At 41.3% G+C, this 72089-nt stretch overlaps 1 protein-coding gene across 3 annotated transcripts; it reads left to right on the top strand.

The window, feature by feature from the left end:
- Positions 1-21187: 21187 nt before the first annotated feature.
- FEM1C (fem-1 homolog C) lies at positions 21188-46478 on the top strand. Of its 3 annotated transcripts, none has more exons than XM_083883521.1 (3): positions 21188-21259; positions 21820-22547; positions 36024-46478. In XM_083883521.1, the coding sequence occupies exons 2-3, from the start codon at positions 22004-22006 to the stop codon at positions 37331-37333; spliced, it is 1854 nt and encodes a 617-aa protein (XP_083739647.1). In that variant the 5' UTR covers positions 21188-21259; positions 21820-22003; the 3' UTR covers positions 37334-46478. The 3 variants fall into 3 exon arrangements, with proteins under 3 accessions (XP_083739647.1, XP_083739649.1, XP_083739648.1); XM_083883523.1 differs by having other exon boundaries at positions 21192-21249; XM_083883522.1 differs by having other exon boundaries at positions 21255-21269.
- Positions 46479-72089: the final 25611 nt, after the last annotated feature.

The raw sequence follows: 72089 nt of genomic DNA, 5'->3' as shown, positions 1-72089 counted from the left end.
TTCATTCTAAATTCCAATCTAGAAAAAACCCTGCTTGTCTTGTTAGAGAGAGGAGGAGTTGTATTTGATCCAGTCAGTATCTTAGACCAAATCATCCTGGAAAGCCAAGTCCTAAGTATAAGTACAATGGTTACTGATTTTTCTAGGCTGAGAAAAGTATTGCCAGGAATCAACTCTTTTTCCAAAACGGAAGCAAATTATTCAACCCCCATTTATGGAGCTGTTCAGTTGTGCAGTACTTTTTTCTTCTAATATACATACCCTCAAAAAGAAAATATCCACTTCTGTACAGATATATCAGTCAAAGTCATTTCTCATTCTGATGCTCAGCAAGACATCCACGATTAACTAACATTTCATTGCAACTCCGAAATCCCTTAAGATTGCTGCCAACATAGAACTGAAAACACCCAGGGACCACTCAAACACACTGTAAATATAACATTACCTTGATCAATATATTCTACGTTATTGGTTACTCTATAAAGAAGTCAACTTGGTGGGAACTGTCTGCAACTCAGTTTTATACACAGTGTCAGTTTGTTCAATTCAAACTACTACAGCTGTAATGCATCCCCTGTTTGGAATTTTAAGGAAGTCAGGAGGCAGTCTTAATGGATCAGTGCTTAAATTATATGAAAGTTGAGAAACCTGAACTTCATAGGGAGACCTGTGAAGCAGACTGCCAAAATCAATCAGATCTGTGAGAAGTGAGGCTTGAAGGCAAGGCCCAGTGTGTGACAGTGATATTTTGGAGTGTTTCATACCTGATGGGAGCAGCTGCATGCTCTGTCTTGGACTGCCACTTTCTCCTCTTGATGTCTATATAACTTAGGTCAAAGTTACAAGGTATTTATATAGCTTGAGTTACAAGATATCAATAACCTGATATACTTACATAACCTGATATCAATATAACCTAAATCATAGTCTTTTATACCTATATAACCTGAATCATAACTTTTTATACCTATATAACCTGATATAAATAACTTCCTATACAATGTAATGACTAGTATATGGTCAACTAGCTGCTTAATGCTGAATAGACATAAAAGAAGAAAAAACTCACCAGGTGGATAGCTTCAGAGACAGGTTAGTATAGTATTAATAAGAAACTGACAAATGTAAAGCAAATTAGCCACAAAATAAAGAATTTAGGCTAGTTAGGACCAGACAGACCAAGGAACACCATAACTGCACATGCTCCAAAGACAAAGTTGAAAAGTTCAGATGTGAAGAAGACCTTGGAAGCCTTCAGCAAACACCCCTGGTGACCCCCAAACTGGGGAAGCGCAAGTGCATTGCAAAAGAACTATTGAATGACCATGAGATCTATGTAAATACATGTAAATATATGTGTGTGTGTGTATATATATATATATCTCCTATGTAAATTAGTTTCAGTGTGTACATGATTATGTTATAGTGATGTAACAACATCAAGCAATACTTACTGTAAAAATATACCACAGTACTGAGTGAGTTAGGTGGAGATATTTCAGTCACCACCAGACCTGCAACAAACAAATACCTGACATCAGTCTAGGGGGATTAATTTCCAGCCAAACTTTTGAGCATCACTCTCCTGCAGCCTCATCTCCAGCCTGTGGTGCTGGCAAGCAGGCTGATGGGTATTTTGCCATCTGGTGGCAGCTCACAGGGGAAAGATCTCTGTCACCAACACTTGCTGTCCTGCAGGAACATAACCAGAACAGATGAGTGCAGTTGTAGCAACTGAAAAATGGTTTTCAGAAGGTTCATGGCAGCATAGAACTACTCAACCCCTGCAGAGACCATTATCCCCCCCACCTGCATCTCTTGCATGCTTTCTGGTGGCATCTGAAATAAAAACAAAGAAGCTCACCAGCTGTATTTCTAAAATGCTGTAGTTAGTGTGGAATATATGAAAAAAAAAAATTAAAGAAGAAGGAAGAAGAAGGAAGAAGGGAGGAGAGAGAGGAGCGAGGGAAAGGGAAGACCCCCTCCCCTGTCTCTTTAGAAGGACAGGTAGCCAGAGAAAGCTGGAGCTTCCCTTGGAATGGAGAATGTAAACGCCCTCCCTCTAAAATATTACAATTTTGCAATTAGGGGCTTTCAGGAAAAGATATGGGAATAGAAATAACAGTTCTTTACTAGGAATATTAAAAATACAAATGTAGTAGTAAAAAATAGCAAGCAAAACAAACAAAATCCTAGAAACACTGACAGAGTCAGAATATGACCTGACACCCTGTTGCTCAGAGTGTTGGGAGCAGTCCAAATAAGTCCTCCTGGAGTACCAGATGTGGTTCTGTTGGAGCAGAGATGATCCTGGAGAAAGGGCCTGGTGGTGCCAAGAAGGATCCAGTCTTCCTCTGGGAATCCAGTGAAAAAACAGGCTGCCTTGTTGTTTCTCTCAGTTTTTATCCAGGTAGTAATGCTTGGCTCCTCCCACTGGGTGGAGCATCTCACAATGGAAGGATGTAATTTTATCAGTCATGTGGTGAGCCTTAATGGCCCATTAAACAAAGATATCCCCCTGGAGGGAGGATGGGTCCTGGAAGAAATAGGAACATTACCCCACCTGGTTTTAGCAGCTGGCCCATTCACAGAAGGCACCCACCCCTCCCACCCTAGAGTTATGAAGAATGAGTTATATAGGAGATAAAGAGAACACCTCCCCAACCAGTTTCAAGAGATGAAAAATAGAATACACATTTTTGGTAACCCAAATACCCCCCACATCCCAAACTGGAAGGCTTGACTCTTTTACTGCCTTCCTTCCTCAGAGGGGCTGCCACTGCCATGCCTGAGAGGGCCTTCTTGCAGTCCATGGCCTTCTGCTCCCAGCACGTGCCCAGATTGCCCTGTGCAACACTCTCTGGTGCTGCTGCTGGCCTTGTCATGGGCAGGGATGGGGTAAGACTCAGCACTCACATCTCCACAGGAATCTGAGATTTGCTGTGGTGGGATGCCCCTCTCAGAGAAGGGACATCAGGTACAAGGTCTCACTGGCAATAGCCCTGGTGTCCCCTTCCTCTGTAATACATGTTTGTGTCATGGAGCAGCAGGGAGGAGTGATGTCACATCTGGTGCCAGAGTGAACCAGGGAGGGGGATGGGGTTGCTTCTCCTGCTAGGAACTGCAGGTCCCAGTACCAACATCTTGGGCAGTGCCAGTGCTGTGGCTGCTGCTCAGGAGGGTACAAGAGCAAAGATCCTCTGTACTCTCCCCATAGAAAGTGGTCATTGGGCAAAAACACTTTGTAATGAAGAATTCCAAAGAACATGATGACTCAGGGGAAGCACATACAAGCTTTCAAAGGTGAAGGCTCTTCCCCAAAGGAGGTTTTTGGGTAGGATGAGGTGAAACTGGTCTGTATGGATAATGGGAGAGGAGTCCTAGGGCTTCTTCCTTTCCCAGCTCTGTGGAGAAATGCAAAGATCTCAGAAAGATCTCTTTAGCTTCCAGACTGGCTCTTTTTCAACTCAGAAGTGAAAATCCTCATGTATATGAGCTTTGAAGCCTGTTTTTGATGGCCCAGGTCACTTGTGATGAGCGTTGGTTAGCATACACTTACCAGCTCTAGCACAAATTCAGTTGGTTTGTGTGAAATACTTCTCAGGTGATATCAGCAGGATGATATCACAGATCCAAGTCTGTACTACCAGGAGCCTTTGAAAAGCCCAGGCTCCTTTTTGTTGACCCTTTGGCCTGGGTCTCACCTCCAGGTCTACTTGTGTGCCTTGTAAATATCTGCAATATACCAAAGATTTTCTTTCAGCACTGATGCCTACTTGTGAGAACACATACATAGATGAGTGGAGGTAAAGAGCTCTTTGTACAGTGGTCCCACCCCTGGGACACAACCAGGGATTCTGTGAAGCTCTGGTCCATGGAGTTCTCATAAAGAACTGGCCAGTTTGCTCTTCCCTCTGCTGGAGGCACTAGTTATACATGAGCTTCCTCCTGGCTCATGCTTGAGTGTCCATGCTCTCAACCTGAACCACAAGAACATGGACATGGGGTGTGAGACCCAAAGTATGGAGGCTATAGTGGGTGAAAATCAACAGCAAATTAACATGAAAAGACATCCGTAAATAAACCAGAGGGAACAGAGGCTGGGGGCCACACATGTGCAGCTGAAAGCAGTTGCAAGGAGAGGCAGGGTTACACCCTCCTATGCATCTCACAGAATCACAGAATGGGTCAGGTTGGAAGAGACCACAGTGAGTTATAAGCTCCAACTTCCCTGTTCAAGCAGGATCATCCTTGAGCAGCACACTATAAAGGATGAAGTCCAGATGGATCTTGATTCTGTCTTGAGGAAAGAGTCAGTTTTGGCTTTCTGAGCAATATTATCCCAACTACAAGCTGAAAATAAAAGGAATACATCCTTCAAATATAAAAAATCAGAAACTTCCGCAGGCTTTATTCTTATTTTGACCTTAAACACAGCTTTCAAATATTTTATGGATATATTTCTCATACTATGAGGCTACTGGATAGCTTTCATAATGGGAATTTAAAAACATCCTTCTGAGAAACCTTAAAAGTTATGTACCATTAATTCTCCATATTCTTCATTTTTCAGAAATATTCAGTGTAAAATATTCTACATATTCTTTTCCTGGGGAATCAAACCAACAGGATCTGTTGGCAAGCCTCTTTGGCAGTGTTATTTCAAATGGTGGTCTCTCTGGTTGGTAGAGGAAGGATGACCTGGAGGAAGGCAGCTGACTGGAGGATACTGCTTGTGCTTCTCGATCAAAGATTTATGTCAACATCATCTTGTTGCCAGAAGGATGTTCTTAAGGATGAAACCTCTACTATCCAGAAAGAACATGAGGAATGTTTCCTTATTGAAGAACCTTCATTATCTGAAAAGGAAATGTGAGATACTGAAAATGACAGACATGGAACGTTTGCATGTAAAAAAGCATTTCTCACTGGGTAGTCAGAAAGCTGCTTGTTTATAGCCTTCTAGAGTATGAATGACCTGCATGCAAGGTCTGTGAACATATCAAGTCATAGCAAGAAACATGAGCATACAGAGATTTGATAATTGACTGTTATGTGGCTTGCATTTCTTTATCTGCAAAGAGGATCCTGAATGACATGGACTCCTTTCAACTAGAGCTGGAAGAAGACTTGTAATGAAAAGCACGTTTTATATTTGCTATAAAGGATTACTGCTATTCACAGGATCATTTCTCTTAACCTTTCTGACACTGATAACAAAAGATACATATGTGTACTGCAGATGGAAATCTATATAGAAGCAATTGAGGTCTCTGAGGTCTGCTCAAATATTGTGCTAGGGACTCAATAGGAAAAATCATTCTTCTTTAGAAACTTGCTTTAGTGAAGGAAGAAGGGAAAGGTAGCTGGTAGATGCTCACAAAAATGTATAGGAAAGGATGAAGTTGCTCTGTAACAGGCTTATCACCCAAATCAGTTCTCCCCCACATTGAGTCAATGAACCATAGAGAAGAGAGGAAATCTGACTTGTTAGATGCAATCAATTCTTTCTCCAAAGTGTAAAAGATTGTAAATGTTTTATTTTTCTTTGGCATAAGACTTTAATTTCTCTTAATGAGTTTGCTTTGATACTTTGCTCTCCTTGACAAAAGCTTCAGTTTTCTCTCCCGGAGGCTGGCTATGTTGCCAAGAGAGGGCAGCAGACAAGCACAGAAACAGCATGCCTGGCCCTGCATTAGGTCACATGGGAATATAAGGAATCATTAGGACAAGAGATCTGTGCCTTACTATAATTGCTGCCTGCTGCACTTAACCTGCTGTTAGTTTGTTCTTACTGCAAAAGAAAACCTCTAAATTGCACTTTTTTCTTTCTGTTTTCTTTCAAATAAAATAAATTAGCCCAAACTTCTGTGAAACACTTGAAAATAAATCCTGTGCCATGGGGAGCATGGCTGGACAAACAGTACACATTGCTCTGGGGATGCTGTGTAACAGGCATGAATCCCACACCTGCCTTTTCATGGTTTTGCAGAGGACTAAGTATATGTAACAAAGTGTACAGCTACACTATATCTTTGCTTCCATGTGTAATACATATCATTGTTCCTGCTGTCAGCTTCCTACTGCAGACCTCATTACACCATAACAGAGGCTCTGATCTCCAATGGGCAGCACTTTCTTTCAAATTCATCATTCTTCTAATATCCAGAGCCAACTCCTTCATGTGTATGGCTACACAATCAGGTCATCATATAGCCTTAAGGTCATGCTTATTACAGTATTTATTGAATTGATCTGGGCTGAACCTGCTTTATTAAAAAAACAAAGTAACCTGATTGGTTTCAATACAGGTAAATATTTTTACCCCAAAAGGGCCTGCAGTGTTTTGACTCGTCTCTGGACGCAGTTAGTTCTACTACTCATATTTTTGAGATTACATTAAAACACAACATTTACAGCAATTTAGAAATTAGAAAACTTAATTAACTTAATTAGAAAAATGTCATGGCCTGACACATAAAATGTAGGTAGAAAGGGAAGGTCCGTGTGGGCTTTGGGTTAATGGAGGACAAGCTGCTGTTTCTCTTTGAGGTTCTGCTCTTCTAAGGTCAAACATTATTGCTGGCTCTTTACCCATTGATTGGAAAACACCTGAAGCTCTACTGATAAAATGAAACTAATATTTAAGGACTGGAGCACACTGTTCTAGCACAAGGCTAGAATTGTGGGAAAATAAAAAACCATGGATGAATCCTGCCACCTGTTCTATACTTAGATTTTAACACATTAATGCCAGCTTAACCTTGTGTACAAAGAAAGAAAAGCCTTGGGTCAGACCAAGACCTAGTTTTGGAAGACCTTGGCAGGCTTCTCAGAGCAGGAGGTGCTGCAAGAGCATCAGTCTCACTGGGAGGCATTCAGACAATTCCAAACACAAGAGAGCTTCCTGTCAGAAACTTACCTGGCTGCTGAAGGGGAAAAACAATGATCCCACCAGTGACCCTGCTGATTTCTCCTCAGCCAGGATATTGTGCACAAACCTGCATCTTAAGGGGAAAGACACTGAAAGAGAGGAGGGGAAGGATAGGGAATGGGGGTGGTGGTGTTATGGCAGGCAAACACTCTTGCCTTTGTAGGTACCACCACTCATACATACAAGACCTGTTTCTGCCTTGCTTGTTCTCTGTAACTTGTGCAAGAGCACTGGAGTCCAGATTAATTTGGCCAATTCTTAAATAAGGCAAATTCTGTTGTACAAATTCCCTTGGCTGCACTTTCATGCTACAGCTAAATTGGTTTGGCAGCTGCTGAAAGTGGCAGGACCCCTTCTGCTCCACTCTCCCTGTGGGGTTTGTTCAAGCCTTCGAGCAGCCTTAGCAAAAACAAAAGCTCCAGCTCCTCCAGCATCTTTGCAGAAAGAGAGGAGACTCCTGTAAGTTCAGCTTGAGCTGTGCAAACAATGATTAAAGTAATAAACAGGATTGAGATAGTGAAAGGCTAACCATTTGGTTTCTGCACGTGGTGCTCCTTGCATCAACCCCCTCAGAGCTGAGCATTGGCTTTCTAGTGTTGTCAGCAGTTGAACTGGCCCTCTGTCTGAGTGTCACTGATTTCATTAGAGATAGAGCACAGATCACACAGGATGGATAAGATTACACCCTGCCATTTCTATGCCAACATCTTCAGCACAATACCTCCCTTTGCATCACATGAACTACAAGAAAAGCTCCCCCGGATGGAGTTTCCTACTGGTGATGGCTGATGGATCTTTGTGATAAGTGTTTGTCCCTGTTGCAGACCAGAGTGTACTCAGCATTGAGTTCACCAGCCAAATGGTCTGGGAAACATAAATATCAGGGTTTTTTTTAGCATTTCTGCTTTCATCAGCACAAGTAACAGCTTCATCCAGTCAAACAAGCCATTTGATAAAAAAACCCCAAAATTTTCCTGTTTCCACATTGTCCCAGTAGCAGTTCTCTGACTTTTTTCCTTTGTTAATTTGGTAGTGGGGTTTTTTTGCTTGTTTGGTTTTTTTGATTTGGTTTGGTTTGGTTTGGGTTTTGTTTTTGTTTTGTTTTTGAATGGAGAAAGCAGACATTAGTCACTATGAAAACATTTTTATCACAGAATCAGCTGATTTGGAAGGGACTCACAACAAGGATCATCAAATCCACTCCTGGCCCTCCACAGGACCATCCCAAAAATTACACTATGTGCCTGCAAGCATTGCCCAATGACTCTTGAGCTCTGTCACGCTGGTGCTGCGACCACTTCCCTGGGGAGTCTGTTCCAGTGCCCAAACACCTTCTGGGTGAAGAACTTTTTCCTGATATCCAAACTAAAGCTTCCCTGCTAAAAATTCAGGCCATTCCCCTGGGTCATGTCACTGTCACCACAGAGAGCAGATGTGTACCTACCCCTTCTGTTTCCCTCACAAGAAGTTGTAACTGCAGTGAGGTCTCAGCTCAGTCTCCTCTTCTCCAGGCTGAACAGACCAAGTGACCTCAGCCACTCCTCACACAGCTTCCCCTCAGGGCCCTTCACCATCCTCATGGCCCTCCTTTGGACCCTCTCTAACAGCTCAATGTCTTTTATTGCAGTGACCAAAACTGCACACAATATGCAAGGGGAGGCTGCCCCAGTGCAGAGTAGAGCGGGTGTCCTTTTTTTAATGGGCACTAGTAATTCCAGATATACTACTCTCAGCACAAAGCAGCAAAGGTTAATGACTTGAGTACAGGTCTCAGAGACACCAAGCCAATTAACAAACTATGGGGCTTCTCTGCTGAAATCACAGAGCCTATAAGCAACATTTCAGAAGTTTGCAGCAGTAAATGAGACTATGGCTGTTTACTCCAAGTTCGTGATTCTGCATGCTGATGATGCAGATGGAGCCATCAACATTCAGAACCTGCTGCAGAATAAATTTTGTGCTAAATCTGGAATAATCTTTGCAGTGCCACCTTGTAATGAACCTGTCTTGAAGAACTTAAGTAATATCGTGAGTGGCTCAGCATGGACTATTACGCTATCAGCGAAAAAATCTGAATTAATCCTGTTATGTGTTTCAGTCCTTCACCTCCCCTGTCAATGCTTTTAACTCTATAAATTGCAGCTCTTCTGAGGCCATTAAGCAACCTGCTTACCCAGAGACATTTTTGTTTTGCAAGCTGTTAATGCACTGTAAGAGGATAGCCCTGACCTTGTAAAACAAGGGGACAAAATTTTCCATGACTCTACATACAGACAACAGTGAGAGATACAGAGGGAGGAAAGGATGAAACAGAAACTGTAGCACTTGTCATGGTGGAAAACTGTTTAAGCAGACCATGTTTAGAATAAAGCAGAAGTGATATTCATTGCTATTCTTTAATGAAGGAAGGGAAACTCTTCATTTGACAAAACTAATGGTAAAGTTCTCTCTTAAGGCATGTTAATTAAGTACTGTTGAATGCTTGCCATATACGAAGGCATGCTTGTCACTGTGTCTGCTTAGAGGCACAAGCTGCTGCCAAACTGAAACCTTAGCTATGTTTGGCTTTATCTTGTGAGCTCTGGCAGACATATATTGTTTTCCATTAACAATTGAAATGTGTGCTTTTCACATCTTGTAGCTGATACTGAAAAATATTAATAGAAAAGGAACTCTTGTCATCAAAATGAAATCAACGCATTATAAAAGGCATTCCATGAAATACATTCTGCTTTGAAAAACAGGCCTTTCAAGGCTACTTTGTTTTTGTTACATTTGAAGGTTTTTTTTTTTCTATAAAGAAACATTTGCTGATGTGTTTTGTTATATCAAGAAACATTTTCTGGATAATTCTGACTAAAATTTGTTTGGCACATACTTTACAGAAAAATATTAGACAACAATTATGTTGTAGAGAATAGTGAGAGAGCCTGTGTTTGTCTGCAATGCAAGTATTTTGATCTGAGGCTGGAAAAGGAGAAGAACAGAAACAACATCAGTTTGAAATGCCTTTTTTTAATTTCATGTATTCTAGTTCTCAAGTATGTTTGAACAGATTTAAGACAGTTCTTCAGTGTTCTTTTCTCCTGTATTTGATAGGTTTGCTAGCTGTGAGTCAGTAAGCCAGCTTGCATTAGGTATCATTATGTTTTGTATAGGTGATATGAAATGTAATTACTAAAATAGCACTGGAAACTTTTGCTTTTTCTGATTGCAATGAAATCAAACATGATTATTTATTATTTTCTGAATACTGAATACCATCTGTTCCAAGTTTAAGGACAGTTAGCTCTGAGCAACAGTTAGTTCCTTGCTGAAGAGGCAGTAAAAGGGGCTTTAGTGTCTGGATCAGCATCTATAATGTTGCTCATGTTGTTCAGCACTATGCTTGTAGGAGGTAGATGGTGTGCTAGCTGTGGCAGTGCTTGTACGTGGTGTGATTTTTGATACAATGCTTTGGGCTCTGACTGTTTCTTTTCCTGCAAATGCAGAGAATAACAACTGTGTATCTCTGTCTCAAAAATGTGGGCCAAGGATCATTTATGGACACACCATGTGCTTCAGTGGCATGCAGGCTGTGCCCTTGTGCTACAGGAAAGTAAGCTTGTGGAGTCAAGGAGCTGCTGGGTGTCCACAGCCCTTGCAAAGCACTCTCAGTGCAGCCAGTCTTGGTGCCTGGGATGGCAGAAAGACCTAAGCAGAGTAATAAGATTTCTTAACTAATCACTCCCAGTGTCCCCAGGGCCATAAGTGGTATCTGTCAACAGCAGTGTGGGGTCACCATAAGCAGGGTGGGGCCCCTCCCCTCCCCTCCCCTCCCCTCCCCTCCCCTCCCCTCCCCTCCCCTCCCCTCCCCTCCCCTCCCCTCCCCTCTCCCACAGTGGGGTGGCCAGAGCCACCCAAGCCCCTTGAGGAGAGCCACAAGCACTGTGAGCAAGGGTGGAGAGTTTTAGCTGTGGGAGGCTTTTGGCGTTCCTCTGCCACTGCTGATTCATTGAAATGCTGTCTACAGTATTTATAACCTTTTTATTTTTTCCCCACAGTGTAAATGTACTTTTTTTCTGTGATATTTAAAATGGTAGCGTAAGACAACATGTCTATAGCATACAGTTTATAAATTACACCAATTGGAGGATTATGTGAAGAAAACAGAAGGAAAAGAAAATGGGAAGATATCTAAGAGAAATAGGGGTAGATGTGGCCTGTCCTGAAATCCTATGCAGATGAATGTTTACAAAAGGAAAAACAGGCATGGACCAAACCTCAGCAATCTAGACACTCCTGTTCTTGGGCTCCTGAGGTGCTGCATTGTTGTTGTGAGTTGTTTCTTCCACCACTATAAAATAATTCCTTCTCTGTGATCCCAGAAGGTACCAGTTGCTTTGCTGGTGAGAAGCCCACACTTGCAGGTAGTATCCTACTGTGTAGCTCTCAGCCGGTGTTTGGCAGTTAAAGTCCTCAGGTCATTTACATTTTAATGTTATTGTCTTTCAATAGCTAGTTCAGAAAAAATAGTTCCCACAAGTGTTACTGTCTGCTCATATTGCTGCAGACAGTGACTGCTCAAGGACTACACAGACAACTATCGTGAGCACTAAGAACCTGCAAATAAAAATTACCATCTCATTTCAATGCTGAGATATGTTCCTTGCCACTACTTACCACTGCCCATCTTCCTGCCACACTTACCAGGACGCTTTGTTTGCTGACCTGCTGAGTGACTGGTGCTGCAACTCCTGCCAAACAAAGCTCCTGTCACCTGTCTGAGGCTGTGCTCTCTGCTGGCTGCAGCTCTGCTGTACCTCTCCCAGGCAGCTGCCTTCATGTTACGTGCAGAGTTCCCTGAGCACTGCAGCAAAATGCAGCACTCCAAGGGGTATGCAGGGATACTCTGGCAAAGGGTGGTAATTTGTATCCTTCTATGAGAAAAGCCTAAGAAATGAGCATTTCATCCAGTTTTGACCTGATCCTGCTCTCACAGTCATTGATACTAGTGCTGGAAAAGCAAGCTAAGCAACTCTCCCCTGTGTTTGGAATGGTAAAATAAAAAGAGTTCCAGACTTTTGACTACAAATCAAATATATGGAATTGTGTCTAAAGCTGAATTACTGCTCTGCAGGAAAAGCTGAAGAAAACCGTTGCCATGACTATTGCATTTGCAGAGGAGACTCTTTTCTGCATCTCAGAGTACTCTGCAACCAGCAGCCTCCTGATTGTATCCTCTTTCTGGAGGTTCCAAATGTTACCTTGATAACACCTGTCCCCTTTGTAGCCTAGTGGGTAGGAACAAAGGGTCAGAGATGGGCAGAGATCTTGGGGATGCGGAGCATCATGTGCGCTTGAGTGAAAGGATACTGGCCTGGCAGGCACAGGTGGTCACCTGGTTCAGCAGCAGTGTTTGAAGCAGGTGCTTTATTAATGGTTGGAAATCCAAAGTGCACAAAGAGATGAGGAAAGGTAATGGTCAGGCCAAAAGGGCTGGGCCAGCAAGACAACACACTGGAAAAATGCTCTCTGACATCAGTCTTAGCCTCCTCTCCCCAAAGCAGGTTAGGTGTTCAGAGATGCTTTGCTATGCTCAGCTTTTAAATGAAAACAATGATCTTTATGTCACAGAAGGCTACACGTATTTTATTTAAAAGCCTTGTAGGCACTGTACAAGGGAAAGGAGAGCTAATACACTCTTTATATGTAAGGGTTTATTTGGCTTTCTCTGCAGCTGAATATTTGTGATTTTAATTTTTTCTTTGTTCTGTCTGAAGGCCTATAAGGATTTCTGCAAAAGTGCTGAGACATATTAACTGGAATAAGCCATTTTCTGGGATTTTTTTCTCTTAAAATTACAATCCTATTGCAAAATTTCTGGCATTCATTTTACATGTTTCTCTATCAATTTGACCTGTGGAAAATGTGAAGTCTTGCAGCTGCCACCTAGACCTCCACTGTATTTATCCCTTAGAGAAAGAGCAGAGTAAAAGCAGCAGCTCTTCCATCTCAGAAAACCATCCATTTCATTTGGTGTAACCACTAAACTGGAGGAAAAAAGCCAAACCCAAAGCAGAGATAAGGCAGCTTCTCAGATTTCACTGCTGGCTATGGTCTGCCTGCGCTCCCTGCCTGATAGCCAGAGTTCAGGGCTACCCAAGGTACCAAGGACAGTACCTGGCTACCCAAGGTACTAGTAGCATATATCCCAGATATTCATTATTCTTAAATAAGCTCTGGCAATCTGTGGAGAACAGCTTTAATGAGGTCAGCACAGCTAGCATTAAAAGCTAAGCAAACATCTCCAATCTCCTCTAACTGAATCTTCTGAGGTATGTTTCCAAGAAGCTCCAGTAAAATTCATCCATCTTGCAGAAGGAAATGGAGCAGATGCTTATACCCTGCAGCAGTGGAACTGACAGCCTAGATAAGGAAGAAATTGGTTACATGAGTGTCTCTTGTAGACTAATGCAGAAATGGGAAACCCATTGTAAAAGGCAAGTGCTAAGAGTGCTAAGAGCTTGTGGACTTTCCTCAAGCAGTCTGGTTGTCTAGACAGGAGGATGCCAAGGAGATGGCTGGGATCAACAGCAGCTCCACAAAGAGAAGGACTACTGTCGAAATGAGACCAGTCTTAACAGAAAATCACCAGACAGGCAGAGACACCCCTGCACAAGGGAACTGAGAAACTCAGTAGCTGAACCCTATGTCATTTAAAAATACACCAATTCTCTACCTCCTAACATAGACTTAAGCCAGGTTTGGAAATAGTCCATGCCCCGTCTTTTTTCAGAGTTAAGCTAGAGCCAGCAATCAGAGATAGACTAAAAAAAGAGTCCCTAGTCATGATTTAGTATGAAGCTACCTCCAGAGCACTGTTCACTAAAAGGCCACACACTTGACTCTTACCAGCTGCTTATGGAAATGGTTAGAAGGCAGAAAATGAGAGCAGAACTTTCCAAAGCATGTAAGCATGTGACAACGTGCATGCATACACACACACACCCACGTGGCCAGAAACCACTGGGATTCTTTCTGACAGACAGTATGGTTTCGGGATATATATGGCAGTGTAAAAGGTCATGGCTAGTCTGAACAGCTCGATGCCTCTGCAGACTTCCAGTGACAGTTACAGCTGCAGATGACTAAAATGTAGGGATGCTTACAGCACTCACATCTGAAGCCAAGGACTGAAATACTACCCGCCTGCTCCCAGCCACTCAGCAGCTTCTGGGAGAGCTGCAGCACGTGGCATGCCACAATCCAGACCGTTGCCTAGCACTCACACTCTGTTTTGTTTGCTCTCTCTGATTGTGCTGGCTGGGGCTTAGGACAAATGGAGTATTCATCCAATTACCCCAGGCACCCCGTTCTACTGCCATCAATTTGAGGAAAAGTAGCTTTACCACATGGATGTTTGCTTCCAACTTTTTTTGAACTCTCTGGAGCCTTTAGAACATTCCATTAACCCAGAGTGCTCGCTAGCTAGTTGATCAGGTGCATAGTTTTTCTCCACAATGAACTACTGAAGAGGCCTGTGCAATTACCTGGGAGTTTAGTATGCATTTCCCAAGTATCAAGATTAGCCTAGTAGGTTTCATTGTAGGTGAAACATCTGTTCTATACTTGGATAGCAGAGGATGTTATGTATTTTTTATTCCACCCACTGTGGAAATCTTGCTAATTCAATAGCTAAAATTCTGTTTATCAACACTGTTGGGCCCATCTTTTTCTTGGCTTGGGAGTTAAGAAAGGAAAATAACAGGGGAATAATTTGTGTAGTTTCAAAAAAAGGCTGCGAGAATACTGTGAACAATCTGTTCTGAAAGCTTCACATCTATAATATACCAGAACGGGTACAGACTGAAGGACACCAGAGGCTTCTGCTGTCAGAAGGGCATAATCTGAAGTTTAACAGAGTGTAAGCATTAGTCAAAACAATCAACTGTAAACAAAATCACAGTACATGCCCAACATGTCTCTGGTAGAAGATCACACCATGGCAGAACACTGTTCAATCCCAGTATGAGTAGCAAAATGAATACACCTGGCTTTACCTAATAATGGCACAGTTAAAGTATCATGAGCTAAGCTACCTAATTTATAAAGCTAAGCTATTTTTTTGTGCCTTATTTTTAAATCTCTATCTTAGACAATTGTGAGTTTTAAACCACTGTTCTGGTGAATCTGAGACTTTCTCAATTTTGCAAATGTTGCTTTGGTGATGAATTTTACGCTGGTAGTTGGTTTTGCTATATTTAAATACTATCCTGTAAATTTACAGGTCTTACTGCTCCAGATCTGCTGTGGAGCCTAGGGCAGTTTCTACCAGAATGCCATACTGAAGAGGCAATGTATGGCCATGCACTGACTAGCAGGAATGTCTTGGGGTATTTGAATTCAGTCTTGCAGGTCTTTTATTATGCATGCCAGAGACTGCCAGGAGAGGGGAAAAAAAATGTTTTCTGGGAGAGAAATTCAGCTTTCACAAGCTTGGCAAATACTGCCTTGAAACTAGGTGAACCACTGCCACTGATTTTAAAGATATAAATGTTGAACATCTGAAAATTGCAATCTCTGTCAATGTACTTTCAAACTCTTGAAATAACACCAGGACAATGGAGAGAGGAAAGGAAATTTCGCAGCTTGCACAACAAACACCAAAATAATGTGGAAACCTGTAGGTTAATTAGAACATATAAAACCTCTGAATTCCTTTAAAATTGCCTTATTTATGCCTGTTAGAAATCCTTGCATCATGTGAAATAGCATCTGTGTCCTGTCGTATATTTCCATTACTAAACTACTCCATGTATTTGAGGAAAGTTAATCTATAAATTATTTCTATTATAAGAAAATATATACATACAGGCATACAGCTACACAAATGTATAATTTAATAGCTAATAATACTAATAAATACAAAAAAATCCTAATAAAATCAGTATTATTCATTAAACTTTTTATATATTGTAAACAAACTTAGATCATTACCTTCTCATTTCCCTGTTTTCATAGTACAGAAAAGGTTAGAAAGCCAAATACTCTTATGGATAGTTGGGACAATACCCTGACTTCCCCTGGAAACAAAATGTCACCTTACATGCTGGGGTGAATAGGCAGAGATGCTTATTTCCTCCTAAGAAAAGAGGCAACTCCTAACACCAGACTACTCTGCCTCAGCCTGTGTCCACAGGCAGACTGCAGACAGTTTCTGCTGTCACTACGGGTTAAACGCCAAGGGACAAGGGAAGCTCACAGCTTGCATGGGTTCAGCAAACATGCCAAAACTTTTCAGATCCTGCCGACTCACAGCTCCAGCCATCTCATAATTTCTCACGATTTCAACACCAATCTGCACAAGTCTGTTTGCTGATAAAACAACTAATGATTCAGCTCCCAGAATTTTATTGTCAAGATGATAGAAAGAAGAGTTTCCAGTTAAAGGAAGAAACTTTGTCATCTGGCTTGTCGAGAGCACACTTCCATATGAAGGGCTGGGTTTTAGGACCAGAAGTCGAACATCTAGATCATTGATGTCACCTAATGTGAGCAAACAGAGTTTAGGAGTCTAAGCCTCTAAATGCAATTACCTCATGCAATACAATCTACCCAACCTGAGGGTGTGTCTAAGGCATATGGAGCTTGCTTCCTGAGGAAGAGAGGGCTATTTTGTGATGTAGCACACACAGACATTGCTCTTGAATGAGGTTTAGGCAAAATGAGAAAGTTCCTTGAGCCCTCAACCTTGGCCCTGATCCAGGGGTGCAGGTTTGCATCCCTTGCCAGCCAATGCAGGGCTCTCCCCCACTGTGTCTCAGCCTCTGGCAACAGATAAATCCAGCATAAGTGTCTCTGCCCTCACAAAGCACTTCTGTTTTATATGAAAATACATAAATATTCATGGTTAAGAGCAAGTTTCAGTGATTGTGTGTAGCATCAGTGGTATCTGTGACACCACTGGGGCTGCCAGAGGTGTGGGTAAGTACTGGCAACCAGGAAGGGGCTTTCCTAAGGTAAGTTTGGCAGCAGTTGACAGGAGTTTGCCATCCTTCTGTTGTTGTCCAGCAGTCAGGGTACCTCAGGGAAGACCTAGGATTCAGGCTATGCTTGAACAGGTGTTTCAATTCATTGAATAGTTTAGCCTTAGCTCACATGCAGGCAGTTGCACAAATGCTTTATGCATCTGTCTGCTCAGCTTTGCCATTTGCTCTAGCTCCCCTTTTTGGAGGCCTACTTGATGTAATATCCTGTAGCGCCTTCTTGACCTGACTCTCACCTAGGTCTGTGTAGACAACTGGGTATCAGTTTAGGGAAGACATAGACTCAGACACAGCACAGAACAGCTGGAGTGCTTGTCCACCTTGAAAAACGTAACAGATTTTTCTGAGTTAGCTTGAGGCCTGACAGAAGTATAGTCATGCTGGGGATACCAAATGTTGCATGAACAAAAGTGGGATAAAAACTTTGAAGAAATCACTGTATTAATGCATATATATGCCTTCTAGTGACAAAGCTAACAACTGAGATGTGGATTAAATTAGATTTCTCTTTGCTGTATTGCTGAGCTTAATCTGCCTTGAGGAGGAAGAAACCTCTGCACCTTGTGTCATAGAGATAAGGAGGTGAAGGGTTGAAACTGAATACAGCACTTTCAACCACATCTCTTACTGAATTCAGAATGTGACTTTCAAAATATTATAAATGGCAATCTTGAAAACCCTTCAGCTGGTTCAGACCAAGTACTGTCAAGAACTGACTAGTGACCTGAGACTTTTTCCTTATGGTATTACCATTTGTACACAAAATGAATACCAATTCCTCAATATGGAATGAGGGATGTGAATACAACAGTAAAGCACTGGTGCTACAGAGCTGGGACCCAGATACTAAGGGGATAACTGCTCCACACGAAACCAGAGGTGTCTGCCCCTTGTGTATGTGACAAATTCCTTCTGCCATCTACTGTGAACAACTGTGAGGACAAGAATACCTTGAAGTGAGAACGAAGCAATCTCAACACTATTATTACACTTAACACCATTCTCCATTCACAGCTTTCAAAACCAGAGTATATTGAAGAGAGAAACTGCAAAACTGAACAAGCATCAAGATTGACTTGTTATTTTCAATGGCATGCATTGTTTGTGGCACCACTAAAGATCCCATCAACACCCCTCTTCCCCATGGGCATGGGGCCATTTTTCCTACATCCAGCATGAAGCCAGAGGAGAAGGTGAGACAAATTAAATTGTTGCTGGCACTGTGTGCCCATGACAGATTGACTAGCTATGAATGATTAAAGTTGAAACTTTAAAGCATGAATTGGTATCTCTTAATTTTTCATGGTGCTTCTGGTGAAAATATTTGCTTTTTACCTCTGGGAATTTGGTCTTAGGTTCATTCTGGGAGCCAGACACTAACTGCAGTAGGGAAGTCCAGGCTGGGGGACATACCATGCTGGCTCTCAGTGCCTCCAGATTGGTACTGCCAATCAAGTGCTTCCTCCACAAGGCAGTGTGGAAAGGTGAAACTCATAGAACAGCAGTCAGCCACACTGTCAGACCTCCTTAAGTCCACTTACTTAATGAGAATGGCCTTCTTAAAATACAAATATGATTAAATTCTTGAAGATGCATATATAAGAGATATGAAAGAGGAAAATGACAGCAGGGTATTCAGAGAAGTATAACTCCTGTAAAATTTTCTTTAGTAATTAATTTTTCTGCTTAATTCACAGATGACTATGCCTAGTTATTCTAAGGCAGATTTCAGAACTATTAAGGCAGACTTATTATTTGCCACAGGAGCAAGATATTTTTATGTAAAGAAGAAAGCCAATGGTCTGACAGGCAGCATCTGAACTCCCCATCAGTGTGCCTTGTGGTTGCATGCACAGGTTTATCTTCTGTCATGGTCCAGGCATTATATCTCAGCAGAAGCCATTCCTGTTATCCTCTGGTCTACTTGACCAATATTCCTCCCTGGACCCTGTCCCAGGACCTTGGCCTAATTCAGAGCTAGGAGGGAGTGAAGACAGGCTGTGTTTGACACCCACAGACACATTACTGCACCCACTGCCCTGTAGTCTGCAAGCTCAGTGCTGACTGCACTGTCCATGGCCCATCCTGAAAACTCTGGGGACTAAAGGAGGTCAGTCAGGTTATCCTCTCTGTGCTCCCTCCAGCACAGAACTGTTCCCTACAGTACCTTATTTACACATGCTGTGATTCACACAGCTCACCATGACTATCAATTAGCTTAGCTCCCACAACTTTCAAATTATTTTTCTGGCCTGGCAGAACCTCCCTACCAGCATATTATTTTTAATGCTAAGTATGCCCTTTCATCTGTTCATTTTGTTTCCAGTTGCTGTTGACTACACCCGGCAAATCTCTTCAAATAAATCCTCCATTCCACTGACATTTCTTGAAAATGTTCTCTTTTCTTCTTTCCCTCACTTCCTTTTAATTTAACATTTTCACACAGTTAGGTCTTTAATACCTCTCCATAAATACCACCATTTCCTTAAAAATCTTAATGGCTTTACTCTAAATTCCCATCAGTTTCTTATGATCTTTCTTCTGAGTCTTGCAGACAAAACAACCAGCAGTCTGTGTTCCATCTTGCCAGCACCGGGGACAAAGTGACAAAAGGTCACCCAGCCTCTGATACATTGTTTTTGCAAAAAAATTTACAAACTGAATTTGTTTTCTCATTTTCTCTCTCTCTCCCTTTTTTATTCCGCCCCCCCCCCTCCCCGCGCTTTTTTTTTTAAGTGGGAGAGCTACTAGTGTCATCCCCGGATTTCTTGGTTTCAAGTGTTTGAGTCTTTGCAGCACCTTCTCACGCTGCTTCATGTAAACAATATTGTATTCTTAGAATTTATCAGTATGTTTTGCATTCTTTTTCTCTGAGAGAGAACTTGACTGATGGTCATATTGACCAATGGAGTCACGAGGTTGTAACCTCTTTGGGCCAATCTTGGCCCTCTGTACAAAATGTATATAAGCCTTTGGAGTCAGATAATAAAGAGCTTTCCATGTTTCACCAAGCTGCTGCCTGCTGTCCTCTGTGAAAGTCCACTCCCACGTCACAACGTGTTGCCCCTCTAAAGGTGTGGGGTAACATACTAGATTGCAGTTCAAACGTATATCCAAATTACTGCCCACTAATGCTTATGATCCATCTCAGAGTTTGTTTTTCTATGTGGCTCCTTTCTGAGACTTCCAGGTAACATACTTGGTTGTGACAGAATTTACATTCCCTTGCTCAGGTGCAGCTCTTTTAGGATTTTTCTCCCTTTTTATTATGATAGGAATGCACAGTAAATGCTAGCAAATGCTAGTGAATCCTAGCCTGTAGCAAGCCATATGCAATCTTATGCGAGAAAAGCAAATTTTGCACCAAACAGCAACTTTGTCCAGAGCCAGAGCATCCTCTGTGCTACAAAATTTATTTTTTTAATCCAAATTTTTTTAATTAATGAGGCATATATGTACAGAATCACAGAACCATAAAACAGTTAGGGATAGAAAGGATCTCTGGAGATTATCCAGTCCAGCCCCCCCACAAAGCAGAGTCATCTCCAGTAAGGTTACACGGAGACATATCCAAGGCAGGTTTTGAATGTCTCCGGAGTGGGAGACAACACAGCCTTTCCAGGCAGCCTGCGCCAGTGCTCTGCCACTCCCAGTGGAAAGTTCTCCCTCAGGCTGAGGTGGAACTTCTTGTGTTGTAGTTTATGGCTATTACTCCTCGTACTACCGATGGACACTACTGAAAAGAGTCTGGCACCATCCTCTTGGCACCTGCCTTTAGATATTTATGTTCTTGGATGAGATCCCCTTTCAGTCTCCTCCGAGCTGCAGAAGGCCAGCTCCCGCCGTCTCTGACCCCAAATCATCGCTGTGCTCTCCGCCGGCCCTCCCCGGCAGCTCCCTGTCCCTGCAGAGCGCAGGACGGGCCCCAGCAGTGCCGGTATCCCGCACGGATGTGTCCATGTGGGAAGTGCCTTCCCAAATCCCCTCGGCGGGACCCTGCGGGCCCTTCGCGCCCTCCCCGGCCCGGGCCCCCCGGCGCCCCCTAGCGGCCGGCTGCGACCGCACGGCGCCCTCGAGCGGCGGCGTAGTCCCGCCCCCGGGCGCGCGGGGTGTGGCTCTGATTGGTGGCGGCGGCGCGGCCCCGCCCCCTGCGCAAGGCCGGCCCTGGCGGCGGGGCTGGGCTGTCATGGAAGCGCCGGACGGAGCGCGGGCAGCGGCGGCGGGCGCGTCCCTCTGAGGGCGGCGGCTGCGGCGGCGGGAGACGGTGCGGAGCGCCCCGGGAAGGTAAAGGAAGGTAAAGGAAGGTAAAGCGCGGCCTGGTGGGCCTTTCCGGCCGGCTCCGAGCACGGCGGCCGCGGGGTTGGGCGCCGTGAGGGAAAGGAGGGAGGGGGATGGGTCCGGCGGGCTCCGGGCGCAGCGGGTCCGGCCGTGCGGCGGGCGGGGGGCTCGGGCTCTCCCCGGGCTCTCCCCGGGCTCTCCCCGCCGCCAGCGGCTCGGCCGGAGTGCGGCCGTCGCCTTCCCCGCCCGGCTGCCCCGGAGGTGCGTGTCTGCGGGTGTTGGGCGGGAGCCGGGGGCTCTGCCCCTGGGATTCGCCCCGAAACTGGTCGGGGGTGCCGCTCACGGAGGAATGAGGGGGCCGAGGATCGTTCCGTGCCGGGTATGGATAACGCGCCGATGGGATCGGCCCCCTCTTTCCTCAGGGGCCACCGCTCGGGCCGGGAGAGTCCCGAGGAATGCAGCTGGACACCGGCGCGCCACAACAGCCGCTTGTTTGGGTGTAGCTGTGGGGAAATACAACGCGGTTGCTTGTTTGCGAAGGAGGAGGTGAAAACATCGAGAATTCTCCTTTTGCAGGTTTGTGATAAACACAGCCTGCGCTTCGTCAGGATCCTGTTTGAAGTCTCCATGCTGTCCTATCTGGATGAAACCGATCTGACAAGAAGCTGGGGACGTTCTGTTTGGGCTAAGCAGTTCCAATAAACTCTTGGCGGAAAAAGTTAGGCGTGTATCTGTCGGGAAGCGGAGAGGGACAGACTAAATGGATCTAAAGACAGCGGTCTTCAACGCAGCTCGTGATGGCAAGCTGCGGCTCCTTTCCAAGCTACTGGCCAGCAAAACAAGGGAAGAGGTGGCCCAGCTGATGTCAGAAAAAACCAATGGTGCCACACCGCTCCTGATGGCAGCCCGCTATGGTCACCTCGACATGGTGGAATACTTGTTAGACCATTGCTCTGCCTCGATAGAGGTGGGTGGCTCGGTGAATTTTGATGGTGAGACTATCGAGGGGGCCCCGCCGCTGTGGGCAGCGTCAGCCGCTGGGCACTTGAAGGTTGTTCAGTGTCTGTTGGATCATGGTGCATCTGTCAACAACACAACGCTGACAAATTCAACGCCGCTTAGAGCAGCCTGCTTTGATGGTCACCTGGAAATAGTCAAATACCTTGTGGAGCACAAAGCAGACCTGGAAGTATCAAACCGTCACGGGCATACCTGCTTGATGATCTCATGTTACAAAGGCCACAAAGAAATTGCTCAGTATTTACTTGAAAAAGGAGCTGATGTGAACAGAAAAAGTGTTAAAGGTAAGTTAGTTTTTTCACTTTCATTGTGGTAAATAGAGGTAAAGTTACTCATCTACGTATTTAGGAACCTGACATCCAAAAAAATATTCTTCTGTTCTCATAAAATATAAGATATAAAGTGTTTATAACCATGTTTTTACTTTTTCTTTTTAATTCACTCTTTTTTAACATAGATTATAAAATTTTGTTTTAAATTGTTACATTTTAATCTTAAATACCTAATTCTTAGAAGACTTAGTCATATGAAATGTCACATTTATGCATGTGTTAAAAGCTAATAAAGTTGCTGAGAGCCACTCTGTATAGTAGGTTGGTCTAGCAACGTACTCAAATACATGAGCATGTATTCTTGGTTTTTGTACTATTTCTTAACAAATCAAGTATGGTTTTATGTACAGCAATATGTGCCAGTAAGACTGGTCTAAGGAAATACACAAAAAGGAGAAAAAATACTTTGTGCATTGGAAAATGAACTTTGCTGTTCATCCACTCCCTCCAGGTTACTGAATAATTTTGTACTCTTTCCAATATTAGTAAACAAAATTATATATTAGTATTAAGGAAACGAAGATGCGGGTGACTATGATCTCAACAGAAGGACTTCCAGTGGCTCACAGATCTCAAACCCATTTTACAGTTGCTCTGCGTGTTAGTAAAGTGAAGACCTCTGGCTTTTTTTCCTGTGATCATAATTAGTTGGATATTTAAATTTTTTTTTGCATATCAAACTTGTATTTAGTTGTGATGTTAGCCTGAAAAGCACACCGTTTAATGCAAGTTACAGTTATTTTTTTATCTCACTGAGCCAGATTATGTTTCAGCAGGTTTTGGGTTTTTTTAATATATATCAGTATAAATACAAAAACTCATCCGCTAGCAGTTCTCTTTGTAGCATAATACTTCTACTGCCTTTTCCAGGCTAATTACATTTGTAACTATATACCGTACCTCCCAGTTATTTGTGTTAAAATATCCTTTGTGTCTAGATTATTGTATGATACTGGTAAATACCAAATGTGAGAGTAATCTTTAGAAAAGCTGCTTGGTTAAATATGCCTTTTTTAAGCAAATCATGCAAATATGTGGGTTTAGCGTAAAGAAAGCTAAACTACAGATTTGTCAGGGAGGTGGGCAGAGCAAAATAAATCTTCCTTTGTAAGGGTTTGAGGTTGCTTATGAATCATCATGGACTTGTGGTAGGATAAAAATGTCATTTTTCTAAATAACGTTCTGGGAATAGCAAGCTAAATATAAAGCGTGTAAGCAACTGAAAACTTGGGGTTTAGTTTTAAACCTATCCTTTTACATGATAGGTGTGAACCAAGCAATGCTGTTAAGTATTTGATTTAATAGGGAAAAATATGTAATTCTACAGGTCTTTTTCTCCCTCACTTTGTGTTGGTGGAGTAGGCTTTACCTTACTTGTCCTTTTTACTCACTTTATTAGTGACTTACTATTATTTGTCGTGGTTTAAGTGACTGAGGATTTTCACAGTGCTGTCAGTTATTATCTTAATTCCTTTCTACTTCCTTTAGTTTCTGTGTGACTTGCATCTAGGCCCACGAGCAAAGATTCTTAAGGTAGAAAAATGATCCTCAATTAAAGAAGTTGGATTGGATATGGTTCAGCTCATTAAAATTCATTTTATACTTCAAACTGTCACATGATGTGTGTACGTAATAGCTGTCTGTTGGTAATGTGTGGAAATCCCCTCTGGTAGGACAGGAGCATACTTTTTGGTATCTTAAAGACGTTTGATCTCTGAAGTTACTAAATAAGTAGTGGTGAGGTAAGGCAAGCACTATAAACACTGAAAGCCATCTATGGAAAGGCAGAACAACTGAGAAAAACTGGTAGTTGTGAGTATGGTAGCAGTGCCTGAGATTCAGCAGGTAACCTCCTCCTCAGTTTTGTTGTTGTTGGTTTGTTTTTTTTTGTTTTTTTTTTTTTTTTTTTTTTTAAGTTAATCCAAGAGGATTAATTCCACATTGTCACCCTCCCCCTCAGAGAGTCTAGTGTATTACTTTCAGTTTCTACTCCTCCGTGCACTGTACTAGATAGCTGACAGAGTGTCCTGTGCTTGTAGCAGGAAGATAACAGAGCACCTGAGCGTTCTGCTCCTGAGTAGTAAAGGTTGTTGCTGCCCATGTATGTGAGTTCTTTTTAGACAGGCCTGTTCCTGGGCCATGTATAGAGAAGCCTGTTGTTCCATCAAAGATGTAAAAAACCCATGAAAGATGTAAAATTGCAGTGCTCCTTATGAGAGTAGAACTATGTAACTTCAGTAGAGTTGCTGTTGTGGGAGATTACTATAGTTGTTTTTTTTTAGATATTATTCTTAAAGCTTGCATGAGGGTTGGGGGCAGAATTACTTGAACTATGTCTTGTGTTTTTTCACTGGATTTTCATATTGCAAAATAGGACTTAATACCCAGTTTAAACTTCATGAACAGATAGATATGAAAAAGTTTTCAAGTGTTGACAGTTGCAGGGAAAAATCTGAATACTTTGATAGGAAAAAATAGATACATTCACGTGCATCTAAATGAAAGAGTAGGTGAAAATGTGTGGTAAAATCCTGATTTTAAAATGCAGAATCCCACAGCTGTGTTTTGGACTATGGAAATTCAGAATTCAGAGGTTCTTGAAAAAGTTACAGAAGTACAGCCAGGAACTTAAGATGTTCATAAAGATTTCAGAGTGTGTCAGGTAAGATGTTACACTAAGGTGAATGAGGTGAAGTGTAGGTCTGGCAGCGTGGCATGGTAGATGGTGCTGAAGATGGATGTTTGTGTAGATGAGTCCTCAACTGTGAAAGGTGGTCAATGATTCTGAATTTAAAGTATGAGCCTTTGGTGGTATTTGTTTCTACTGTTTTGCAGATCTGAACTTTCCCACAGGTTCCCTAAACTTCTATGTAGGATTTAGGCTGCAGAACTGTAAGAAAAGGATTTTAAAAAATATTTCAGTTTACATGAACAGTGTGAGCAATGGGGGCAAACTGATAGGTGAGGTAAGAAGGGTGGATGGGTTTTATTATTTTGTAATTGTGGAAAACAGCAGAAGTATCTGTAGACAGGAAGCAGCCTAAGGAATACTTCACAAAGTGCATTAATTTACCACTGTCTCTGATTCGTAGCTTTCTCTGGTGTCCTACTGTCATGGTTTAATGCTAGCCAGCAGCCAAGCCCCAGGCACCTGCTTGCTCACTTCCCCACCAGTGAGACCAGGGAGAGAATACTTGTGGGTTGAGATACTGACAGTTTAACAGGGAAAACAAAAGCAGTGCACACAAACAAAGCGAAACAAGGAATTAATTCCCTGCTTCCCATGGCCAGGCAGGTGTTCAGTCATCTCCAGGAGAGCAGGGTCCCATGACATGTAATGCTTACTTGAGAAGACAAATGCAATCACTCCAACTGTTCTGGCCTTCCTCTTCCCCTCAGCTTAATGTACTGAGCATGATGTCACATGGTCTGGAATATCCCTTTGGTCAGTTGGGGTCACCTGTCCCAGCTGTGTCTCCTCCCAGCCTCTCAGGCACTCCCAACTTCCTCACCAGCATGGAAGTACAAACAGCAGGAAAGGCCTTGGCTCTGTGTAAGCCCAGCTCAGCAATAACAAAACATCTCTGTATTTTCAACCCTGTGTTCAGCACAAATCCAAAGCATAGCCCCATACCAGCCACTGTGAAGAAAATTTACTCTACCCCAGCTGAAACCAGCAGAACAATTCCTCATTTGAGAAGCTGCAAATTAAAAATAAAGTTTAATGAGTTTCACTTGTAGGTAATGATCTCTCAGATGGCAAGTTGTTACGTGGTTCCTAAAAGTAGGAAGAGTGTGGATAATGTTAGAGTAGCAGAGACACAGTTTTTTTCAACAGGTGGAATCCTAGAACTAAAACCGCAAATGAAGCACAGTTTTGTCTCTGTGCCAGATGAGGAGCGTGTTCTGTGTCAGATGCATGCCGCTTTCTGTCCTGCTGCATTATGAAGCCTGCCAGTGATTTGTTATTAGAGGGTGCTACCTTACTATTACCTTCAGAACAGACCATTGCTTTCTCAAATACAGTGTTTTGCTGACGTGTTTCTGTGAACAGCCTTCATTTGGTGATGTGTAGGCAGGGAAATGCTTGCTCCCTTAATACAAGTGTCAGTCATTTTGGGGATTCCAGATTTGGGCTCTTTGAGGCTGTCTTTGATTTTTTTACTTAAGGTACAATAGTACGTGTAAGTTCCCCGATAGAACTGTTTTTTGTTCAGACTGACTGTACATTTCTGCTTCAATTCTAGACAGGACAATTAAGATCTTGAACATTTTGAAAATTTGCAGTGCACATTTCAATGGTTTGTGTTACACTAGTTCTCCTCATCAAATTTGCAGAAAGAAAGGGCAAAAATTCCATTTTTGCAGCAATTAATGAGTTAGGTTATGGTAGCCATGATGGGCTACCAAGGGAATTGTACCGTGGGCTAATGCAAGGGAACTGCAACCTTTTTTCAAAATACATGCTTGAAAGGCAGGTGTTTTACCTGAACATAGCTGGTAAGTCTTTCCTTTGCTCAGTGGCTTGGTATGTGGTCTCTCTCTTTAAAGTATTTTCTGGGGTTTTGTTAGTGGTTTTCATCAACTCTGCCTTCAGTGGTTAACTTCAGAGTTAACAGATTCATCAACCAGCCTAAAGACTGTTTTTTCTCCTCCAGAGTATTAGAAAGTCAAAATTTCTTTCTAAGAAGTGCTGGACTAGGCTTTCTCTTAGTTGTCCCTTGAGATGAGCACAGGAGTGTTTGATTGCATTTAAAGAAAGAATACTGTGGTTCCTAAACTCCACTGGCACAGTATTTGATAGTTTTGTAAAATAATATGGTAAACAAGGTTTGTTGACTTTGTTTCCTCATTTTGGGAAGTATAGAAGCATACAAACCTCTGTGTCTGTGGGTACTGTGTTAAGGGCTGGTGCTATTGCAGTATTGTTGTTTATAGGGATACTGGAAGGTGTAAAGTTCAAACCTGCTGCTAAAGGAAAAAATCTTTTACAGACATGGCAGACCCAGAAGTAGGGGAACTATAGAGTCACGTTCTTTCCTTTATGACAAGTGTGGTATAGTATGTGTTAAAAATAATTAATTTAATTATGCAGTAAACATTAAGGAGTCTTGACAGGTTTGTTTTTTTCTGAGGGTGTTTGTCTTCTCTGGTTGCCAAGGTTCACAGAATCATTGAGGGGGCAGGCAGGGGGAGGGTAAAAAAACCCCAAAACAAAGGTCCTCGGGTTTAACTTCTGCTTATTTGTTTTGCTTGGTGGTGGTGTTGCCTGGTTTTTTTTGGTTTTTTTTTTTTTTTGGAGGGGGGATGTTTACTTTATTTTCCCTTTTTTGGTAGGTATTACATGGTACAGGGCACTGAAACTTGCAGATATTTTGTATGTAACCATGTGTAGAAACTGAACTTCAGGAGGAATATCTGTAAGCTAAATAAGGAAGATAAAGATACAGTTTAAGTTTAATTCTAACTAAAAAGTTTTTGTTGAAATTAAATTATTAACAGCATGCTGTTACTCATTTAATAATTAGTAATCTTGATAATACAAGTTCTCATGAAGTACTTCAGTGAGCAAGACAGCAGTTATTCCCTTACAGCACATGGAAATTAGATTATAATAAATTGTTAAGATTAGCAGTTCTTCGCATTTTTAGTTAGTTTCTTGAAAGAAAGACATTTTGTTTTTATTCGCTATGCATAGTAAGCATTAGGAGGTATAACAGTTTCTTGTGCACTGTCCATGTGTGTACCTATCTGGCAATACTTTTTAATCAGTAAAGACTCTTGGAAGACTGTATTACTTCAAGTGCTGTGATAGAAAAAGAAATGAATGGTACATCAAAAAATTCATTTTATGAAAGTGATCAATTCATTTGTAAGACTACAAAAATAGATACAGGTGGTTAATTTTGCACACTCGTTAGTAATTTAAATGAAATACTTTTTTTTTCTTTTGTTTTTAATGATCTTGGGTAGAAAATCAGATTGGTGTTAAGCTTTAGTGTAAGTTTTACAACATGGGAATTTGATAAAGCACTTTGGAACTATTAGGAAGTGGATGCAAATCCAGTCAAAACTTTCTGTGTCATGGCTTCATTTTTTTTCATTCCCTTGTCACTAGCTATCAGTCTATTTTGGGAATTACTTGCTTCTGACATAGAAAGGCCTGTCCTCCTTATGAATTTGAATACCCATCCCCACTCCAGTAAGCTTTTTGGAAACACTGGGTAGTTAGTTATGTGATACATGAAGTGTTTCTGAAATGTTCATAACTACTTTCAAAGAAGTCCTGTTAACAAAAGAGTAAAATGTGAAGGTACTATGCCAGCTACCCATACCTTTTTCCATATGTCTGCAAGATTTCGAAGGACTGGAGTTGTGGTTATTCTGTTTCTTCTTGCTATTTTTAATAAGAGGAAGATATTAGGTAATGTGAATATTAAAGTTTTATACAGATAGAAGCGGTTTGTAAACAGTATTACCAATACAGTATAATGACTGACACTCAGTATTTAGCAGAGCAGTATCAGGACTACCAGAACCATCTACAGTCCAGTTTTTTGTCTGTGCAAGGAGCCTTTCATGTTGTGGTAACACTAGCTGTCTTTGATATGTGATTAAATTCCTGTGGGCCATTTTACAATTAAAAATTGATTAAAAAAATTAAATGAAGCCTACTTTGAGATAATCATTCCCACCTTTAAAAAATTGCTTTAATTTGACCAACACCATCATATGTGTCTTTTGGAAAATTGCTTATCAAAGAGAATTACTTTCAAATTACTTTTGCTTTTTTTCCCCTTTTTCCTTCTTAGTACAGCAATAGATATAACTTTGTTTTTTAGTTTGTTACTGGATAGCTAATGTTACAAAAATTTAATTAACTGCTGAATTGTGTTCAGCCACTGTTTATCACTGTAGACTATATGATCACTATAGTGACACTATAGTCAATGTAATGTTTTGAAATGGATGAGTTAATTCACAGAATAGTGGTTGAATTGCTGTATTTATTTGAACTGTTCAATTCCTGGGTCAATTTGTGGCCAATGTGTAGCCTTTGATTTACACACTAAGGCAGCTCCCATGTTTTCTTTCAAATTCTTCCTCTGTTTTAACAGTTGATATTTCTTAAGGTTGGAGTTTATGTTTGTTTTGCTTTTTTTTAAAGTTGGCAACTCTCACTATCTGTCTACTCCTAGGCACTTTTCTGTGGAAACTTGTGTTTCTTATGAAGTGTTCTTCCCACTGCAGTATCTGTACAATCCAATCAAACTTCATTGAGGTGCAGCCACTAAAAATTAGTAGTGATAGTCTCGCATTATTAGTTTATACATGGCATAATTTAAGCTGTGGCTATTTTAATTCTAAGGGCTACTGCAGTATAAATAACTGGAAAATTACACTACTGCTGATAGGCTGTTTAAACTGAAATCGGTAATTTTAATATCAATAAAAACCCTAAATTGTTTCAAATTTAGGGCATCCAGTTGGAAAGAGCAGTGAAATTCCTTGGAGTCTTAAGCACATTTCCACATGTTCTACATAGCTGCATTATAAATTAATAGCATACAGACGGCTGGATTGAGATTACTTGGACAATGGCCAAACTTATTTTGTGTGGACTTTTTTCAATCATAGTGTGCATGCCTGGAGATTGATAAAAGAGTATCAAAAGCAGCATTACGTGGAGATGGATCCGCAGTATGTGATATGCGTAACAGGCACTGCTGCGGTTGTCAAAGCTAGCAAAATATATATTAAGAGTTGTGAAACAATAGTAAGAACTTTGATGTTACTGATACCTTTTGACTGATTTGCCTTTAATATGCTTTTATGTTAGTATTCTTTAAATATATTTAAAATATTTACTTGAAGTCAGAAACAGCTGCTAGTTACGTAGCTCTGCTGTGAAGGATCGTGTATGGAGCTGAGTACACTCTGAAAAAGCTGTGTTAACTGCTGGCTCAGCCAACACCCATGTGCATCTGGTTTTGCCTTTATCAATAAATGCAGAACTCAAGCTGTTTTGAGGGACCAGCCATTCTTTAGTTCTGGATTGACTGCTGTAGTCTCATTTCAACTAGGCTTTCAGCAGCATAGCAAGAAGAGTAAAGTGTGTGTGTGTTGGTAAGTTTGTATATAGGTCTGCATTTGATACCTTCCTCTTTTAGGAATGTCAAGATCTTGTTCTTTGTAGTTGGCATATTGACAGTTTTCTGGTCTGTAGTATCAGGTAAAGCCAGAGAGAATTATAATTGATAAGCTATGTATGCCATATTTGCCACCTAAATCTGCTTAAATCTCTACTCCTGTAATTGAATGTTTTGTTAGTCTCGATAGAGATCGTAGTGTGGCCAGACCTATAACTCACTTAGTGCTATTAATGTTAAAAGTTGCCCGAGGTATTGGAAAGAAAGGTGACTTCTTTTTGTATGAACTAGATTTAGCTTTATGAATCTTGGTCTATCAGGTAGTTTCGTGTGCCGCTTTGTATTGGGGTTTCTTCCTCAGTTTACTTGTTAGTAAATGATTGTGAAATCACTGGCCACTATTCAGAAATGTTTCAGGAAAAGAATATTTTGAAAGTTAAGTTCATTGTCAATAAATTAAGCACTCTAGTGTATCTTATGGGTTTTTTTCTTAAAATGTTTTAATTTTGCACTTAAAATTCAGGGGACAAAGTGTGTTCATAACTCTGGTATAATTGCAAAAACCTGAGACAAGCTTTAGAAAATAACTTTTTACTCATCTTTTGGCTGAATTCTATTAGTGTGTCAGCTAAATTTTGGCATCTGCTGTACTGAGGCTCAGTTTGTTATGGATAACTCAGTTTTTCTGTTACTGATATTTTTCTAGTTGCTGAAATTGAGACCGTCAGAGAGGCTTTAAAATGTGCTGTGAGTGTGTTTTTCAGATGGTTCACAGAACAGTTTGAGGAAGAAGCAGGAGTTCAATTTATTTGTGAAGTTTTGAGAACTGAAAGATAAGGAGAGAAGGAGTGAGGAGTAGATCTTTGAGTAGTGAGAAAACCACAGCAAAATACCCAGTACCCATTAGAAAATATTCATCTAAACAATCTTTAAGTCTCTGCATCCTTTTTCTGCATACCAAAACTTGCAAAGCATTAGACAAACATTTTGTGTCTCGGCTTGACGGAAGATAAAAACAAGCTGCTATGTGATAATCTGCTAATATAAAACACAGAATAGAGGTCTGCATTGTGGACCTAAGGTGTCTGGATCTTTAATATTGTCTGAAAGACAATATTATATTTAAAGAGGAGTAATTATGGTTTGACTAGACACTTCTGAATTTTGCTTTCCTGGTTTTTTGTTTGTTTGTTTGCTTGCTTGCTTTTTTTTGTGTGTGTGTGTTTTGTTTGTTTGTTTTATTTTATTTTATTTTATTTGGCTTTATTTACTTTTACTGTGCTTTGTTAGAAATGAGATAAGTGTGTTTTGAAGTCGCATATGTAAAAGTTACAAGGAGTCAAAATTATTTGTGTAGACCTACATTAAGTTCTTTGAGTTGAATTGGAAATGGGACGTATTCACTATTTCTGAAGTGTTTTTAATAAGTATGAAATATTGTCTCTTATAAACTTAAATATGTATGAATTTCACATTTTGCTTTGGAATTTGCCATATTTAAGCCAGTGTAAACAATATTTTTCTGGCAGAAAGAATGTGTTGGTAGAAAGGCTTCACCTTTAGTTTTAATTTATTTCCATACAATGTTAGGCTTTTAAAGCAGATCTCAAGCATGTTTTTGACTAGAGTTTCATTAATGAAATACATTAGTATAAAGAGTGAAGTGTGCATTCTAGATATCAGAGTCTGGAAAAAAATTAAAGTGTATGAAGATAAATAGGAGCTGTAGACTGTATAAATGTACTCTTATCCCTCACATGACCTGCAGGTTTCTGATGCTTTCTTTCCTAATCCATGGTAGTTTGCTTGGTTTGCATGGTAGAGACTAGATGTACAACAGCAAGGCCTACTGTGTATCACTGTCTTGTTGGCATTTAAAACATAAGCCTACCAAAAATAGAAATAAGGAAGTTTCCTGAAATGGCCTTAACTTTTAAAAGCCAATCTTATTACTAGGAGTGGGCAGACAGCCATTAGAATAGGAGATGTCCTTTGTGAGTGTGGAAACTTGCTAGCAGTGTAGCAGAAACTGATGATCTGATGAGCACTTTTCTGAATTTGCCAGGCTAACGATATAAGAAATCTTATTCACGTTGTGAGACAGATATTAACATGAACTTTCTGTTAATTAATTTTGTACGAAGCTGAAAAGCTTCTGTTCCTGAGTCTGTAATATGTATAGTACATTATAAAGAAAAGTGTAGGTGTAAATTGTGTGGTTTTAAAGGCAGTCAACCACATTAGAGACTGTTAGGTTAGGAGAGGGCCTAGAGAGTTCATCTCAAGTTTTTCCTTCTGCTCCAGTGAAGTACTCTGAAGTTTAAAACCACCATCTAGTTGCAGTCAAATAGTTAGATATTTAGCTGTGATAGCCAATACTTGCTTTCTAATTTTCTGTGAATATTTTCAAACCAGGTGGCACTAGTGCTTACCAGAATCTTCCCCACATGGTATCGGAACTAGAATGCCATTAAATATAAAAGACTATGCAATATCATGCTAATGGAAAATAGTCTTCATGAAATCAAAAGTTGCTTATAACATAGATGTCTATTATGTGTTGAGGACATTTTTCTTCTTCTTGTCTTCAGAAATCCTAACAAGAAGAGCAGAGAGGTTAAGGTGAGACTTAAGATAAGTCTTTAATACTTAAAAAAGTATTAAGAATAGATTCCCTTGACAAAATATCCTGCTCCTTTAGAATATACCAGCAATCTTAAAGGTCCAGCTGAGATGAAGGGTCTGTAGTGATGTTTTCCATTGAGTAAAGTCATTTATTTAAAACATGAAAATCAAAAGACAATGCAGATGAAGAGAGGAAAAACTATAGAGTAGGTGAAAACAAAGCAAATTCTGGGTTAGACCAGCTTTAATGTTCATACAGATCCCACTATTTTTAATAATTGCTGGAGATTGAGAGGAGTGGAAAGTTAACAAGGGAAGTGGGAAAATTGAAGCAACATGGAGGTAGCCATCTTAAGTTTCTGTTTCATACTTAAAAGGTAAAAAATTCCTTATAGAATAAATTATTCCAGTTGCATTAAGGAATACAAACCTCTGTGATCATCTAGTCCAACTGCCTGACCAGTTTTTAGCTAAAATGAATCAAATTAGTGAGGACATTGACCAAAGGCATCTGAAACACTGGCAGGTTTGGGGTATCAATGACCTCTAAAAAAAGCTTCTTCAGTATTTGAAGCAAAGAAAAGTTTCCTCATGTCAAGTCTGAATGTCTCCTAGGACAGTTTTCAGTCATTCCCATGGGTCCTGTCACTGGATACCGAGGGACCTTCCACTCTGCTTCTCCTCAGGAAAGCTGTAGAGAGCAGCATAATAATCCTTCAGCATCCATTTCTGCGAACTTGACATATCCAAAGTCCTTAGCAGCTCCTCGCAGGACAATGCTTCTAGCCCTGTCACCTACTTGGTTGCCATCTTCTGGGTGCATCTGAAGCCTTTCCCGTCCTTCTTAAATTGTGTGGCCCAGAACTGCTCACCGTGCTCTTGGGAAGGCAGTGCCAGTGCTGAAAACAGCAGGATAATCACCTCCATGGGGTGGCTGGCTGTGTTAAGTTTGCAGCTCTTGGTGGGGTTTGCCCTGGTGGCTCATACTGAGCCTGCTGCCAACCAGCACCCCTGGGTCCCTTTCTGCAGGGCTGCTCTCCAGCCTGTTCTTCTCCCAATTCATATTTGTGCCAAGTGTTACTCAATGCCAGGGGCAGTGTCCACTGTCTGTTCTTGATAAATTCCATGGCCTTGATGATTGCTCAATCCACCAATCTGTGTAGATCCTTCTGGAAGTTCTCTTGTCCCATGAGAAAGTCAACAGCATGTCCCAGTTTGGACTCATCATCAGGCTCTCTAATGGGGCATTCAACTCCTGCATCCAGGTCATTGACAAATATATTGAACATCACTGGCCCTAGAATTGAGCCCTGAGGAACACGTCTGGTGACTTATCTCCAGCCACTGATAGCCCCATTCACTGCAATCCTTTGAGCTCTGTCCTTCAGACATTTCTACACCCAGTGCACCTTGACCCAACTCACCCCACACTTGGATAACTTGTCCAGAAGGATGTTATAGGGGATAATATAAAAGACAAAAAAGGCAAAACTCATTAAAAGGCAAAAATCCTACATCCACTGTCTTCCTTTCGTCTGCTGGATGCAAGTGACCTTATTTCTAGAAGGATATCAAATTAGTTGAAACAGGACTTTTCCCTTGTCAACCCAAGTTGATGGTACCTAATGATTGATTGCATTGGCCTTTAAATGCCTTACAGTAGCATTCAGTATTCTCCATAATTTTTCTGAGTGTTGAGGTGAGACTAACAGGTCTGTAGGCTCCTGGGTAATCCCTCTTTCCCTTCTTATAAAATGAAATAACATTGGTTAGTTTCTGTTCAGTGGGGACCTCCCCAGACTCCCAAGACATTTAGTAGCTGAAGAAGGAGGATACTACCGTAACAAGCATCAGCTTCTTCAGTACTCAGTAAATCCCATCAGGTCCCATGGACTTGTGAACTGCTTCTCAGCTAGTCCCTGGGAAGTGTCCGAACAAATGGGAAGTCACTATTCCTGAAGTATTTCTCTAAATCTGGAGACTGGGGAAATGATATTTTATCTATGTTATTGAAGGCTGTGGCAAAGGAAAGCATTTAATGTCTCCGCGCTTCTTCACCCTTAGTAGTCAGATGACTATCTTCAATAAGTATCAGTCTGGTATTTTCTTTAGACCTCCTCTTGCTACTACTGTACTTTAAAACCCTTCTTGTTGTCTGACACAATACTGGTCAGTTTGAACTCTAATTGAGCTTTGGCCTTTTGCGTCTTGTCCCTTGCATATATGAACCACAGCTCTGTTAAATTCTTGCAAAGCCTGGCCTTGTTTCCAGACAGCGTACAGTTTCTTTTTCCTCCTGAGCTCCAAGAGGAGTTCTCTGTCCAGTCAAACAGGTCTCCTGTCCTGTTTGCTTGACTTTTGATACAATGGAATTGCTGACTCTTGTGCTTTTATGTAGTGAAGAATTCCATTTTAGTTCTGGTTTGGGGGTTTTTCTTACACCTGTTTAATTTTTTCAGATAATAATATCAAACATTTCGATTTTCATAACTGCATGACAGCCTTGCTTTCATTGTACATAAGTGGGAAAACAAAACCTATTTTAAAACCGTTAATATTTGGGGGGGTATTAACTATTTTTTTGACTATTAGCATGGTGAGATTTGGACTATAATTTGATATGACTTGTGTTATTGTGTTTGTTGTCTTGCAGGAAATACAGCACTGCATGACTGTGCAGAATCTGGAAGTTTGGAGATCATGAAGATGCTTCTCAAGTATTGTGCTAAAATGGAAAAGGATGGTTATGGAATGACTCCCCTTCTGTCAGCCAGCGTGACTGGCCACACAAATATTGTGGACTTTCTGACCCAGCATGTTCAGACTAGTAAGGCTGAGCGCATAAATGCCCTGGAACTTCTAGGAGCAACATTTGTGGACAAAAAGAGAGATCTGCTTGGTGCTTTGAAATACTGGAAAAGAGCTATGGAAATGAGATACAGTGATAGGACTAATATCCTCAGCAAACCTGTGCCGCAAACACTAATTATGGCTTATGATTATGCTAAAGAGGTAAACAGCTCAGAAGAGCTAGAAAATCTTATAGCAGACCCAGATGAAATGAGAATGCAAGCATTATTGATTAGAGAACGTATTCTTGGCCCTTCTCACCCAGACACATCCTACTATATTAGATACAGAGGTGCTGTGTATGCAGACTCTGGAAACTTCAAGCGTTGCATCAATTTATGGAAGTATGCTTTGGATATGCAGCAAAGCAATCTTGATCCACTGAGTCCTATGACAGCCAGCAGTTTGCTATCATTTGCTGAACTTTTCTCCTTCATGCTTCAGGATAGGGCAAAAGGCCTGCTAGGCACTACTGTCACTTTTGATGATCTAATGGGTATACTGTGCAAAAGCGTTCTTGAAATAGAACGGGCCATGAAACAAACCCAGTGTCTTCCTGATCCGATACAGCTGAACAAAGCCCTTTCCATCATTTTGCATTTAATTTGCTTGTTGGAGAAAGTACCTTGCAGCTCAGAACAGGAACATTTTAAGAAACAAACTATTTACAAGTTTCTTAAGCTGCAGCCTAGAGGAAAGAATAACTTCAGTCCACTTCACCTTGCTGTTGATAATAATACTACATGTGTTGGTCGCTACCCAGTTTGTAAATTCCCCTCTCTACAAGTTACTGCTATCCTGGTGGAATGTGGTGCTGATGTAAATGTCAGAGACTCAGATAACAACAGTCCATTACACATTGCTGCACTGAACAACCATCCAGACATCATGAATCTTCTTATCAAATCAGGTTCACATTTCGATGCCACAAACTCATGTAAACAAACAGCTAGTGATTTGCTGGATGAGAAGGAAATAGCAAAGAATTTAATCCAGCCCATAAATCATACTACTTTGCAGTGTCTTGCTGCTCGTGTAATAGTCAGTCATAACATATCCTACACAGGGCATATCCCTGAAAAACTAGAGAACTTTGTTTTGCTCCATAGATGATAGTGTGGCATTCCAGAGTACTGTTTTTGAAGCACGACATGGTGATATTTTCCTTGAGCACTGTTGTGATACACCAGCGTTCCCTTAGCTTGCTCTGTTTTGCTCTCATTGGCTAGTGTTGTTAGCATCAGATCTGCAGAGTTGGTTACCCAGTATTTAATATGAATATGCCATATAATATATTTTGTGGATTATTTAGAAATGTGATGCCATATTTAGACTTCTTAAATTGTCTGCCAAAGCCTTGTCTTTTCTGATCTGATTTGCCTGTTGGGTGTTTGGGACTGAGTTGAGTATTTTCCACTGATGTCTTTTTACTATAACTGTTATGTGGATTTTATACAGTTGGAAGGTCATCTTTTTTTTTTTGTTTTGCTTGAGCGTTTCTACTTTAACTCTCTTGTTTTTCTATGGACTCATTGCTAAACTGTGCAAGTACGTATGGACTTGTTAACATTTGCAACTACCATAAGTGCTTTTATCTTCTCTATGCACTGGCTTAAACATGACTGTTGTGTGTGAGCATATTTCTATGCAGCACTTGGCCAATTTCAACTTAAATGCCAATCTTGTTTTGCAGTTTGTTCAGAGCTCTCTTGAGAATGCTGTCTTCATAGCATGATGAATTTTGGAGTTACTTATCATCTCTCCAAACTTGGGTTTGACTTTCTTTGACTGCTGTAACTGCGGTTGCTTTCATTTTGATCCTCTGGAAATTTTTCCTAAACTAGGGAGAAGAAAATCTTACTTTTTTTGATTGTAGTCAACTTGAACTTTAAATCTGAGAATTGTTCTGTTGCATTGTGCAGCTGGGGGAAAAGTCCTCATGATGTACAACTGACACCTTCCCCTCTGCACTAACGTCTTGCTTGTGCTGGTTTTGTGACTAGATGTGAAGTTTGCTCAAAGTTTAACCTGAAACATTAATGATACACTTCTTTGAGAATAGATCAGATATATGCTCTGCTTTAAAATCTGCAAATCAGCTTTAGCTACAAAAGAAAACTAAAGCATGTTGATGGCATGATGTTTATCAGTCCAGATCTAGACATCATATAGTATAGTAAATGGCTGTCTGCCAGGGTATTGAAAGTTCGATAGCAGTGTCCTTTTTTCATTTTAAGTATCTTTATAAATACTTGCATGGATTTTTCATCTTTACTATGTCAGTTGTACTTAACAAAAGCAGAAATTCTGTTGTGTATATAGCTCCTATTAAAGTACCTATTTTTTATAATATTTGCACAACAGCTTAGCTTTTGCAACAGAAAGGGCTCTTTTGACTTGATAAGAAGTCTATAAATGAAGATCATAAATGTGAGTGCGATTCAGGTAATTAATATAATTCAGCACTTTACTGTTGATTAATAGTAGGATTTATTATGGCACATTAGCCCTACAAATGTCTTAAAGTGAAATTAATTTCTGTTGGATAGGATACAGTTTACTTGCAAATTTAGTCATCTGGCGCATTGGGTATTTTTGACTTAATGTTTCATCTCAGTCATGGGCACTAAGTGTACCTATGGGGTTTCTTGTTCCAGAAATCCAACAACTTGTTTTATGCCTTTGTCAGAGATAAGAGACATTTAGAATCCAAATTGCTTAGGTTAGGAGGGTCTTTTTAATACTTTAATTTTTAAGTTGATGTTAAAACATTTTTGTCATTTGTGATTGAACTTAAGGAAGAACTTGTCTTGAGAGCACGTAAGAATAGCCCTTCCTTGTTTTTGTTCTATTTTGGCATTTTTGCCAGTGTATGGCAGTGTACAGGTGCCTACTAGCTTAGCCATTTTTGCAAAAATTATGGGGATGTTTTTAAGCAAAGATATATTGAAAGCAGTGCTATTTGTGTATTGTTAGTACCAGAGATGCTGTTTTGAAGCAATTTTCACCAGTTTGTCTCTTGCTATGTCTGTGTTGTATAGCATTACGAGAATCATAGAATTATTTAGGTTGGAAAAGGTCATAAAGATCATTGAGTCCAACCCTTAATTCAGCACTGCCAAGTCCAGCACTAAACCATGTCCTTAAGTGCCACATCTACATGTCTTTCAAATACCTCCAGCCGTGGTGACTCAACTGCTTCCTTTGGGCAGCCTGTTATATTGTTTATTGCTTTCCATGAAGAAGTTTTCCTTATATCCAATCTTTACCTCCCATAATTCAATTTGAGGCCATTTCTCCTTGTTGTATCACTTGTTACTCAGGAGAAGAGGCCAATCCTCACCTTGTCACAACCTCCTTTCAAGTAATTGTTGAGAGTCATTGAACCTCCTTTTCTCCAGATGAACAACCCTAGCTCCCTCCATTGCTCCTCATCAGACTTGTCCTCCAAACCTTTCTCCAGCTCCACTGCCCCTCCCTGGAGATGCTCCAGCACCTCCATATCGTTCATGTAGTGAGGGACCCAAACCCAAAGACAGCACTCAAGGCATGGCTTTGGTGGTGCCCAGGGGGACAATGGCTGCCCTTATCCTGCTGGCCACACTATTGCTGATACAGGCCAGGATGCTGGTTTCTCTTGCATCAGGCAAGACTAAACTCTAGTCAATTGACTGAATTGCTGTGATTTGTAATGCTTAGGACACATGCCACTCAGCTTTTCATTTGTAAGGATGTGTAGTTTGGTTTTTGTATTTATATATTTGAATTCTTTTCTGCTGCTCTGTAAGTGGGGATAATCAGCAAATTGTACCATGTTAGAAATGCATTACACATAAAGTAATAAAATAATTCTTTTTGTATAGGTCACAGAGAAAAGGATTTGTAGAGTTTTTTACTTTGTATTCTGTTCTGCTCTTTGGTGGTTTTAGTTTCAATTTCTGTCTTTATAAGTGACAATTGCCCTGTTTAAAATTAGTTGGACATTATTAGTTGGTTGTACAGCCTGAGGAAGAGTAGGCTACAGGGAGACCTTATAGGACTTTCCGGTACCTAAAGGGGGCTACAAAAGAGCTGGAGAGGGACTTCTTACAAAGTCATGGGATGAAAGGACAAAGGGGAATGGCTTTGGACTGAAAAGAGTGAGATTTAGCTTAGACATAAGGAAGAAATTGTTTATTGTGAGCATGGTGAGGCACTGCCACAGGTTGTCCAGAGGAGCTGTGGATGCCCCATCCCTGGAAGTGTTCAAGGTCAGGCTGGATGGGGCTCTGGTCTGGGGGAAGCTGTCTCTGCACGTGGCAGAGAGGTTGGAACTAGGTGATTTAAAGATCTAGGTGATCTTTAAAGTCCCTTCCAACCTAAATCATCCTATGATTTATGTTCATTAGTCCAGAAATATAATGTAAAAGTTGTTAATTGTTAGGAATTTTTTAAATAGAAAGCATTTTCAAAAGTGAAAGTATATCACTATTAGTTCTATGTAAATCTAGTGAATATTGCTACAAGAAAGGCTTTTGTTAGCTGCTCTTTAGAAAAAACCCAGGCTATTAGTACATGCTGATTAATTGCACAGATTTCTGTCTAAATATCTACTGATGTGCATCAGTCCGAAGGATTTATCATCTCCATGCTGAATTTAATTTTTCATGGTAATGAAGCTCTCTGCTGAAGGAATACTTGTCTTGCCAGATAACTTGGACTTGGGCGTCCTGGCAGATGAGTTCATGCATTTATAGCCACTTTGCATTTAGACCTGTGTTGTTTACACTACTCTGTTTTATTTATCTTAATTTTAATTTCATAATATTTTTAACTCCTTGTTTTACCATTTTTCTCTTATCTTCCTATTTCGCCTTTTTTTTCTGGAGAAACCTATTACTTCTGAGCTACTGACACAGAAAAATGCATAAAACACTGCAGAAATAATTATATGCCCTGCAGGGGTGAAACAGGTTTTAAATCAATTAAACAGCTTACAGATATCACTCCCCTAGAGACAAAGGAACTGATACCTCCTTGCTTGTTGAGGCCTCTGAGTTACATTTTTTTGGGAAATGGGATAAATGCATAAAGCAGGTTTTCATCTAATAGTTGTAAGTTTCAACTGAAGTACTTCAACAAGGGAGATGAAAAATATTCTCATAAAAAGATCTAAAATTATATTCCTATTTTTGTATCACTTAGGCTGGTAACAAGATTCCAGCTGTCTGCAGTGTCTCTGTTCTGTTTGTTAAGTGCAGTGTAAAGACACTTCCTGAAATGCAAGGCAACATTGTAGTTAGTTTTCCATTTATACTTCACAACACTCCCTGGGTAGGAAGTAGTCTCATATATTTTCTAAGTCCACAAAGAGCTGTCTTTTAAGAACTGTTTTGCATCTGGTTAAAATTAACCTCTTTCTATTTTTACAAACACTACTTTAAAGAAAGTAATGCAGTGCTATAGCAAAATCCTTAAAGGAGGATTTGTAATTAGGTAAAAACGTTTTGAGGAAAAGTGTGCCTCTCCTCAGTTTTGTATCAGTTGCAAGGTGACAGTGGCAGGATCTGGCTGCTCTTGAAATAGCTTCCTCATGCTTTGAAATATAGAGTGGAATGACTGTTATACTCTAAAACGTTGAGAAGCATGAAAAAGTAGACTAAACACTAATTTTACCTTCTGTGACTGCAATGACACCAACTGATACTTAATGCTTCAAAATAATTTTGGTCATTTTGATGAGAGACTTACTAGACTGCTCATATTTCTCAGCTTTGAGTGTAGAAGTAACGGTTGAGCCCTCGTGAGGGCAGAGCGAAAAGCTGTTGTTGGTTTGGTTTTAAATAATGTTGTATTTGTGTTCCATTCTATTGCAAAGACTTCCTATGCAGGGCTAGCTCCGTGTATAGAAATATTGCAGTTTCTTTTTTACGTGAAGTAATTTAGCTTTAACAGTAATGTAAAAAAGGAATAACAAGCATATTTCTCTGTTCCTACTCTCTTTAGGCTCCAAATGCAGATTACATTAAAAATATGTTTTGGAGAACACCTGTCCGAGTGTATATATCCATTTTTTCTTGGGTATTACTGGTTGATAAACTGCTTTTCCTGTTGAGTAGCTAAATGTGAATGTTGCAGCTTTGACCTTCCTGTCATTAAGAATTGTACCTTAAGCAAAAGGTCATGTTTCATGCTCATTCGTTCTGTGAAATTGTGGTCTGGCAAAGCCTTTAAATTTTGGTGGTGGGTAGTAGTACAGAAAAGGCTTAAACTGGATGATACAGGAGAAATTATTTTCCAATTTTCTAGAAAAAGTAGTTAGTCATACTGCTAACTGCAGGTAAACATAATACTTTCAGTTTGTAACCTAAAAGTAGATAGCAATGCCTTTTAAGAAGTAAGCAGCAGTTTTCAAGAAAGCTAGACAAGTTAATTTTCTTCTTTACTTCTTCAAGCTTTTGAAGGATCTTCCATATTGCATGAACAATTTGAAAAATAGAGGAATAGAACATTTCAAGTGTGAGAGAAGCAGAAGATCCTTGTTAGAGACAGCTAGAGAACTGAAGACTGTAAAGAACATTACCATTGTAATTTCAAAATATCTTTGTAGTTAGGCACAGTAGTCACAATCCTATCCTGTAAGAAAGTGTACATTTCAGAGAGCTGGAACTTTATATTAGGCCTGATCGGTAACGATAGGATCAAAAAAGACGAGGTACTGGATGAGGAAAACTGCTCCAGAACTTTCCAGTAGGATAATTGTCACACAGATGGCTTTAGGGAATCGAATGTAGGTTCTCTTAATTAGGAAAGAGAAGAACTTAAGGAAAGGATCACTTAAATTGTTATTTATTCTTCTGCAGCTGCGAATGATGAAAGATGTCTGCTGTTACCTAAGGTGTGTAACCATCCAAAAAATGCTTCTTGGCAGTAGTAAGTGCTGGCTGGTGCTTGAAGACCAAAACTCACCATACAAAGTAGTGCAGGATTAGGGCAGAGAAGAGACCTAGTGGAAGGTGTGTTGCTCTGGCAAAGGCAATACTTTTGTTTGTTTTGCACATAATATCCAGAGGGCCAAATGCCATCCAGAGTTTTCAGCAGAAGGCCCTTCTCCCCCAATCAGAAGTTATGGACAACACCATTGAGTTATGTACACAGGGGTAAAAAAGAATTGCTTTCTGATTCATGTAAGTATCTGTCAGAAGCCAGTGAGTGTGAGGCAATGTAAATTGTGAAAATGGCAACCACATCTCCCATCAGATCATAAGACATGATTGTGAGATGTGATCTGGGTTCCTCTCTGACGTTCTAAGTGTTGCTTCTGTCATATCTCCTGAAGATTGGTCAAATCTTAAGTTCCTTACTGAAAATTCTCCTTAGAAGGGTTATTTGGAATTCCCATCTATCAATAATTAGAAATGTAATTCCCATTTGAAATACATCTTTTCCTAGCTTTGGATGATCTTCTCATAGTTTTAGCACTTGTCAGTCCTTCAGAGGGAGATGTCCTGTCTCAGCCTTCATGTAGTTAGGCTAAATCAACCAACCAAAAGAACTCCCAAGCTGTAACAATGAGCAAAAACCAGAATAATCTAGAGTTGAGTAAGCAGACAGAATGATTCAGTTTTCCCTTTTCCCCTCTCTCTATTGTATACTACCAAAAAAACCCCCCAGGATCCACTGGTTCACTAAACACTGTTTGCTGCTGAACCTGCAATTTAAATTGCCAATTAATTCCTTTTTACAATGGGAAGAATTTTTTAATACAGTAAACAGTTGATTGTTTTCTCTCCAGATTCTGTAGCTTGTATTGTCCTTTGCTAATATTTTAGGTGCCTGGATATCACTTGTTCCATTCACACATGGCATTTTCCTAACTGGAATGTGAGGCAAAGTATTCAGCCAGACTTGGAATTTTTTGTTGTTTCTGTCCCATAGTTTCAAAATAGTGAACTTGTCTTTTTCTCCTTTCTTTTTGCATGTGTGGCTACCAGCATTTTATTGGCTAGTCTGTGCTTTTTATTGGCAAGCCTGTAAGATGAGGTCCTGCTAAGATGACTGTGCTTTTTCTGGTTTTCTGGCTAAGGGAAGCACACCTCCCGGTTTCTCATACTTTGTTTTCCCGTAATGCATGAAGTGGAAACTTCAGGGAATTAAAAACTAAAGGAAACAAGCAAAAAATCTGAAAAAGAAAACCCAACAAAAACTCAACCAGAAAAAAACCCTGAACAACCAAGAACAGCAAACAAAAAATTGCCAACAAAACCCTCCAAATCAAACCAGAAAACAGGATCCGCTGTAAAATAACAAAATATGCTGTGTGAGGCAGATGCCCTGTGAGTCACTATGAGGAGTGTGGATGTTACTTCCAGTCCCACGTTGTGGTAACCTCAGGGCCAGACAGCAGATAGTTCTGTGAGAAGGCTGATCCTTGCAGGCTGCACCCACCCTAGCCTGCTGTTCAGATCAGAAATACGCTTTTCAAGTGAGTCTCCCCATTGTCCATCATTTGCTTGTTTGGGTTTGTGTCACTGAATTGTCTTAATGCATGGCCTGTGTTACTTTTGAATGCACCTGATCTTAAAGTGGTGTTCCAAAAGCTCACTGGACTAATGGCTATCTGGTTCATGGGAGAAAACTAGAAGTTGTTCTGAGATAACTCTCCCTTTATCTTCCGCCGTTCCTCCTTTGCTCACATGGAGTGTCACAAACTTTCAATCCTTGCCATCAACTCCTCCATGCTACAGATCTCCTTTCTAATACAAGTGTAACCATAGTTTTCAGTTTCTCTTCTGATGTTAAACATAAGTTGACACATGCACTTGCTTGTTTTTCCTCTTGCTTGTAGGTGGTTACTGTCTGTCGTGCGTAGCATTCCGTAACCCATGTTCTGCCTTGAGCTGGGTCATGAAAATAAGATAATGTAGTTGATTGCAAAAGGTGGATCTACCACGTTGTTAACTGCTGGCAAATGAGTCAGCCCTGCCACCTGCAGTGCTGATACTCCTGACAGCATGACTGACCTTAGTACAAAGTGCTGATGATGTGTTGTAAAGAAAAATTCGCTTCATTATACAAAGGCAGAAACCAAGGCACAGAAACTAAGGCACAGTCTCAGTGACCTCTTAAATGACCATAGGAAGTAAGGACTGTAGCAAGAAACAGGGTTCAGATCATCTGGCTCCAGGGGCTTTAAATTTGAGACTTTGCGCCTGGTAGGTTTGACATTGGTAATTTCATAAATGAAGATTGCTATGAAACAAAACCACCAAGAATTTCTTAGGGAAATCAAGCTAATGTTATTGCACAGTTTTAATGGATGTGTCTATCCTTCTTCTCCCTAATTTTTCAATATATTAGGCCAGTTTAATAAACTCAACAGAAATAGAGCAGCCTATGTGTGTCTGTAACTTCCTTGAGAACACCAGAGTGAGCAGATGGCAGAGTCCGTACTAACAGTTCACACTGAAGAAGAGGATTTGGCAGGAGCTTGACTCTTACTAGGCATGAGAGAATCCACACAGGAATTAAAGTACTTAGGACCATGAAAAAGTCTTTGATCACAGTCCAGGCTTTACTACAGAGCAGCAGATCTGGTCATTGTTCAGGATGTGCCATACTTGCATTACATCATAAGCAGTCAGTGCACTTGTTCATCAAGGTGGTAGCATCTGAGCATCAGATAATCCTGGCATAGTCTAATCTCCCTCATTAGGCACTCAGTGTCCTCAGTTTGCTGTAATGGCACAGAAGATAAGTGAAAATTGGCCAAGCTGCACAAAAATGAGAAACTCTAGGACCTTCTATGGCTGTATACTGACTATATTAGTAAACATGCCCAAATGGTCTGAAGTTAATTCTGTTGAGTAGTTATTATTGCCTGCTAAGCAAGTTAGGGGAAACCATGACTCTCAGTTCATCTATTAGAGTTCTGACCTTGTTTGAATCATGATTTCTATTGACCTTGGTACAAGTAATGAGCAAGACCAGACGGTGATCACTCTTTAAAAATCCTTCATGTCAATTCTCAGGTCTGGAAACTGTTGCATTAAGGAGCTCCAAGTGACATGAAATCTGTAAAAGGAAACATGTATCTGGTGAAGAACTGTTCTGTGGAAAAACAGATCTGGCATTTCTGCCCAATTATGTCAGCTCTCCACTGTGCCTCCAATGGAAGTTTTCCTCAAATCCTTGCTTCTGTCCATGCCTTGGCTGCCACTGACAGCCAGCTGCTGAACTAGTCAGCCCTTCTTTGGCAGTGATGCCTGGGAAAGTCCAGTGCAAGTGATATGCAATGACAGCTATTTAAAAAGTAAGATTAAATGTTCAGATCCATCCTTTGTGACCCTTTCTGAATGTGCCATCATTGCTTATCATCATCATCATCACTGTTCTCTGCTGCCTGCTTTTTTTGTTCCCAGTTGCTCAATTGAGCTTCTTACCTCCCACTGTTCCCCTCCTGCCATTGTGGCTGAGTCAAGCCTGCATTGAAATGGGAAATGCTTGGGGGGCTTTTGCACTTGCTATGCCTTGGGCAGCTTGCACTGTTCCTAGGCTGTGTCAGTTGGGAAGTGGAAAGGCTGGAAGAAATGCAGGATTCAGCTTGCTTGTCCTTTCTTCATCTTCCTGGTGAGGGTGCTTAGCCTCCTGTCATGGTTTCACCCCAGCCAGCAGCCAGAACCCAGGCAGCTGCTCGCTCACTCACCCACCAGCAGGATAGGGGAGAGAGAATTGAAGGGTAAAAGCCAGAAAACACTTGGATTGAGATAAAGACAGATTAATAGGGAAAGCGAAAGCCACACACATTAGCAAAACAAAACAAGGAATTAATTCACTGCTTCCCATGGGCAGGCAGATGCTCAGCCCTCCCCAGGAGAGCAGGGCTCCGTCACATCCTGTGGTGATGTGGGAGGGCAAACACCATTACTCGTAGTGTCCACCCTCTTCCTCTTTCCACCTAGCATTATGTAGTGGTCATATGGTCTAGAATATCCCTTTGGTCAGTTGGGGTCACCTGTCCCAACTGTGTCTCTTCCCAACTTCTCATGCACTCCCAACTCCCTCACCAGTGTGGAAGTGCAAATAATATTATCCATATTATCAGCCCTGTGTTCAGCACAAGTTCAAAACACAGTCCTAACCACTAGGACAAAACTACCCCAGCTGAAACCAGCACACCACCTCATTAATGTGAAATGTGGGCTCTGTTAATCACACTGCACAGTGGGTTTTGTTTCACATGATGTTGCAAGATGCACTCTGCAGGTATTGCTGCTGTAAGTTGTTAAAGATTCCATAAGCAGATCTCATCCTGGAATCAGTAATAACTGTATTTCCTCACATGCAGAAGGTACTTGAGAAGCTTTGTGCCTTTTTAAACCCCTGTTCTGTTTCTTAACTTGCTGATTTTTTCTCTTGAAAATCTGCCTTTAAAAAGCGTCATTCTCTCAATGTCTTTCCAGATCCCTCTACTTTGTCCACTGGGTTCCTGCATTATGGCTCTTTTGCCCTTCTCTGCCACAGAAATATGTGGTAGTATTAGAAATGTGACATTTCATGTGTTTCTTCTGAAGATGTTTATTGACTCTGCAAAAGTGGAAAGTGCATTAAAATTGCCTCTTACAGGGTGTTCTGTCTGGTTCTGTCTTGCCATTAACAAGGCAAGGGTCATTTACCTCAGAAGATATGTTTTAGTAGACTAAAACCAAAATTTTTAATTGGTGATAATGAAAATTTGTAAATTCCTACTGTAGCAACATGTTTTAGCATGTTTTTTCCTGTTTTTGAATTTACTATGGAACTTCCCTTGAATCCAAAAACGAGAAAATAAAGGGAAGCTGGACATACTCCTAGTAAATGAAAAACCAGACATGCTCTGCTACTTGTGGAACTGGAGAAGCAAGTGAAACTTAGAGCAAATAATGCTAAATGCACAGACCTGGCTGAAGGCTTCTTGGCAAAGCAGACAAAAGAAAATCTAACCTTGCACTGACAGCGGATTGTGTTTTGCAGCAGAAGAGGAAGAAAGGCCAGGAAGGGTCTTGTAGAAGGAGGAAGAGGTAGTGGCCAGCTGGATTTGGCTGGGCTATATGTAACTTAATGGTACCACAGAGGGATGTCTGTCAACCCTTGCATTTACCAGCTCCTCACAGCAGTCTTTGCTCTCCATTTTGTATGATGGGCAAAGGTTTGAGCTCATTCCTATTGCAGGAAGTGTGAGGGATGAGGTTGAAGAATGCACATTCTGCTCTCCTCTGGCACCAGCAGTGGTGCAACAGGGACAGCAATGGCTGCTGCTAGAAGTGCCTTTCACTGACAAGTTCACTGAACACAGGAGCTGTCCCTCTGTTCTCCATAACAAGGAGAAGTGAAGGAGTTGATCTAGGCAGCCCCCTTCTTTGAATTGCACTGTAATCTGGAGCTGGATAACATTGCCAGTCAAGGTATCTGAACATACTACTCTAAAAGCAGTATGATGAAAAGCTGAGGCGGTACCACTCTTTCCTAATAAAGCCTCTCACTCTGCTTCAGTCTTTGGCTGTGTGACATTGATCTGATACCAGCAGAAAACAGCCAAGAGGAAAAGTGAAAAAATGAATACAGCTACTGCAAAGCCAGTCTGATTTAGCAGCAATAGTAAATTTTATTTGGGGGGTGAGAAGATGCTGGAACACTCTGTGAAAAAATAAAATATTGCTACTGTACTAATAATGCAAGGCACTAGACACAGAACACTACAAAGAGAGCAGGGTCTGTGCTTACATATTGTGAACTGTCAGTCTTGAAATTTGAAATATCACCTCAGTAATTCTATCAAGGTTTGATCCCAGAAAAAAAAAAAAAAAAAAAAAAAAAAAAAAAAAAAAAAAAAAAAAAAGAGAAGTAGCTTTATGACTTTTTTAAGCAATTCAGATTTTGTTCCTAGTCCTAGAACCATCCTCTGACATCATGCTAAAGATTCCTTAAATTTCCTCTGTGATTGATGCAAAGTGACGTCAGCATCTTCTGTAAAGGATTTCTCAGCAATGAGCACTTTACCTTCTAGGCAAACACAGTCAACCGTTCAGCAATCTGCTCAGCTGAAAAAACACTTTTTGAATGAGGAAATACTCTTTGAGACACAGAGACAGAAATGTTCTAAGCACTGTGTAAAAGTATTCAAAACCTAAAAAGCCCCTCAGTCCTGAATAAGTTCTTGTTCAAAACAAAAATTTCAGAAGGTAGGAGGAAATCTGTCTATCCATAGCTAAAACAATATTTGTTTAATCTGTAAAAGTTGGACAAAGACCACTAAAAAAAAAGATTAAGTAATGTTATCTAGATCTTTTATTATGTGTTCTTTGGAAAATGGCTGATGATGCTTCAAGAACTTACTTTTATTCAAATCAATGAAATCATTTGTTTTCATACAAAAGCAGGATTTTTAATCAAGGGTATCAGAAAGACTTACAAATCAACAATTTTACAGAATTTTTAGTCTCTGTTGCCACAGAGTATTCAAGTATGAATACTCACACTGCTGAAAGGTGTCTTGAAACTTCCAGACTTAGCACCTGGGGTTGAGCACCTGAAATGAACAACAGTGTGCAAGTGTCAGACATTCCATCCTTATTAACCAGGCAAGGCCCAGCAAGCATGCCTGCATTGTGTCAACATGTGTGTGTACAGTTCATGGCATAAATATGCATGTGCATGTGTAGCAAAACACTGAGTTCATACACATACACGTACTTATATACAGAGACCTGTGAACCTTCTTTGGTCATTAATTTAACATGTCGCTTAATTTGACCAAAGTAGCAAAGACAAAACAGAGTGGCTTGGTCTTGTGGCCAGTGCAGAGGTACTGGATAGCAAAACAGGCATTAAGAAAACCAGAAGTACTAATAATAATTGGTTTATGGCTGTGTGGCTTGATGTGATACTGGGAAAAAAACATGCAATTGGAGAAAGCACTGAGCAGAACACTCATTTTTATAGATATTACCGTATTTTGTGTACTTAATGATATATGATGGAACTGCATATATGGATAAGGAGACACTATTTTCTCTGGTTTGTCATGGTTAGAAAAATATGTGACAACCTAGTGTAGACGGGAAAAGAAATCCAAAACTGCCCTGATTTTCTTTTGTGCTGTGAACATTTTAAAATCAATTGCAAGCCTCCACATACACTTTTGCTCTGATGCCCGAGCAGATGTCTCTTGGATTAAATCTGGCAAGTATTCACAGAATATCTCCATTGAGGCAGCTTATTGAATGGAAGAAGGTATAAGGATGTTTTCCCTAAGATGTTTTTAAGAGGAACACCTACAGACTCAAGTTCTGTAGGATTTTTTTTCTTAGAGTCTTTTGTCAGTTGTTTTTTTTTTCTCCAAATGGAGCTACTTCGTGTAGAAGAGAGCTGTAATAAAACAACTGTGTTTTATCTCAAAATGGTCATACTATCTGTAAAGTGAAAATGCTGTTTGCTTAAGTATCTCACTTGCAAAACTACTCAGCTAGGAACTTGTCTGGTTCTACGCAGAAATGAAGATTAGAAATATCTTGGTCTTGCCTGCAGTGTCTAAGAGTGGTCAAAGTACGGAAATTCTTCATTATGCCCATTGAGATGCTACAGTGGAGAGAGCATCAGTCAGTTGGCATTTATCTCAGTATGTAAGTGCTATTGTCAGAATATGTCCCTAGCTGGTTTGTGCTGCAGAACATGTACTGGGAAGAGGCGTCTCTGAAACAGTACAAATTGCAAGTGTGAATTATCCACATCAGGAAAGAACAGAGGCAGCGGTTTGCAGAAGTAACAACTCTCCCTTTTGCTCCCTCCCTAACTCCTGACCTGTGTCTGTTATTGTTTGTGGCTGTCATAGTAGCATTAAGGAGTGAGCCAATGGTAGAGTTCTCATGTTTGCAGACAGCCTGAAGCTTTGGCATTTGGAAGCAAGTTGTTTTCCAGCCTTCTCTCCCGGATGACGATGATGAAAGCTCACAATGATACACAGCATTATTAGCTATGCAAATACCAGCTAGAGCTCCTAGGAAAGACAAAGAAATGTCAAGATTATTAATAGTGTTGCACCGACTCTCAAGATTTAGTGATGCTTAGGAGGTTGCCATCACATTCCTAGTTTTTCCTGACTCCTGCTGCTTTGTGTCCTGGTGCTGTGCACATGCCCAATGCAGTTGCTACAGCAGTCTGTGCTTAGCTCACATGCAATCCCTCTACAGTATTTCTTCAGACTTCCTTCAGCTTGCACCGTTTAAGGTGAGCTGTGAGGGTAGCACCTCCCATGGAAGGTTACCTGAGCTTCTTTCTTCTTCTCTTTCGGAACAGAAGTCACTGATTTGCTAGTGGCAATGTGTTCTTCCAGCTAAAATAGCCATTTTGCTTCCCTTTGAGGTTGAACGACTTCTCTGGGGAGAAGTCTAAGTTGTGTTGAGAGCTTGCCAACATAGGAAGTTTGTGCCATCAAAACACACATGCAAACAAAGTGCTACAATGGCAGGCTGCTGGGACTCTCCCTGTCCTTCATGAATTCAAGGTATTTCTTAATGTTCCAAGGCACTCTGGAATCAAATTTGATAGGTTTTTCCAAATAGAACACGGACAGCATTCAAAACTGTAAGGAGGTAACCTAACTGCTGAAGGGCAGAGGAGGAAAGAGATGCGGTGCCTTAGCAGAAGGGAATCTGTCTTCCATCAGTGAGTCTTAGGCTTCATAAACTGGGGAGGGATCTTTGGGGTAGCTGTTTGGCACAAGTCTCCTGGAAAGTTAAAAGTTTCCCAAATCAAAACGAGTGGGGGGCAGCTGAATTGGCTTTTTTTCTATACTGCACCTTGTGTATGGGGTGTATAATGGAGACAGTTAAAAACATCACCTTGGAAATGGGAATTGGAGGAAATGTTTCCACAGGAGTCTTCCTCTTCTTATCACCAAAGTGCACAGGGGTGAGATCATGTGATCAGTTTGCTCCTTTCTTGTTCCTAGATTTTAAATCTACTGGGTTCTGAATTATTGGTGTTCTCACATCTTATCAAGCTACAATATGTTGAAATAGGATTAAACTGTTCATACAGAGATAGGAGTTCACTGTGTACATAGCTGTGCAGAGTGAAATTTTGCCAGGCATGTTAAGCCATTTAATATTACAAAAAAATTTCAAGGGGTGCTGGGGACTTCTGGTTAAGCTAACAGTAGTTGTGTTTTCAAGCATGTATTTTATGTTTCAAAACCTTTCCAAAATGTATTTGCAATGTGCTTTGGCAAATACCTGGGTTTGATGGTCTCATGTTTTTCAGCCAGCTTTTATTCTTGTTAAGCTGTTCGAAGCTCACAAATCAGAGTGGTTTTGGAATAGTGTATTTTAGAGTATCACAGTCCATCAAACCAGATAGAGCATGAGTAATCATGAGCTCCTGGTCAAATTCTTCCTGAGAGTAGCTTCACTTCTGTCAAGGAGATTGGAGACATACTTCATCTGTGACTGTTAGCCATATGCTAAGCATGCATAAGACACTGCATTTTTTTCTAGCTCTTTGTGCCATTAGTTAGTCTTTCACAGGATCACCCAGGTTGGATAGGAGCTCAGGATGTCTCTTATCCAATCTCCGTCTGAAAGCATGGTGAACTATGAATCCAAGTCAAGTTGCCTCAGTACTTTATCTTTTTTGATGGTGTTTCTCATAGAATCATCTAGCTTCCCTGCTGGTTAATTGGAGAAAAATAATTCTGTTTATAAGTCAAACCAGTGTATGGGGTATTCTGCTTTTTGTCCTGGCTGGCTCAATGCACCACCCTCTGAAAAGTAAGCTCCATGAACATATAATCTGTAAATTATATTGAGATTTATTTGAGAGAATAGAATCGTAGAATAGAATGTGTTGGGTTGAAAGGGACCTTAAAGATCATCTAGTTCCAAACTCCCTGCCATTGGCAGGCACACCACCCACCTCCTAGATCATGTTGTCCAGGCCACATCATCTATTTGGATTTATGCCTTTCTTCTCCTAATATTAATTTAATAGATAAGCAAACTGCAGATTTCCTTCCTCCAGATTTTCCAATTGTCCATAGTGGCCTCGTTTGTCTTTTATGTTTCCTTATTGCTAACTATTCTTCAGCCACCAGCTGTATTCCAGGTACCCTTGTCCTCACCGCTCTGATTCTGCACTTCTCCCAGCATCTTCTAGTCCCTGTTTCTAAACTTCTGTGTCATTTTTGTGTGTAATTTTTCCATGTGGGTAGGCAAGGGTGTATATAATTATGCAGAAGAGCAAAGTTAACAGAAAAATACGATGACAAAGGCAAACAATTAAAAGTTCAGTAAGGACTGGCAGCAGTCTCATTCTCTATTCCCACATGCACATGGCTGATCAAGCTGCTGGTAATTATATGATCAAGTTATTTTATTCCCAAAACCCTTCCTTGTTCCTTGGACAGGATATGATTCTGGGTGTGAGTCAGTGCTGTGCATTGAAGGAAGCTGTTTGCTGTTGCAGGAGCTGAGATATTTGTAGCAAAAGAGTTCAACAATTGGAGGAAAAGCAAGCCTTGTCTTTAAGGGGACTGACCCCTGCCCTGTCCATTTGGATGACTCTGGTCCAGAATTTTGGTAATGAAAAGCAAGTGACTTCCACCTAAATTCTTAAAGGGAGTTACAGCATTTCACACTTTCCAGGTGCTTACCTGCTTGATACCTGGTCCTGGAAACTCTCTCTCTTCACAGATATAATTGAAGTAAATAGGAAAGATTTGTTTTAAATCTTATATAAGATTTATATACATATATAAGTCTTATATATGAAGAAAAAAGTGTTAAATTTTTTCTGTATTCTTAAAAAAGTCTCCCTCACATTTCAAATATGAAATCAAAAACCTGAAAGAAAGTGTGGCACAGCTAGTCTAGGACCGCATTAGGAATGTTTCTCAAGCTCTAAATTAAAAGAAGGCCAAAATCAGATATGATAGGCATGCTAATGCAAATAATAGGTTCTCTATTCATTGTCATTTTGTTAGGCTTGTGGCTTTTTATGTTTTGTGGGTGACAAGCTTAGGTGAGGACAAGATGTGAGCATGGATATTGGTGACTCTCAAGTTCCCATCTTTTTTGGCGTCATTCACTTTGTTATTACAAATACTTGAAGCCTTCTTACACAAATCTATTACTCATTTAGTATTTACTAATACTTCAGCTAATTTTGGAGTTGAATGTAAGAAGAAATAAGCCAATATACTCGGACCCTTTGTCTACCCCAGAGCTTCCACTGTCTGCCACTGACCTCCAACCTCCACTCACAACCCTTGAGTACACTGTGTAACCTCCAGCCACAGAATATGAAGTATGATTTTTTCAGGACTGAGCCCCTCCACTAAATGGGCAAGACTCCCTTGCTTAGCCCCTGTTGTGGATGTGTGGGGTGATCTGACAATGCAGGGCAATTTGCTGGTGGGAAGCACTCTCCCTCAGGTATACTGCCCCATGTCCTTGTCCACATGCAACTGGGTGGTGTGTTTTGATAGGAAGTGTGCAATATACCTTCAGCTTTCACCAGGAATGGATGAATAAGAAATGTATCAGCTGCTATGTGTCTGGGAAAGACAGTGCTTTATTGACTTGCTTCTGCAGTCGGTCTGACGACTTGTACGTTGAAGTGTGATTTAACCAGCGCTGATGTGAGATGAGTCAGAGAGGATTACACATATGTTGCATGACTTCCTTATAAAAAAAGTGTTAACCAGCTGGAGTACAACATCAAGCCTGTCATTTCAGGACAGAAATTTCAAGCATGCAAGAAACAGGTGTCCCCACAAAATGCTAGACCCTCCAGGAAAGGCTGCTCTTTAAATATACAAGCGCATTTGTTTTGGTGGCAGGTCACTAAGCAACCTGCACTGCACCAGGAAAATACAATCTCAGCAGCACTTCTCAGTACAGTCGGCATCTTTGGTGTTGAATCGCCATACCATGAATTAGCACTGACAGTAGCTGTAGGGGGCTTGTCCACAGCAAAATACTGGAGGCAGATACCCAGCTACACCAATGATTGCAAGTACAAATTAAAAAGCAGGTATGCAGGTTTAGAGTAAAGTAGTGATTGGTGTTTAAATCTTATACAGTATTGTCAGTTCTTCTAGGTAGTATGAATGTGGATTAATAGTTACAAAAGTCCATAATCAAGTGTGGTGGTTTGAGCATAAAGATTACCTTTACCTGAACACTGTCAAAGAGAAAATTTTTGTCGCAAAAATTGGGGGCAACTAAATAGGCTAAAAGAGTGTTGGGGAGGGAAAAAGGGACAAGATCTTTTAGAGCTTGGGTGTATGTGAAACATGGTAGTGCATACCTCTGCGACTGAAACCCAAACAAACTAAATGGCCTCACCCAGTTGTTCCTCAGTAAACTCATCATCCTCACCTGTCATACCTAACTATAGCAGTCAGTCACATGAAATTAAGTTTAATGAAACAAACAAGTGGGTTATTCGTCATTGAGAATAGACATCTTTTTCAGCTTCTTGTTGGGCTTCATGTGGCATTTCCCCTAAAATAGAAATCTCCATGACCTCTGCCCCAGACATCAGATAGGTCTGTCTGTAGATTGCGACAGGACATAGAGGATGTAGTTGCAGTTTGCTTATATCTTACAAACACCTTTAAGATCAGTGAAACTTGTAGCTAGCTCATGTATAGCACAGCTTGGTGAGCACAGCTCATGTATACCACAGGAGAAGACACAGGAACTGTTTGGTGTCCATAGGGGAGCCACCTTCTTGGGAAACCAGCAGCTATAGGGTGCTCTGGCATGATGTAATGCAGACCAGGCACGCCCTTACTTTTGTTGATACAAAACCTGTCAATGCTTCTGGAAAGCAAAGTAGTGAAAAGTGTGAGGTCTGCATAATACAAATTTCTAGCTCTCCTTTGCTGATGGGAGTGAGCTACCTCAGGGTCTCGTCCAGTTTGAGGCTATATGAGAAATGGAGGGAGGGAGTAAACTATAACATTGAAAATTATTCTAGGAAGCCAGGTGACAAAGCATTACACAGCCACTAAGTAGCACTTACACAGTAAAATGAACTGGCATGAGCGGGAAATCTGTGTGTTGGGACTGATGGTATGCCTAGTCATGTCCTCATAGTTTTCTTTTGTAACAGAAGGAGTGGCCTGTGTATAATCCTTCATGCTGAATTTACTATTTCACTTCTTCTTTGTGACCACCTCAATGTTGCTATAGCATTTTAGCATGTCTGCATTTACTAAAAGTAATTTGCTCAAGCATGGAGACATTTAAATGGGAAAGATTTACTCGATGCTATCTGCTCCTTTTGGACAATGGCAGGACATGAGCCCCCTGTAAAGTGTGTAACTGATGTGAAACAAGTGTGATGCTAATCCAGTCCAAAGGCTTGTGAGGAAGCAATGCTAGTTCCATTTCCAAACAAAAGTTTCATTTTAAAAGAAAATTAAAATCAGATATTGGCTAGAAATGACGCTGCAGTTTTATAAGAGCCCAGAAGGATGAATTTGTTAGGCAGCTGTTTATCTTGCATTCGCTGCATTTAATATTGTTTTAAGACCAGTTCCTAAAATGTATTTCTTACTGCTTGCCTCACCTTCCAGCATCAGAGTCACAACTTGATGAGAAGGACTAACATTTTTGGGATGATATAAGTGATTAAAGACTATTATAAACTTCTGATAGTGCAGCTACTTGATTATGCCACCTGCCTCTCCCTCCTACCATGATTATATGAGCTCTCTGGTTTATGGCATTTTACATTTGTTAATACCAAATATCTTAATATTGCCAACAGCCCACTTGACTCTAATCTCCATGGACTGTGCTGCAGATCATTTGTCTGGTTGTGACTGAATTGATACTCATCCTCAGGGGGAGAGAAATGCAACTAACTGCAATAAATACAGAACACAGAGAGGTTTTATCTTTGTCCCTTTCTCTTTTCCCTGTCTCTCTCCTCTTTTTAAATTTCCTTTAAAAGGCTTTGGGAACAAGGACTCACCATGGGTAGGAAAGAAGCAGACTCACATTTTGCTCTAAAATAGGCACACACTGCTTATACCTTGGCATGTAACAGGAACTTACCTCCCAGGCTTTCTAGCACTATCGGCTGCTGGCCGAGCAGCGGCAGCGGCAGCGACTGAAGTGACTTGATGGAAGATCTTGATGCCTCCTGCCTGCCACTGCTCAGCAAACAGTCTGGTGGACCAGACTGCTCAGCTGGGGCTATTTTGAGGCAGGTTGTTTATACTGGGGAGATGTGGATGAAAGGAGCTGCTGGTGTGCTCCTCTGGCAACTGACCTGCATTGGGAGAAACTGAGTTGCAGCAGATCACTACATGTGAGTCCCCTCTGGTGCCTGCTGAAGTAGCTGGTGAGGGGTCAGGGCTCCTCCACAACAAGATAATGATGAGGGATGAAGAACAATGCTTCACAGTAGCAGCAGCAGCTCAGCTGGGAGGACTTGGCTAAGCAATGTGCATATGGATACTGGCAGCACCTGTGCAATTCATTCTCTTACCTCTTGAAGCAAAGGTGTTCCCAGCTGCCCTCCTAGACACTTCAGAGGGCTGCAGTCTGAGAACTGCTGGTTTATATGACATGGAGTGCTGAGGCCATGGGAGAGAACCCCCCACCTTCTGAAAATATCATATATGTTTATCTTTACTGAAATGTCTGAGAGGCAAAGTGGCTATCTTGCTAGCACCACGGCTATTCATTTTAAATGCACCTAGTTATTTTTCATGTCTCAGTTTCTGCATCCCCAGGTTGGAAAAGTGAAACACTCAGGAGGCAGCAGTGGGAACTCAGTTTGTTCAACAGCTGTAGAAGGGTAGCCTCAGACATTGCAGGCTAGGCAGAAGAATTAAAGAGATCCTTGAGAATGATAAACTGAGTTGATGTGCCATGAGAAAACTCGAAGATATTAGCAGTTAAAAAAATTCTATGTTCATTTTACTTACTCTTGATGCTGTTCTTTGATTAATAGTGCTAAGGGTCAATAATCCCTGGTATCATCGTTCTTCATAAACAGAAATCAAGTAGCTGACTTTTAAAATAAAGGTGAGTCAAGGTTCATTTGCTGAAGGAATCAAAATAGTATCTTTTAAATTTGACATGATCTTTTCTTCACAGTTCCTTACAAATCTGTTTGCATTTCTTTAATAGATGTGTTTGTTAGGTAGTCTTGCAAGGAATAATGCTGAGAATGAAATGAGAAAACATTTTATCACCTTCAGCATGTATAAACTTTCCTCTAAAGGAAGAATCCTGTTATTAACGCACATTTGATGTTCTGGTAAATGTAGCAAAGAAGCAAAGATTAGTGACAGAAATATTACAAGGGCTTAGGAGTACACCTGTAGCTGTGTGGCTTTAATATTTTATGTAAAGGTGCCATTACCTGTTTGTAGCAGGTGCTCAACTGTGTGGGTTGTTACACCCAGGCAGAATACAACAAATTACTCAACTGCTGCAGATCTCACTGTTCTCGCTAGGTTGATGCCTCCTCCTTGTGCGAGGTGGGTGCTGGCATGGGAAGGTCAGTGGCATTGCCCTTGCATGCTCTGCTCTGCAAGGAGCACATGGACCTCACATGGCCTGTGGGACCTGGAGGGATGTGAGTGAGGCTTCACTGCACCTTGGGGTTTAGCTTTGAGGGACCCAGCTGCAGCTTCTGAGATCCTAGAGAAGGCTGCTGCTGGTTTGTTGAGTGTCTCAAATCAGCTCTGGAGTCTCAAATGAAGAAGCATCTCTTCTGTATGACATGCCTGTGCCAGGGAAGGCAAGACTTGGGATGACAGGATCTGGCATGGCAGAACAGGAGCAGCTCTGCTCAGCTGTGGACAGTTAGGATGTGGGAATCCATGACAGCCCCCTAAAGCAGTGGGTGAGGTCCCACAAAAAGAAATACTAGTATCATTCTGACTATTGAGTTCCAGTTGCCTTGAGCATGGTGTCTTGACAAAAAGAAAATCTAGTTACTGCTCTTGCATATTGTGTGTTCAAGGGTGTTACAGAAAAAAATCTGAAAGTAAAAGAGAAAGGAACTAGTGCGTATTTGGGGTCAGTCCTGTTGTCTTCCTATACTACTATTATTTTGCAATGTAGAGGACTTTCCACTTGCAAATTCACTTCAAGGAGCTCAATTACTTTTCCTAAAGAGGTATGCTAGGGAATTACTTCATTTCATGTGTAAATGGATAAAATATTGCATTGTAAAAACCTTTCCCAACTCATTTCTTGAACTTTAAGCAAGAAAGGATCTTTCAGCAAAATATGACTGTATATAAACTAAAGGTTTTGTTTTCCAGGTTGAAATTTCCCACTCTCTTCGAAGGTGGAAAAAAGTGGTTTTAACCCAGACGAAGGTGGCTTTGGTAGCAGACTCTTGATTTTAGGCCAGGCACAGAAGCTAACTGATATATGAAAACAGATGAAATATTCCTAAGTCTTGTCGTTACACCAATGAAGCTTCTGAATACAGCCACGGAAGTGTGAAATAACAACAGCTCATCACACAGTACATACTACCAAGTATGCCACTGCTTTGTCACATTTTAGAAATTAATCATCTTGCTGAAAAGAAAACCAACCATCTAAACAATCTAACCAAGAACCCCCAAAGAAACTGTTTGTTGGATTATTCTTTGTTTTACTATATAACATCAGCTGACCGTAACCCAAAAGAATTACCTCAACTAAATTAAGCAATTTATGTGTTTAGGGGCCTCAGAATAAATAAATTGAGACTGAGAGCTACATTGTTTGAAGATGTTTAAGTATGCTGGTTCAGTGTGAAAAAAGTACCAATTTCAGAACTGCCGAGTGTCATAAATTCTCCAGAAAGGTATATGCTTCTGCTGTGTGGAAGAGCAGAATGCACTTGCTGAAAGTCAGATCAAACAACTGAGCCCCTGCACTGGCTAGGAGAGGGGATGTCAAAGCTGTGTCTGAAGGTGCACCATCACTAGGGAGGACCAGGAAGGTCCCATCATAAGCAGTACTAGTGCTGGCCGCTGCCTAGCTGTGCTATTTTGCCTGCAGTTTGCACTTTTTGCTGCAACTTTGCCACAGGACAGAAGTGACTGAAAATACCAGTAGGTCTAGAAAGGGATGCGATTGTTAAACTGGCATTTCAAGGAAACACTGCATAGCCTGCCTGCACCTTAACCTCTTAACTAGGGGGGGAATCTGTTGATTTCCAGATTGCATGCTAGGGGAAGGCCTGCTTAATATTTGTCCTTTATGCTCCAGTACTTATTGCTGGTTGATGTCTGACTGAAATATGGGACCAGACTGATACTGTACTAGTGAGCTGTTCCTGTTTTTCTTCATCTTGTCTTGTGTTGCTGAGTGCATGCTTCCATTCTGCAGCCCTGCCTTTTGCATCCAGGATCCCAAACTTGCCACCTGTGTGTCCTTCTGCCTGTCAGCAGGGATCTGGCAGGGATTGATTGACTTGTGTCACTCTACATACTGCTTGCTTAAGTGCCTAAGAATGAGCTTTTCACCCTATGTTACCTTTCGTGAAACCAGGACCAGCAAAATCCCTCCCTAGGCTTGCACATTTTCTTCCTGCTGTACCTCTTGGAACACAGTTTGCAGCTGTCTGGGTTGGCACTGAGAAGTGCCGATAGCATCTGTGGATAATGAGCCTGAGAAGAGCAGTTAATGAAGATCTTGTTTCAGAAACTGTGCTTCTTTCAACTCTAGAATAGCCAGAGACATGTAGTACATGAGCACGATGTTCATTGCACAGTGCTATTTCTGTCCCTTTCCCTTCTAACCACCTTTCAACAGCTTGCTGTGTGGAACCCCCACCTCATCTTGGTCTGCTAGAGTGCAACACTAGTCTCCAAACTGGAGGGGTATGAACTCTAGGTGGTGTGCAAGACAACCCACTAGGGTAGAGGAAGAATATATATTTTGTACCATTAATAAACAAGATAAAATTATTGTTTTGAAACAGTGTTTACCTTTTTTAATTTCTTTTTTTATATGGGTTTTATAATGTATGTACTATTTAGCTCAAAGTTTTTTTTACTGAGTGGGTTGAGCAACCAAAAAAATTTGAAGGTCACAGGCTTTAAGAGACATCTCAGAAACCTGAGATCTGCAAACTCTTCTGTTCCACAGAGATCTAGTCTGGTTTTCCTCTCCAAATCAGTCAGCTCCACCAGGGGTGTCATTTCCCTGATTGTCATCTACACAGGTATTTCAAGACTTCCTGCCATGTAATTTTCAGTCCCACCTGGAGTCTGTACAAACGGTGGTGTAATCACCAGTTAGGCTGGGATGAACTTGTTGCATGTCACCAGCAGAGCAGGCAGTCAAGCCAACTGGTCTGTCAAATTTATGAGGGCCTGCTTTGCAGGCCTGGATGGAGAGATATGTAATAATTCTGCACAGAAAGAGCAACTAAATTTCAAGTGCCAATCTGCCAGCTGGAGATTTGCTGGGAAATCAAAATCTTTGTTAGAAAATGACACTAAATGGTAAAGCAATAAAGAGGTTTAGAGCAGACCTGGTGTACTGTCTGTCCTCAGCCACAGGTTTGGGAAAGATGCATTCTCTCTCATTTTGTGCAATGCAGATCATGTTTCTTTTACATGCTATTTGTGGCAGCCTTAAGGCCTTTGTGACAGTGGCTGTAGCTTGCTGAGAGGTCACTGAGATTGATCTCACCCTCCTTCGGCTGACAGTGATCTTGGGTGGAAGGCTTAGACCCTACAGCACTTCTCCCCTGGTGAGTGCAGCTCACTGTGGCCACAGACACTTAACAAGGTTGGGTTTGTACAGAAGGAGGGCAGTAACTAAATTCAGAATGACCTACTTAGACTATGTGTACTGAGTTAGTAGGTACTGACGAAATTTAGTGTAAGAGCTACCAGGCAGTAAGAAAAGAAAACTATGGTGACCTGTCTAGGGTCACCTTCTGCTATACTCTTTCAGAGCAAGCAAGTTAATGGGTAAAGGTTTGGAAATTGATGTATCTGAACCATGTGTGTGAAATTTCAAATTGATACATGCAGGGATTATGCCTGCCTTTGAAATCTGACTATAAAAGTGCAGGAGAAAATCATCCTCTACTGGTAACAATAAAGAAGTTCTCCCCTGCCCCCTATTTCAAAGTGTTCATCTCTGTCAACTCACATACCACTGGGAATCGTGAAGGAAATAAGGAAATTGGAAATCATCCGTGAGGAAATAGAGGAGGGTTAATGTGCTCCTCTTAGTAATATGCATGTGGGTTTTTTTGCGTATCATTTCGCATTTGATACACTTCAACATGATGACAGTCTCACTGGGACATAGACACATGTCCTTGGAAGGAAATGCAAAATTTCGCTTCTGTTCTCAAAAGTTTCCTCTCCAGCATTCGAGAACAGAAACTTAGATGTCGATGTTTAGTATGAACTGTGGCTGGCAAGGGCTGCTATGAAGAGATGAGCTGGGCCCCAAGTTGTATATGTCTTAAGCACCTAAGAGCTTTGCAGATGAAGACCTTGATTGAATTTATGAAGTGGATTTGTAGGTGATAGGAGCCTGCAGACCAGAGGTGTTTTAGAGTAATGGGACCATCTCCACATGTGAAACCTGAATGATGCAGAGTCCCGGAGTTGCTAAGAAGGTTAGTTGCTGAAAAAAAAAAAGAAGATGGAAGGATGAAAACTGAAAAATAACAGGTCAATGTGTGTGAATATGAGTTTTATGTAGCAAGTAACAATGTGATCAACACATTGATAGAGATTGATTTATTTCAAGAGGAAAGACTACTACTGTCTGTATTTCTAAGCTTGAAATCAACAGCTTCTGATGTGGATAGAGCATGGTTCTCAGTAAAGGAGGCTCTTGACATTGCACACATCCTTGGACCAGCAGTATATGCACTTCAGAGCACTTCAGAGTCTGAGGCCTGCTGTAAATATTTAGAACATCCCAAACAAAAACCAAGACCCTCATCAAAATTAATTAACTACCATTAGTAAGCAGAAAATTATTTGTAATCAATGATTTGTTTGCTCCCTAGTCTATTCTCAGCCTCTTGGTTCTTATCTATAACATCTAAACTAACTAGAAGGACTTCTCAAAGTGAAACGTGCCTGTCTCTTCATTATGTACCTTTGCTACTCTTGAAAAACAATTTTTCCTGAGGAAATAACCAGCCATTCTTTTTATATAACCCAGCATTTGATGGGGCTATCTTTGAAGGGAGATAATTTTGGAGAACTTTGGTCATTCCTCGCTAATCTCGGACATAATCATCTCTACAAGGGAGGGGCACTAGAGCAAGAGGCAGCCAGAACACGGCAGCTAACAGTGTTGTTAGCAATCCTGGCTGCGTGCCTTTTTTGTTGGTCTGGGGGCAAAACTGCTGAACTCAACCCTTTTTCTCTCATTTTTCATCAAGTCAGTGGTGAAGGCAATAAATGTCAGATGAGTCACTGTGGCCATGGATTTGCCATGAGCCAAACGCCACTCCTTGCACCCACATTAGTCTTAGGCAGTGCAATGTGTAAAAGGTACATTACAGGATGTGTGGACACAGCTTTGCCCTGAGCTGAGACCAGTGCTGCACCTTATCACAGTCTATAATTCTAGAGGAACTCATACAGAACAACATATTTAGGACCACATATATAGAATACTCAGCACAGAACTATTCAAGGCGTTTATTTTCATCTTTGCAACTTGGGTGTAATATCTTCTTAAATGAAAAGCAGTGTGGCCAGCAGGTCAAGTGAGGGTTTTGTGCCCCCTCTGCTCTGGTGAGATGGGCCCACCTGGACTTCTGCATCCAGTTCTGAGGTCTCCATGAAGGAATACATGGATCTGTTGGAGCAAACTGGGAGGAGGACCGTGAAGCACAGAACACTTCTCCTATGATGACAGGTTGAGAGAGTTGAGGACTGTTCAGCCTGAAGAAGAGAAGGCTCCAGGAAGACATTATTCCATCAATACTTCAGGTGGATCTACAAGAGAGCTGGAAAAAGCCTTTTTTTTTTCGGGGCATGTACTGATAGGACAAGGGATGATGGCTTTAAACAGAAAGACAAAAGTTTTAGATTAGATACTAGAATTCTTTACTGCACGTGTGGTGGAGCACTGGAGCAGGTTGCAAAGAGAAGCTGTAGAACTTCCCCATTGTTGGAAGTGTCCCAAGCCAGGTTGGAGGGAGATCTGAGCAACCTGGTCTAGTGGAAGGTGTCTCTGCCCAAGACAGGAGGACTGCAACTAGTGCCTTCCAACCCAAACTATTCTGTGATTCTATGTTTCTCCCTTCTTTCCCTACGATCCACACTCTTCTCCGTGACTGGATTTTAAAGGAGGTTTAAATGCATCTTTCCATATGCTGAATACCAAGTGAATGGTGGTATCTATTCCAGAGTAAACATCAGTAGGTTTGGGGCTCTTTTGGTTTGTGTCAATATCTTTTTTATAAAGCCCCATGTCTCAAAAAAAGAATTCACACAGCTGTTAAGTACAGCTATTATGGATTTCTTTCCAACAGGGGATGTAAGAAGAGACTGAAAGCTGAAGAAAATTTCCCAGGAGCACAAAATTTTGCTAATTTATTGACAGAGAAATTTCAAAAAGACTGCAAAGAACATCTGGCAGCTTCTGGTTTATATTTCTTCTTCCCTAAATATTTCCCTAAATAATTGGAGGACTTTAATTAATTGCAATCTTAACTGTATTTATCACTGGACTTTTATGGAACCTTTCATCCTAGGGCCTAGGCCAAATAATTTAAGTCACAAAACACTCCCAAGAGATGCCCTTACATGTTACTACAAGGCAAAGAAACAGAGAAAGCAGGAATAGTCCATTGATAAGACAACACAGGAAACTTGTAGCAGAGGGAGGAAGGAAGCCTGGGGTCTCTAGCAGTGCTGTAAACCAAGCTGGACCAGAACATAATATTTCTGCTTTTTATTACTTCAAGGCCCTTTTACAGGAAAAGGTGATTTATAATATAGGAACTAATGGCTAAAATATTCATGCACCTTTCCAAGGGCAAAAATAATTCTCTAACCTTCTGCAAATGTGATGCTTTTATGAGGAAAGGTCACTGCACAGTTTTTTCTACTCTACTTAAAAATATCTCACAGTTATCAAGTAAACATATTGCCAGATCCCAGAATGAGCCTCTTGAGTGCTCTTGACATCACAAAGTTGCCTCTAAATAAATAAAGAAGTAAGCAATGTCATGTTGACCCTCCTGAATATTAAGAGCTTGAATTTTCCCCATGTCTCTCATTGAAATTACCATAATTTCAGCAGTTTTCAGAGAGCTGTGCTCTGTGTAAATCTACTCCAAGAAGGCCCCTAGTGAAACTACCTCCATTAGAAACTCTAAAAATCACCCTAGCCTTCTTATGAGCCTCACACAATGTGCTACCCTTCTAAGCTCCACTGAACTAATTGCTTACTTTTGTGACCAGCATTTTTCTGCCTTAGAGTTACTTCATGCAGAACATCTGCACTTCAAGTGGCATGACTGTACTATTCCTTTGAAAACAGTACATTTATGTCTAAGTTCAGAGTGATATTTAATGTTAGTGGTGCTTAAAGCAGGCTAGTTCTTACCTAAGTGAAACTTTCTCAAAGTGAAATGTCAACAGCTTCAACAGAGCCATTTCCAAAATGCTTCTCTTAGAAGAGAGAAATATGCCCCTTTCCTACCTAGAAGCCAATTATATTTTGGATTAAAGAAGGGAAAAAAAACATTCCTCACCTGCCTGTCCATGAAACGTTAATAATCCCTGTAGTATGCAAAATACTCCTGAGCATAGAATTGCATCTGTTATTGAGCCTTATGTATCATTTAATAACTAGCATGATTATAGTTGGAGGGAGGGGGTCAAGTACAGTAAATACATACATATGCAAGAGCTATTCCAGCAGATACTGCTGGGACTTGCCATGTTATGTTTTGATTAACTTAACTCTCCCCTATCCACTGTTCCTCTCTCAGAGGCTGTTGAAACCCAAAAAAGAATCTCTCTAACCAGAGATGAAAAGCTCATTGAGAATGTCATGAATTTCTCCTTTAAAGTGCCATACTGTTGTGTATTTGTTGTGGTGCCACAGGCACTAGTAAGAGTGTTCTTAAGGGATATTGGCCCTGGACTACAGTTGGAGCAGTGGTGTGTTGCTGTGACAGTACTGTCACCTTCAGAGCATTGGTTCTGGTGGCAGTGGTTCCTTCTTGTAGAGGAGAGTCTGGGCCTCCTTTGAGGATCAAAACTTCTTCCAGCCATGGTCAGTAATGTTGCCACAGCATCCTGTGCCCAAGAAAGCCATTTAAAAGTCCTCTTGTCCCTTTTAAACTCCGACTTCTAAAGCAAGGGATGCAAGTCTGAAAGTGTCTTGTTTCCTCCCTGCTCTCCCCCTAGGGACTAGTCAGGGACATTTCTGTATCTCTTGTTGCTTTATAGTTGATTTTTCCTCTGGTTCTTCATCACCTGAAGCCAATTTATGTTGTATGTGCTTCAGCGGTTTTTGCTGGGAGAGGAATTAATATCCAGGGGATAGACAATGTGTTGAAACTATATCCTCTGTGTAGAAGAGAAAAACCTTTAGCATTAGGGAAGTCATTGAACATGCAAAAGGTGAACTTACCTTTGTGTGTAACATCAGTTGTGCTAAGAACTGCAGTTCAGAGAGGTTGGTGTGCTGCTGGAAGCTGCCACAGAGAGTGACTTACCACAAGAAAGAGACTTTATTTAGTACAGAGGAGCTTGTAAGCAAGGAGACAAAAAAAAAATTAAGTAAAAATATTAGAAAGGAGCATGTTTTGCTCTGTCATTTCACGTAATAGCATGGCAAGAGGTTTTTCCTGGCAAGCGATGGTAAAGGACTTCAATAAAAAACCACTCAGAGCATGGTTGAAATGTAACATTTAAATTCATAAATTATCCCAAATGACAAAACTGTATGCATTAGAGAGAAAAAAGAAATGGAATAACAGGTGGATGGAGGAAAGACACTGGTATTGTTAAGCTAACATCAAACATGTTTTTGTCCTATTCCTTTTAATTGTCCAAGCCAGTGTAAAAAACCTAAATAATCAAAGCTGAGAAGAATTTCAGCAATAGGGTCCAGAACTGAATAAGTATAACTTGCACTGTGACTGTCCCAGGACTATGTAAAATAACTTGATGGACAGATGTTAAGGAGCACCAGTGAGGAGCATGAATGTTAAATGGCTCTGTCTCCTGTGCTGGTTGTGAGGGCAGTAGCAGTGCCAGACCACAACTTCCACCTCCATACCACTATTTGAGTCCTGCTACAATTAACAATAATCACTGCTTTATCTCTTTCAAAGTATAGCCAGGAACATATGTGAAATCATTTATTTGCTAATGAGGGATAATTTAATGACTGGTCAATCTGAGCCCCAGTGGAGCACTTGCATTTCCTGTCACATGCTGTCACCAGTCTGCTTTCTCAGCAGAAAGGCTGCTCACTGGGCCAGGGAGAGCTGATTCAGCCTCTCAGCGCCTCTCCACCACTCCTGGTCGGCACAGAGCTAGAAGGAGCACAAGTTGTCTCTGCTGTGTTATTGTTCCTGTGTGCCCTTCCTATAATGGAGTAAGATCTCGCAGTCCAGCGATCTGCTGGCGTCACTTCTCCAGCCACTTGTCACCTCTCCCGCAGGGCCGGGTTGAGCAGCCCAGCCCATCCCGATATGGATGTGGCAAGGCAGCAACATCCAGTCCTGCAGGGCTGGCATCCAGAGGAACCCACTGCTGATGGCTGAGGAGACAAAGCTGTATCTGATCCCCTCCTGGGTGCCTGCCATGCTCTGTGCAGAGCTGTTGCTGATGGCTGGGTGCCAGAGAGTATCTGTGAGGCTGGGGAGGGGACAGTGTGTCCCAGGACAGCATGGAGTGCCAGGTTTGCAGAGCTGGCTTTCAGGAGCAGCTCTTCGCTCAAGCTGCTGGGGTCTAAAAACCTCAGTGTCACAGAAACAAGTGCAGAACTAGCCCTTTGTTCACACCCACATTATCAGGAAGGTGTGCATCCAGAGGGATCTTGACAAGCTTGAGGAGCAGCCCCCTGTATCAATACAGGCTGAGGGATGAAGGGGTTGAGAGCAGAGAAGGATTTGGGGGTACTGGGCATGTCTCAGAAATGTACACTGGCAGCCCAAAAAGGCCAACCATATCTGGGCTGCATCAAAAGCACTGTGAGCAGCAGGTTGAGGGAGGTAATTTTGCACCTCTGCTTCTCACTTGTTGAGACCCCATGTGGAGTGCTGTGTCCAGTCCTGGGGTCCCCAGCACAGAAAGGATGTGGTCCTTCTGCAGTGCGTTCAGAGGGACCCAAAGATGATCTAGGGACTGGAACACCTCTCCTAAGAGGAAAGGCTGACAGAGTTGGGGTTTTTCTGTGTAGAGAAGAGAAGGCTCTAGGGAGACATTACAACACTTTCCAGTACATAAAGGAGGCCTTTTCTTACAAAAGCTGGAGACGTGTAGGGTTACAAGGGCGTGCAGTGATAGGACGAGGGGAAATGGCTTCAAACTGAAAGAGGGTAGATTTAGATTAGCTATTAGGAAGCAATTCTTTACTCTGAGGGTGCTGAGGCACTGGAACAAGTTGTCCAGAGAAGCTGTGGGTGTCTGTCCTGGGTTGTAGCGTAGGATGTGCACAAAGTATCTTTTCTATCACCATCTTTATGAGCTGTTGGAACTACATGGGGCAATGTTCTTCCCAAGCCACCTCCCTCTGAGCTATCTTCTGTTAATGGTCCCTCAATGCCTTGCCTATGACTCCAGGAGCCATCTCTGTTTAATGGGTCATCAAGGATCCACTGCATAACTCAAAGAAAGATATCAGCCCACTGTGAGATGCTCCACCCAGGGGGAGGAGCCAAGCATTTCCACCTGGATATAATCTGAGGTCTGGGACAGGACAGAGTGCTCTTATCCACTGGATTCCCAGAGGACAAGCACTTCCAGACCTTTCTACTGGATCACTGCTTCAACGAGAGCACTTTATCTAGACTGCTACCACCACCCTAACTAACAGGGTCTATTCTGACTCTGTCAGAGGTCTTCTGTACTATTGCTTTTTTTATTATTATTTTACCTTCTTTCTATTAAATTGTGTTTCTGACTTGGAGTCTCTCACTGGTTTTGCTTTCAAAGCACTACAGTTCCCTATCCCTGGAAGTGTTCCAGACCAGGCTGGACAGGGCTTGGAGCAACCTGGTCTAGTGGAAGGTGTTCCTGACCATGACAGGTGAGCTGCAAATAGATGATCTTTAAGGTCTCTTCCTGCCCAAAACATTCTGTTATTCAGGTTGAAGACTGCTTTAAGTGCTAATTCTTTCTTGGAACTATTCAATTCATGATTTTGAAGTGCATAGATGGACTTGTTTCTCCCACTGTTGCCTACAAAGCAGCTTCCTTCTGCTGATGCACGTAGCACTCTGATGTGGACACTACAGACAGATCACACAAATCAGCCCATCAGCTTGCACTGGATTTGTGTCTGGTCAAAGCTTGTTTTCCACGGCCGGCAGTGCTTGTGCTGATCTCATGAGCAAGCTAACAGGTTGGGGAATTTCAGCCTGTGAAAAAGCCCAGCCAGCAGTGGACCTCTGTCTGAGCTGCTGATGATCCCATTCCTTGAGCTCTCCTTGGTCAATTTAAAGCATTAGAATCAAATTTACAAATTGCAAAAAAGCAGTTTCTCATAGGATACTCAGTTATTATGATAAAACAGCAAGAACAGGCTGTAATAATTACTTCAGCAAGCAGTGGAAGCATCAGTGACAGTGGTTTGGCTATGAAGAGCTCAGCTGAATTTCTGGTTAATGCAGGACAGCATGTTCTTCCTGAGGTAGTGGATGATTGCTGCAGATGATTCCAGCTTTCCCAAATTGCTAATTGCTTGTTGTAGACCACATGATGTTACAACGCTTCTCACTACCTGCCATAGCAGAGGTGAACTTGTGCACGGAAGGACAGCAGTGATGCAGCAAAGACACAGCCAGTGCTTGATGGGGAAATTGAGTCTCTTGAGTCTTTTGTGGGTGGATGTCAGAGGCCTGAGATGCCCCTTGCACTGGCCAGGTAGTGCTGGCATGTGGATGGAGGGCAGCTCATGCTGCACTTGTTTACTGCATGCATGGTGCTATTTCCAACTCTGTGACTCTGTCTGTGTTCCTCAGGGAGATTAATGCTGCCCTTATTTCTGCGAATCCACAGCTGAGATCATCCACAGCTTTAGTATCTGTGCTTCAGGAGGGCCGAGCCCCATTTTGCAAACAGGTTTATAATCACTGCTGCCATGATGGCGATGATCTACAGCAAGGGCACCCAGGGATATGCTGGGGACTAACATGGATCAAATAATGTTTCTTCTCCAACCCCTTTGCAGAGCAGAAGCATGCACTAGACAGTTGTTTCCTCTCCAGGCAGTCATTAATGGGACCTCTGCCTATCCATCCCAGAGGACAAATTCCAGGAGGACTCACATGGGCATAATAGCCTTGCTCTTTGCTAGCAGCCCTTTCTTGGTAATAGCTTCCAGCCAAGATCCTCCCAGTGTGGTGGGATTGATCACACATGCCAAGGTGGCCTCCTTGGTGATGCTGTCAGTGGGGAGAATCATGGCAAGGAAGCAGATGGTGCTAATGCAGTTGGGAAGTCAAATATAAATATAAAAACTTCTAGTTACTTTTGTAAGCAGAGAGGATGGCCTTCAGGAGCCTTCAGTAAATGGGGCTGGAGTACCTGAGATCATATATGAACAGCTGTTCAGTGTGTGATGGCCGTGTCAGCCCATGGAACCACCTGGATCTGGCTGTTGGTGCTCATCATGGTGCTCAGAGCATCTGCCTGGAGTGCCAGAGGCCTCTCTGCCTGGCTCATGTGGAAAGGGATGCTGTGGAAAGTGCTGCAGGTGTTCTTTGGTTAACACTCCTCTAGAGCAAAACAATAAATGCAGCATGTGTTTCTGCTCTTTTCCACAATAGGGCATTTAATAGGACATTTTTAATAGGGCATTTTCCTTGTACTTTCAAAACTATATTATGCAATGCTCTGAAAGTATTGTCCCCCCTACTTTCAAATGAATGCAGTTATAGAATATGAATGGTTATAGTCTATGTATTTTTGTCTTGTTGTATTCCTTTTTTTTTTCTTCCTCCTGTAGAAAACTTTCAAAAGTTGCATTTAGGTCTATCATAGGTGTTGAGTATTCAAGGGTAAAAGCAGGTACTGTGTCAACTTAACCCAGGATAATGCCTTTCCTGCTGCTGAGTTGTGCATTATGGTGGAAGGACAGGCTAAAACTGAGCTAAAACTCATCTGTGTTTTCTGTTTTTTCCTCAAGTGAGACCTTTTTTGTCTTCCTAGAACCAAAAATTTAAGACTTTAAATTTTGACTTGAAATGTAACTTTTGACAAACAGTTTTAGTACTACACTTTGGCAGACCTCCTGTGCCTTTTGCAAAAGAGCAAATCTAGCATAATCCTGTGTGGTTGGAGAAGTACACTTGCTAACCCAGATTGCTTTCGACCTAGATAGCAAGCTCCTGCCTGCCTGTCTGGCTTGGTTTCTAACAAGTCAGCTCCCACAGTTTGGGCAGCTGCCATAACCCCCTTTCTCCAGAAAGACATTAGGCACTTAGGTGAAATCTAGGTCAGCCAAACTGGGGAGGGAAAAAATCAAAACTTGTGTCGGAATAAAAATGTAGAAACACCGCATTTGAAAATGAAATTTCTCTGTTTAAGAAGTCTCTATTGTGACAATTCTGTTAAAGCAGGACTGGCAGTATTTCCCAAATTTTCTTGTTGTTCAAATTTCCTTATTTGCTTGTTGATAATTGACTAAGCAGTTTGTCAAAT

Source organism: Zosterops lateralis (assembly GCF_965231275.1).
Source record: "Zosterops lateralis genome assembly, chromosome: Z".
NCBI lineage: Eukaryota > Metazoa > Chordata > Aves > Passeriformes > Zosteropidae > Zosterops > Zosterops lateralis.
Note: the sequence above shows the minus strand (reverse complement) of the source record. Positions and strands in the feature narration are given on the sequence as shown.

Excerpts from the sequence above, each read along its gene's own strand:
- FEM1C (XM_083883521.1), top strand. The coding sequence starts at position 22,004 with ATGGATCTAAAGACAGCGGTCTTCAACGCAGCTCGTGATGGCAAGCTG. Across the intron at positions 22,548-36,023 it reads GAACAGAAAAAGTGTTAAAG|GAAATACAGCACTGCATGAC; the intron begins GTAAGTTAGTTT and ends GTTGTCTTGCAG.